Source organism: Enoplosus armatus, chromosome 6, assembly GCF_043641665.1.
Source record: "Enoplosus armatus isolate fEnoArm2 chromosome 6, fEnoArm2.hap1, whole genome shotgun sequence".
NCBI lineage: Eukaryota > Metazoa > Chordata > Actinopteri > Centrarchiformes > Enoplosidae > Enoplosus > Enoplosus armatus.
Window position 1 is genome coordinate 3,451,571 of NC_092185.1, and position 72,089 is coordinate 3,523,659.

The 72,089-nt window shown below is 40.2% G+C and overlaps 1 protein-coding gene across 1 annotated transcript; it reads right to left on the bottom strand.

Moving 5' to 3' along the window:
• Nucleotides 1-5,614: 5,614 nt before the first annotated feature.
• Nucleotides 5,615-44,442, bottom strand: LOC139286465 (solute carrier family 23 member 2). The gene is made up of 12 exons (XM_070907268.1): nt 44,371-44,442; nt 33,960-34,112; nt 30,010-30,167; nt 28,483-28,666; nt 28,132-28,313; nt 26,130-26,247; nt 21,497-21,653; nt 17,572-17,825; nt 13,077-13,241; nt 11,244-11,352; nt 5,895-5,990; nt 5,615-5,799 (listed from the first exon to the last, which is right to left on the bottom strand). The coding sequence occupies exons 1-12, from the start codon at nt 44,440-44,442 to the stop codon at nt 5,615-5,617; spliced, it is 1,833 nt and encodes a 610-aa protein (XP_070763369.1).
• Between the last annotated feature and the right edge of the window lie 27,647 nt (nt 44,443-72,089).

A 72,089-nucleotide genomic window follows, 5' to 3' on the forward strand; every position in this document is an offset into this window, starting at 1 on the left:
GGACTTTTAAGAGGAAAAAAGATTGTGTTGTTATGTACACATGTTTATTACAGTTTAAACTGACTGAAAAGTTTTGTTGATGAGTTTGTGAGCACGTGGAGGAGAAGTACAATCTCCCAGTGTGGCACTAGCTGTAAACTTTTATTTTGTTTATAACCACGTAAAGTTGAGAGATAATACAGGTTTGGCTTCAGTACATTTCAATCATGGGTTGTTTTGTTTGTGCGACCGTTGAAAGTATTTTAGTTGAGGATGATTTTGCATGTGTGTAAATAAATTCGACAGAGTGAAGCTGTATGGAGAAGTCGGCTGTTGTCGCCTGTTTCATCCTTTCTCCTGTTTATACAGGAATTCTCATCTGCTTATAGGATCTCAGCCCGAGACCTGTAACATAAACAGTACATTGAGATTAGTATATTGAGAAAGCAGCATGACATTTAGACAACAGCTATGTTCAAAACAAAAGCAGACTATGAGCACATATCATACAGATACATGATTTGCACATTTTTGTTATTACTATTCTTACAATAACAATTATATACAACACTGGAAATTAGGGTTACTTGACAGTGTATATGTAAAATAAATATGCCATTGAGGAAAGTCCTGATTTATTATTGTTGTTATGAGTAAAACACTATAAAAATGAGTATGTTTAAATCTAATACAAATGTATATTTTGTATACTTACCAGAAAATAACGTTGAGTATACTTTTACTTTGGTGGGAGTGAAAGCTGCCAGCTCTAGAAGTATTTCAGTGAATTAGTGGGGCAAAGTGCATAAGAGATGCAGGACCCTGGAGTAAAGCTGCCTGAAGTAGCTTAAGCAAGAGGAAGCAAACTTGCACCATCTTTTGGTCTAATCCCTGAGCTGTTGCTCTTGTTTGAGATGAAGTTCTTTTACTCTCCCCTAATTTAGCTTTTGGGTGTTAAAACAAAATGAAGCAGTCTAACTTTAGGTGAACAGGATTTGTACAGATGTACTTTTGATTCTCGGAACGAGTAGGGAGCATTCTTAAAAATAAAAGTAGTTTTTCTCATGCTTAGTATTAATAACATTGAATGAAATAAATGAAGCTGGTTTTCTTATTTTGTAGTGATAAGACTTTATGTGTGGAGTTGACAGGCTTAGTTTAGAAGTTGACACCTTTTACTTCTCCATCCAAAAATCCCAAACCTTCAGCTCAGAGCCAGGTCAGGTCATGCCCTGACAGACTTTCTCTAATACCTCACGTTCAGAACATTGTGGCAAAAGGTGCCTCTTCACTTAATGAACACACATCTGTCGATACAACTCAATCCTGATTAGGATTTAGTAATCCCGTTAGATTTGTGCCAACCAAGGCTAGACAACCATCTTACATTTATATCTGTGCAACTGGCCTGTTCCATGACCGGGTGATGGTCTTGGTGTTAAACTTGGCACTTGTCCCAGTCACATGGCTGTCACATATGGTACTCAGTGTGTGTGTGGCCCTATATTTACCCGCTGTGTCACAGAAGCTGTTGGTGACTTATGTTGCACTAAATGCTTCAATGTACACATCATGTAGTCAAGTGAACAAAGCTACAAGTGACGCTCTTTAACATGAGGCTTTTGCTGTCACTCTGGTTAGATGTTACTATTGTCTTTCATCCAAAACGCTTGCTTGGAGTGCTTTGAGTTGGCTGCCCAATAAAATATAAGCAGTCTATGTTGCATTTGAGTAGCGATAAAATCACATTAAATTGTCTCTCTTTTGGGGGTCTACAGTTATTCATACTTACTGTAATTTTGAGATCTTTGACAGATGATGTAGTTTCTGATATATAAAGAAGCAAATCATTAATTTATATTGAAAGCATATGCTTTGTACTGTTATGATCACAAGGTGGACCCAAGCAAACCCAAGTTTATCGCAGAGTGGGGGGTTTGCAGGTGGAGATGGGGGAATGGTGGCCGAATGCAGGGGGTAGAGGGGGTAGAGGGGTGATAGAGTGTGGCAGGCAGGCTGGCAGATTTTAGTGGACTGTGAAATAAGTGAAAGTTTACATAACATTAATGACAATCCACCGCTTTGCATTGTGGGACAGAGTAGGCACGGAAGAGGGGTCCTATGGGAGGTGAACATTATATACTAAGGAGAAAGATTTGGATCTTGTATCACTTTGTAGTCACAACATCCATGGTTAAATTACTGTGTTGAATTTATGATTAATTATTTGTTTTACTTATTCCATATAAAACATCAGCTTGACCTCAGTACCTACATTATTTTGAAGGTGCTGTGCACTCTTTGCATGCATCAGTTTGATCCTAAGTATAATGTTTCTGGAAATATCAATGTTTTGCATAGTTATTCCTTTGTCATCATACTATAAAGGCACACTGGAACTTGCGGAAAGACAGAAAATACCACAGGGGATTAAACCTGTGACCTTTGTTGCAAGATGATGTACCTTATCAGGAGACTGAAGACTGCAGAGACCTTTTTATCACCCAAACATTTTCTATTATTTCATCTGAGAGGCTAATCTGCCGGATATACTGCAGACCCAAATCCCAACAAAGGAAGATTTTTATTATCAGTGAGAAATGAAGGGCAAGACAAAACATCAGTCAAACTTCAAAGCTTGTTTTAAAAGAAAAGGATTTGGAAATGCCAAACATGTGGACATACTCATGCATTCATATGCTGACCTACACACACATATACACTTTTGTTTTTTACTATACTTGTGAGGGTCTCTTAGCTCCATTGCCTAAACCTCACAGTAACCTTTACCACCAGAAGCCTAATCTTAGCATTTCTGCTAATAAAATAAGATGCTGTGCAGCAAGAAGCAGCTGCTCAAAATCAAATTTCTACGCCTTGAATTAGTGTAGGTGCACCTACACATACTTTCATTTTCTTACTCAATGGACAAGCACAATTCTCATTCATCCACAGCGTAATCCTTCAAAGCTGTTTTCAGATGGAAAATGCTTTGCAATTATTGTTGTTAGCTGTTGACATGCTATCACAAGTCCCCCGCATTCCACCAGACACCAGCAGCCCAAAGGAGTGAAAGCAGACAACTGAGTAGACATAGCCTGAAGTATCTTCTGCTATAACATCAATTTAAAACAATCCACCTTTGATATAATTGATCCTAAATTGTGCCAATCTTCATTAAAAGCAACAAAACCCCACCCCCACTCACACCCATCCACAGTACCTGATGGCATGATGACCCCTCAGATAATATGCAGGTTGTCTGACCTCAGAAAGCTGCGGTAGAAAAGTCTGTTTCTTCAGCAGTGTTGGGTCTTGCCCTAATGTAGGTCTTCAAAAGCAATTCTCCTCACCACAATTGGGGTGAATTCGAGAGTGTTTAAATCTTTTATTTTGTTACGTTTTAAATGGCAATGAGAACAATGTCATTTGAACTAGGGTGGTACCAATTAACCACCCAGAGATGCCTGGATATCCAGTTATTGGTCCTCCTCCAAAATAACTAGGTTGCAGCTTGTTGGGATGAGAGTGAAATTATACCCACTATAGAAAGTGATCCCAAACTATGAGGGCATTCAGGTGTCAGGATGCTGATATCTGATCGATATCAGATTGTGCTCAAAGAGCTGAACACAGACTTCACTTTCCTCCGTCATCAGATTTAACAAAGTGTAATCATGGTCTGAAAATGATAATGACATAATTACCACAATTTGTCTGTGTATCTCTCTGAGAGACAGATGAATGATTGCACTGGGTGTGTCGGGCGTTAAACAGGGAGATGTGCTCGCTTAGAAAATAATGTAGAAGTTCAGGTAGACGGGGATCAAATACACCCATCATGCCACGCTGCTGCAGACTATGAAAATACTTCCATCTACAAAACTGCTTTTGGACTCTGAGCCGCACACAGACACAATCACGTCACATAAAATTCTGTTATTCTGTACAATGTTAAATAAACAAACTCAGAAATATTACAGCGGCTATAATCAGTATTTTAATAACACCAGACCTGTAGTTGATTTCACTGCTTGTAGTTTTTTCATTCTCAAATGAATCAGAATCATAATTGAAGGAGTGAACACACACACACACACACACACACACAGAATCATGTGGATGTAATTAGAAACCTGTGGAGATAAAAACAACCCAAATCTAATCTAATATCTCAAATTTTGAGAAAGATAATGAAAGTCTTTATTAACATAAGAATTTATTAAACAACATTTTTTTTATTGTCACAGTTTAGGACTGAATCAACATTGTAGTACATAAATTAGTAAAATTACATTCTTAAATGTAAAAGCATCAAATTAAAAAAAAATTAATTTACTTCTTTACAGTGACAAAACACAAAATAAAATGTTTAAAGCAGCAAACTTAATAACGTTAATGAAAACAGCATCACACGAAGCCTTACATTAATGATCTCTTTCTATAAGTTACTGTTCTTGATGAGGTAGTAATGATCCTACTGAAAACGTATGGGTTACAACACATGTGTAACACTTGAACAGTGGCTTCAGTGCAGCTTCAAGACACGTTAATTGCATAATTACTCAGTCTTATTCTTACGTCATTTCTGACTCTGCATTGGAATAGTGCTTCAGTTTATTATTTCTCCATGAAAGTCACTCTGCTGTTGTCCAAAAACGATGAGAAACATGGGTAATGCTAAGATCTGGTGCATGCAGAAAGTCTAAAAAGGCTTTATGTTTAAAAACAAAATGTTTCATCTTTAAAATCTCTTTCGACAAAAAGCCAACGGGATTTTTCCTTTGGATTTTGGATTACTGCAAAATAAACTGTGGCAAACAAAAGTGTATGATACTTAGACATTTTTGTTCTGCAAGATAATTCACAAATGAACACTCACACTTTTGAGCATGATTTTTGAAACCTAAATGCCAGAAGTAAAAAGTTAAGCTATAAACGAACAGGACCACGGTCAAATTACTTCAGTGTCACCACCACTAAGCTTCCAACCTGTGAGAGAATATAGACACATATAGATAGATAAATTCAATAAAACGTAAGTAAAAAAAAAATGTTTAACTGTATATAAGGAACAGGGTCCTTATTTAACTTGCTAAAGAAGATATAAGGTTTAGATTATATATTATTTCTTTAGCAGATTCACTGTAGGTTATTATATTTTTTATTCCCTCAGAGTTGGATGTTTGTCATAGTAAAGAGGGCCAGGCTGGTCCCACACCAGTACCCTTACGTCTGCAGTGGCAGCCCAGTCTGAATGGCAGTTTCAGACACACACTGGAGGGTTAAAGCCACAGCTGGTCGACCCCAGGATACGCAATGTACACTACCCTTTAAAGGCAAACAGTAACCACTTATATATATATTTTTTAAAAGACTAATCGTTTTAGGTTTAGATTTGTGTTTATCAAATCAACAAACCTGTATGTTTTTGGTCTGTGGGGGGGAAACTGGAGCAGAAAGGTGTCACAGTCACTTCACATTGAGGTTTGATATCAACAAAAATAATGAAGAAGCTATTAAACAACACAATCTCATGTTCACTTTTGTGGCAACAATGTTTAAGTGAGAATATAGAAGTCAATTTGTGATGCTTTTTTCAATGCTCACCAACTACTGCATGAGCATCTGTAAGTTACTTGGATGTCCCCTGTTGGTTTGTCTTGTAAGACGGGAGGAAGGGCAGGTACTGGAAACATCTAAACCGCTTCAAAACACTGTTGCAGAAAGGGATATCATAGCATGACTGGTCACACATGTTTTTGCCTTCCCCTTGCACCTTGTCCTGCCAGCTCTTGATACCCCGCTCTTTGTCGGTGCCTGAAAAAGAAAAAAAAAACGGGTTAGCTGATGGTGATGTTGTGGCTTGTTTGATAAGTCTTTGATAATTTGCTAAAATAAGTATTTTGTCATACCTGGAATGGTGTTGTCCAGGATAAATCCAAAGAATCCTCCGATGAACATGTGTGTGGTGAAGAGCACTACAATCACTTGGTCTAGCTCTTTTATTCCTTCAAACAGAGAAGAGAATAAATGCATGTCACTTGTTATCTTTAAGTAGCTTGTGGAATGTGCAAACAACATGGCAAGTATAAATCCTGTAGGGAGATTGTATTTGCTCTTATCGCCTCCATACAGAGGTCAGGTTTGAATTTCGCTTAATAAAACTGAAAGAAATACAAGCTTCCTCAAACCAAAACCAACAGCAACTGGGGCCTGACAGTAAATCTTGTAGCACAGGATAACAGCCAATCCACACATGGTCCAGGTCTGACCCGTCTGTTGGATGGACTCATATGTCATATCTCTGTGTTGAACCCTCATTTTAACTCCTTCCACATGTCCAAAAAACGACATTATCAGATGTATATTGGTAGATGTTAGATCTTTTATATAACTTCAGAAATCAAAATGTATGCAACATTTCTTAAGATGGCATATTCATGAAGCAAAGATTTAGTGCAAATACAGTTTTTCAAAAGCATATAGGAAGTTAAAGCATCAGTTTGCCCAATTCACAGAAAAACATTTTTTTTTCAAATAGTATAGTTCATATAGTGTAGTTTTGGTTTTTGGTTTCACATGCTGAGCTTTTGAGATATCTGTCTCTGGGATAGGAAATCCAAACATTATGTCCAGTGCTGACATTTTTCAGAAGATTATGGTCAGAAAAACTATGGCTTAAGATGTGGTTATGGTTTGGTAACAAAAACACAGGTTAACTGCAGGTCTGTAACAGGACATAAACTCTGTTCTCCTGAAATAAAGTCTCTACGCACCCATTCGCAACACAGACCTTTACACCTTTACTTTACTGCTTGCTACATAAAGGGCACACAGCTTTATTTTCACTGAACAACGGAAATTGTGAGGTGCAGAATCCACGAATATGGATATAATTCCTTGGGATACTGGGCTGGGTGCTCACAGCATTAAAAAAATGACATAACATTTTTTTCAGAAACAGTGTCTCAGTGAAGCCAACACAGGGGGCTCTGACAAAAACAAAAAACGCAGGGTTGTCTGGCAAAAAAAGTTGAACCTGGCTCAACTTTTGCTTTAATGCAATGCAGTGTCATGCGGGAAGGTGATGTGTTGGCCAATCAAATTCGATTACATGACTATCATATTCTTTACTGTATACGTAAGATAAAACAACAACTTTCCAGAGCTACAAAATCCGTCCTCATGATATTATAAACCTCTGTTCAGTGTTTTGGCATCTAGTAAGCCTTCAAACTCATGGATTTTACTCATTCTGGACTCCCTGGATTGTATTACATCATTTCACCATTAAATGAAGCAACACGCCCCCACCAATGCAGCCCCTTTTTTATGCCAACTTCTAATCGCCCACGTACTCTGGATTTCACTGTGATTGAACAGTTTTCATTGGAGCTGCATTTTTGAATGTCATTTTTCAAATTTGTTATCACCACAAACAAAATTCCATCCAACTACATTGTATCAGGGTGGTGGCGGAAATCTCAAAGATGGATGTGCATGGCTAGGAAAAAATATGTTGTTTTGTAACTTGAGTGAATTGCCTTATATATGCTGAAATATCCTCTTGATCTGCCTTTGTTTAGCTTAGTGTTAGTATTCACAACACTTTTGAAGTGAGTGGTGAGAAACAGACAAGACTAACATACAAAGAGAGAAACTTTGCTGGTACTTTGCATTGAGCTCCCCTTACAGGCCACGTGGCAGCTTGGCAGAGTTAAGGAGTTGTCATATTGGAGAAAATGAAGCCAGCAGGAGTCCTGTGAAGTTTGCGGGTCCACAGACATCCAGATATTTGAAGGTTAATGAAGGCTGCTCTGTGGCTGATGGACAGCCTCTGTAATCACTAGACCACCGTGGCACTCAAATTTCCTGAGTCAGAGTTGGCCTTTCATGTGACATGCATAACCAGCACATGGGTGAATACAGGGCGCCATTGAATATGTGGACACCTGCATGTCCGATGTTTTCAAAGTGCCCCTCAGGCAATAAACTGCCAAATGAATGTGTATCGAATTGACTAAAAGATTGCCAACAGCGCTGACGTAGTTTGACTCTGAACACACTCTTGTTCAAAGAACTCATCCCAACACGCATAAGCACAGACACACATTTCTTGCCCAAAGAGGCAGCAGTCAAAAGTTCAAGACACCCGCTGAGTTGTTTTTAAGTCCCACAGCCTGTACATCTAAAGACGTCTGGATGAGCAGCAGTTTGTTTACAAAGAGCGCTGACATGCCTCCTCTTGTGTGCAGCCATCAGCTGAGTGTCGAGGCTGGGGAAAAACTCAGGGGCAAGAGTGCTTTATCTGAGCTGGGCAGATTACAGCCAGTGACATGGCAGTTTGCCAATAGGATTGGGAGGTAAGCAGCCTAGACCTGAGAAAACCAGACAAACCCTCATGCCCAGTGTTGAACTCTGGATTAGCACTTTCCTGGGAGACACTCGCATCACATGACTCATGGGATCAAGGTCTTATGTCTGCAGAGAAGAGCTGTTTAATCTTGAGGATTGCTCTTTTGATGGCACTTCATAGGAGGTGGCCACAAAGACGCACCGCAGGCGATCAGTGTGTCATCAAAAGCAGGGAATCATCAGCTGAGAGCCTGTGATTGATCTTTGATTGGTTCTAAGATCTCTGATCGATCAGCCTTGTATTTGTGAAAGCGCCACATGGTCTAATTTCATCTGTTGGATTAATGTTTCATGGCTGAATTAGCGTAATTGGGTTCTACCTGTTTAGGATATGTGTATGTATGTGCATGTAATGTAAAGTGGAGAATTTCCTGTCTTTCAAAACAATATTTTACTTTTTTTACTTTTATTTGTGGCTGGCTTTTAACCCTCTGTGCCCTCTTTCACCCGAGTACCCTAATTCTCTTCCTTGAACCCCTTTCAAGAGCTGCCAGATTACAAAAGGAGTTCACAAATAATTATTACAACTTTTTACAACGTATGCGACATAGCAGAAGGGTTGACCACATTACAGCTATTCAGGCAGTAGCAAGGCAGTTGTCAGTCAAAAGCAAAATGCATTTTCAAATAGTTTTTCATGAACATCAATCATTTTCTGCATTCCAAAATTAAGAATTATTTGCAAAATGTACTGAGACCTGATTAAAGAATTCATGAAAGTCAATCAGTAATACCTGTAATCAGTAATATGGCAGAGTAAGCAGGAACAGTATGACATGAAAAAAAAACTAGTCAGAAAATGACTGGGCATTGTTTATATGATACAAAATATGACATGTGATCCTCAAGAATCAACAATCACCAACAATCTGCAAATCCCTGGTGATGTAACTGTATTTTCCCCAGGCAGCTAATGTCATGTGTTATCAAGACAAGCCTGTTCGTCCCTACGCCTGTCAATACTGGTGCTCATAGACCTCACCACAATACCTTAGATCGCCTAGAAAGTTATATTGGTTTCACTGACACTGCTCTCTCCTGGTTTAGATCATATTTAACTGCCATGTCTCATTTTGTTTTCATCAGTCCATACTAAGGTCAGTTATGGTGTGCCACAGAGACCTGTGCTTGGTCCTATTCTTTTCTATATTTACATGTTGCCCCTGGGTACATTAATCAATCATTACCAACAAGGTTTACATTTCTATGCAGATGACAGTCAGCTTTATATCTCCATTAAGCATGACGCCTATTAGAAATGAAACAATGGATGTCATCTAGCTTCCTCTTTTTAATTGGCGAGAAAATTTAAATGCTAGTTCCAAAGCAGATTAGAAAAAAATGCAGTGATCTCACTCCGAACTTAGATGGTTCCACAATTTCACAAAACCCTAGTATTACAAATCTCTGCGTCCAGTTTGATCCACATCTCTTATTTGGAAAAGACTTGGCAAAGACTGCATATTTCCATTTATGAAATATATATTATGATATATAATATTACACAGACTTGCACCATCCTACTTATCACCTCTAGTCACTCCTTATATACCAGCGAGGGCTCCTGACTATCCCAAGAATAAATAAAACGTCAGTAGGTGGCAGGGCTTTCTCTTACCGACTCTACTCTGGAATCGTCTTCCTATCCAAATTCGTGAGCCTAGCTCGATTGACTCATTCAAAAATAAACTCAAAACACATCTATTCGCATCAGCTTTCAACCTCATTTAGTCTTCCCTCAGTATTAAACTACGGTTATCCAGCTTACATTCAGTTTTATGTGCACATGGTTACGTATATGTACTGTATGTTACAGATTTTTGTAGATGTATCCAGGTATGAATGTACAGGAATTATATGTGCATATTGTGAATTGTGGTATTCCACCTCACTTTTTATATATTTTTAAATATGTTGTTTATTGTTGTTTTATTTTATGTACAGCCCTTTGAGACATTTGTGATATTGGGCTATGATAAACTTTGACTTGACTTGTTTGTATCACCCTTACAATCACACTCTCAAAGGGACTGACAACAACCACATTATTAAACTTTGAATAAATAATACACTCTCAGTGATGACAAGCAAAAAGTCAAGAGTGTAAAAGCCCTACCAGTGCCCCTTACAGGCCGAACAGCCTCTTACACCCATCTGTACCCATGTGGTCCGACTGCCTGACCAACTGAGATACAAACTGACTGACATTTCTATCCTCAAATCGCCTATTAGGGTAAAACAAACTAATTCAGAGTTCAGGATCAGTTAAGACAATTAAAAAGGCTCTCCATGCCACTTTCAAATCTAGGCTAAAGACGAAAAGTACCCAAGTGTTTGCCATCTGGGCCCGTGGGATTTGGGAGCACCTTGGCCTTATGAGCTTAGGCTGGCAGAACCGCTGCCATCTTTTCAAGGGTAATCTGTAAGTGGAGCAGTGTTTCCTGATTCTATCTTTGCTTTTTCAAGAACAAACAAGACAGTCAGACCCAAGATACATTTTTTGAATATATTTGTGTGCGTAAGGGTGGGGTACCAAATTTCGATTGTTGGGCCCATTATGTTTATGACTTAGGCATCACAAGTCTGTTCCAGTCTGAATCTCTTGGTTTTGACAGTCAGCAGATAAAACCTTATGACATTACTAATGTCATGCCCTCAGTCTTTCAATTATTCTCCTGACTGTTATACTGTGTATATTGCTGGAAATAGTCATTATGGGTGTAGATGTTTTAATAATCTTAAAGATTGTTCCCACTTTGAGGGACTGAGTCAGTGAGGACACATGTACTTTGTGTACATGTGTGTGTGTGTGTGTGTGTGTGTGCGTATGAGCGTGTGAAAATCACCTGTGTCAATGATGCCGGGATTGGAGTGAAACCAGGTAGGTAAAACAAGACCGCTGAAGGTGGAGAAGCCGAGGATGAGGAGGTTACGGGACGAGTTAAGGTCCACATACTGAGGAGAGAGAAAAAGAAAGAGTGAGAGGTTAAGAGAGACTTTTTTATTGTTGTCCTGCTTCAGCTGGCTGCCATGTCTGTTTTGGAACGTCACTAAAATCAGCGATCAGGAACAACCTGGAACCTTAAAAAATGACCTGATTTCTATTTTGGTCTAGGATTAACATTTATTTGACATTTGACATGACAGGTCAACACAGGCCAGACTGAGGGCAACCATGTCTCTAAATGTGCTCTGACTAATCAATCAAATTGTAAAGAAGCAACATTTTTTCCATGCTCATTAAATCAAATGACTGCGACACTGTATATCTGAGGGGGGTTGACACAGTTGCTGATCAATAAAGAGCCAAAGACCTGCCCCACTTGCCCCGTAGTTAGTTTCTGTTCTATTCATCTTTCTGAAACACTGAAATGTGTCGATAGTCTGAGCTAAATCTGAGCACTTTGTCATTGCATCATTATTTTGCATATATACTATACTGTAGCTCCCATGAGGTTTTGACACCTAAGACTAAGACTCAAGGGAGCTGTAATTGTTCAGTGTATACAAAATAATTACTGGAATATGGACACAAAAACCTGGTTTCATGTTTCATATGTTTACAAAGACAAAAAAGAAATGGGAAAAGTATGCTGCCTGGGTGGGACTTTGGCTCACTACACTAATGATAAACTACATAGGCAAGATTTCTGTATTATGAGTTCATTATTCTGGCAACGGGGAGTTTGATGCCTCAAACTCCCCGTTGCTTGAAATATAAAGAACTGAAATACTCAAAGTTTAGGTTTTAGTTTGAGACATTTCAACAAAAAAGCCTAACAGTTACAATCTGAAGCCGCAAAACTTAATAAAACAGCTGATATACTGTGTAGGATTTAGGATTGTATTATTTTCTGTTTTCATCAACTGTTTCTACTCTAAATAACTTTCCAGTGTGTCTGTGGTGGAAAAGCATGGAAGGGGTTATGCTGTCAGACCTATTAAGAGAGGAGATGATATATGCTGACTCCTTGCTGTTAAAGGTCAATAAATCACCTATTACTTCTCCCTCTTGTCTACAGTTGACCCATGCTCACTGCAGGCTAAAAATGTATTGCCACCCTTTGAAGGCATTCATGGATGCATTGTGGACTCAACCTCTAGAGAGTCAGAGACTGCCATGCCAAATATGATAAATATGCAGGCAGAGAAAGCAATGGCATGGTACTTAATCTCTAACATGCAACTGTAAACAAAATAAACTCTGCTCGGGAATCCTCCTCAGGTTTTTGGAGGTTGTTCAGTATAAAAACGGCTTGTTTCAGACAGCTGAGGGGCTGCATGAAGGGCCAGAATAAGATAAATAAGGACTTTTTTGACCTGTAAATCCTGCAAAGCTACTCGAGTGAAATCCCAGAATAAAAATACAGAGCTGAAATGAGCATAATATGGGACCTTTAAGAAACTGAACATTCACCTTTTTGATCACATTAACTATTTTTCTATTTTGTTGGATTTTATTTTGTGTTTAATTTTTTGAGTTTAGTTTTGTCACAGGGTTAGTGCTAGAACAGCACCACAGGAGCCAGTAAGTCTCAGTATCTAGTTCCAGGACCCCTTAGCGGGCAGGATGTTTTGTTTCTCAGTGTCTGAAGATTGGGCCGTCTCATTACTCCATAGATCAGGTGTTTTGGTGTCCCCCAGATAAAATATATGTTACAATACTGAACTGTGTTTACCTGGAGGTTGGATATCCCCACTGCTGCGATCATTCCAAACATAACAAGGAACATGCCTCCGATGACTGGGTCTGGGATGGTGATAAAAACAGCTCCAAATTTCCCAAAGATCCCCAAGACGATCATTAGAATGCCGGTGGTCTGGAGGACCAGTCTGCTGCCAACCTGAGATGAAATTAGCACAGGCAGTTATCCAGTCTATACAAGGTTAATCCATCGTTCTCACCATGCCAGGTATATTTTTACCAGGACACTGCGTGGGGAAAAAACGCTAAAAGTTTTATTAAGAAAACTATCAATCTCGTTTGCGATGATTTTGAGTTGGATGTAGGCATGAGAGTCGCGGGCTTCTATTTCAACTCTTCACTCTCAAACTCTCTTCAAACACAGGAAAAACACAGGCTTGGCCGGAAAATATTGAGATTGTGTGATTTATTATGCCGACGTCCCAAATGGTGAGAATATTTACATGTAACAGATGAAAAACAGAAATCCATAATACTCTCTACACAGGGTTACAAAAATAATACAAAAAAGGAGTTCCTCAATAACTCAGATATCTTCAAAAAAAAGAAAAAAGATTTTGAAAAAAAGAAATACAATCCAATATGCACTCAGAGTTCAGTATATGTTGCCTTCTCTGTAACTACGTAGTAAACCCGTAGCCCCTCTCATTAGGCTAAATAATTACAGAAGAAAAACACAATTTATACATTTTCCTACTAGATAAGGCATTTAAACCCAAGTATATTTTAAATATGAATTATCTATAGTTTCCTAAATATTTTCCCCCTGTTCAAAACAAGCGATTTGAAACAAAAATTAATACTATAAACAAGAAACATAATTATGCGGTTCACGTGACCATGAAAATGCATGAGCACATCCTATTTAACAGAAAGCTCAGGTCAAGCCTGCAGAGCCCATGAAACATTCAGCGATAGCATAGGCTTTTATGTCCAAGGGGAGCTGTGCTGCTCAGAGACAGGTTGTTATTTTAGACAGGCTTGATTCCATCAGACTGACACACCGTGGCTCAGTGCTGTATACATTTTACATACAATTCTAGTGAAATTCTCAAATAAATAAATGATCAGTCTGGTCAGCGGCTCAGACAGTGAGACTCACAAACAACTGCAGCGCACAACCAATAAATCAGGTTCCCCCTCCCATTAATTGTATCACAATACAATAATTAAAAGGTCAAGCAAAAATACTATCTGACCCCTGTCTGCTCAAAACGCGGAGCTGATTTATTCCATGATATACTTGTGGTTGAGTTTGGGCACATATATATACAGTGCATCCGGAAAGTATTCACGGCGCTTCACTTTTTCCACATTTTGTTATGTTACACCCTTATTCCAAAATGGATTAAATTAATTTTTTTCCTCAAAATTCTACACACAACACCCCATAATGACAATGTGAAAAAAGTTTTTTTTAAATTTTTGCAAATTTATTAAAAATAAAAAACTAAGAAATCACATGTACATAAGTATTCACAGCCTTTGCCATGAAGCTCAAAATTGAGCTCAGGTGCATCCTGTTTCCACTGATCATCCTTGAGATGTTTCTGCAGCTTAATTGGAGTCCACCTGTGGTAAATTCAGTTGATTGGACATGATTTGGAAAGGCACACACCTGTCTATATAAGGTCCCACAGTTGACAGTGCATGTCAGAGCACAAACCAAGCATGAAGTCAAAGGAATTGTCTGTAGACCTCCGAGACAGGATTGTCTCGAGGCACAAATCTGGGGAAGGTTACAGAAAAATTTCTGCTGCTTTGAAGGTCCCAATGAGCACAGTGGCCTCCATCATCCGTAAGTGGAAGAAGTTCGGAACCACCAGGACTCTTCCTAGAGCTGGCCGGCCATCTAAACTGAGTAATCGGGGGAGAAGGGCCTTAGTCAGGGAGGTGACCAAGAACCCGATGGTCACTCTGTCAGAGCTCCAGAGTTCCTCTGTGGAGAGAGGAGAACCTTCCAGAAGGACAACCATCTCTGCAGCAATCCACCAATCAGGCCTGTATGGTAGAGTGGCCAGACGGAAGCCACTCCTTAGTAAAAGGCACATAGCAGCCCGCCTGGAGTTTGCCAAAAGGCACCTGAAGGACTCTCAGACCATGAGAAACAAAATTCTCTGGTCTGATGAGACAAAGATTGAACTCTTTGGTGTGAATGCCAGGCGTCACGTTTGGAGGAAACCAGGCACCGCTCATCACCAGGCCAATACCATCCCTACAGTGAAGCATGGTGGTGGCAGCATCATGCTGTGGGGATGTTTTTCAGCGGCAGGAACTGGGAGACTAGTCAGGATAGAGGGAAAGACGAATGCAGCAAAGTACAGCGACATCCTGGATGAAAACCTGCTCCAGAGCCCTCTTGACCTCAGACTGGGGCGACGGTTTATCTTTCAGCAGGACAACGACCCTAAGCACACAGCCAAGATATCAAAGGAGTGGCTTCAGGACAACTCTGTGAATGTCCTTGAGTGGCCCAGCCAGAGCCCAGACTTGAATCCGATTGAACATCTCTGGAGAGATCTGAAAATGGCTGTGCACCGACGCTTCCCATCCAACCTGATGGAGCTTGAGAGGTGCTGCAAAGAGGAATGGGTGAAACTGCCCAAAGATAGGTGTGCCAAGCTTGTGGCATCATATTCAAAAAGACTTGAGGCTGTAATTGCTGCCAAAGGTGCATCAACAAAGTATTGAGCAAAGGCTGTGAATACTTATGTACATGTGATTTCTCAGGTTTTTTATTTTTAATAAATTTGCAAAAATCTCAAAAAAACTTTTTTCACGTTGTCATTATGGGGTGTTGTGTGTAGAATTTTGAGGAAAAAAATGAATTTAATCCATTTTGGTATAAGGCTGCAACATAACAAAATGTGGAAAAAGTGAAGCGCTGTGAATACTTTCCGGATGCACTGTATATATATATTTATTTCTACTTGTATTTGTCAATTTGACATACTAGGATGGATCATAACTTCATACTCTATTGTTAAAATGCCTGTATGATGCTCACAATAGATGGATTATATTTGGATTTTACACCACCAACATAAACTCAATGTCATGACAGGAGAGGTGCCCCCTAGCTGTCAAAGGTCTCAGAGTGAGCTCTTGCAGCTTGAGTGTAGTCTGGAATTAACATCACAAACACAGTTAACCTCAAACGGGCCAAAAAGATGAGAATGATTAACCATAATTTAATGATAATCAGAAAATGAGGAATATTATTTTAACTATTATCCAAACCTTTGGCGTAAAACCTAAACCTCTACACATTTTGCATTTATTTACAATCACTTATCTCTTGATTCGTGCAGAGGAACTGATAATAGGGTGGGGTTGAGCACAAGGCTCTTGAAGGGTTGAGCTCACAAAAGTCCACCTGAGTTTTCATTGTAATGTATCTACAGACAGCAGCAGGGATTTTTCCACGGGAAGTGCAGAGGGGCAGTTAATCATCACAATGCTCTGCTACATCTAAAAGGTCTTCACTGACTGACAGGAAGGGAGGAGCAGTTAATGTTCCTGCTCTGAAAAGAACCAAAAGCAAACAGTCTGACATTGATAGTATTAGGTTAGGATGAATGTAAAAAAAGAGGCTTATAGCTTGTTAAAGTTAGTGTAAATATTTGAATGTGATTATAACAACTTTCGAATTATTCTGATCGTATTGCATTCAGCTCATTCATCTAAATTCTATTTGCCACAGAGTTATTCTTTTTTACTACCACCAGATGATGTTGAAGTAAGGGATTTTCAAATCCTACACAACGTTTTTGGAGCTGCACTAATAAATATATATATTTTACTGTATATTGACACTGACTCAGAGTAACGTGAAAGGCATAATCTGTAAGTACAAACCGTAGAAAATGATCACTAACTCCTCAGGAAGATTTTAGCCTCTTCTAACTCAATGTTTTAGATTTACGTAACATTTACTTTATTTGCATTTACATTGTTCACTCACAGTGCAATCATCATCAACACCATTTCCAGCAGCAGCAGGCAGCTGTTTGAAGCAAATAAGATAATCCTTTATTAATTTGCAAATTTGCAAATGAGATCTGATAAACCCACTGTGATGTACCTGCCCAGCAGATGGCAAATGGCAGACAAAGTTAGCAACTAACTGGTGAAGAAAGTGGAATACCTAGCAGCTAAAGAGCCACATATTTTTCTTATTTTTCTTGGTGACAAAAACAGAGCTGAAAGGAGAATTAATATTGGATTTACATTCATCAGGTCGGCAGAAACCCGACTCCAAATAAAGGCTAATGTAGCTTGTCTCCATGACGTGTAAATACCAAATTGTTTTCTAAAGTGTTTGTTAGGAACTTAATAAGGTGATGTCAGGACTGTTGGCTTCACAAAGCCTTTCACAGAGTGCTTATGCCCTCGAGTGGCAAGAAAAGATCAACTGATTCAGCTTTAAAAAGTCCTAAAACACAAGAGGAGTCTATTGTGATGGGTACCTTGGTAATTCCAAGTGCAGCGATGTTCTGGCTGTAGGAGGTGGTGCCGTTTCCGGTTCCCCACAGGGCAGCCAGGATGCAGCCGATGCCCTCCACGGCGATACCTCGGTTTATGGCATGTGTTGGTGGAGGCGGGGCACCAGACAAGCGAGCACAAGCGTAGTAGTCACCGATTGATTCCATGGTAGATGCCAAGACGCCTGCCATCATACCCAACACTGAGGACACACTCACTGTGGGCATACCCCATTGACCTACAGGCACAGAGAGGCAAACTTTAATACATACATCTTTCAATACATACAGCTACAGACACACAGCGTCATACTTAAAGCCTTTGTTCCAGCTATGCGTTGCATAATGATGGATTGCTCCATGTTATTTTAAAAGTGAGGTAATACCTAGCAGACTGCTACCAGATGACCTGAGAGGCCAAGAGGGATTCATATGTTTAAAGACAAAGATGTATTTTGCTTCTAAACCACTGAGGGATTTATAGACAGGCAGTGGTACACATCTGCCAGACCAAAGGTTTACATGACGCCATGCTCACGCCACTCAATTTGTTATAGTACAAACATATGAACAGATCCAGATTTTATTTCCTAGCATTTTGCAAGAATTTAAAAGTGAACGGTATTGAACTGCACTCCCAGCAGAAGCCCAATTATCTGGACTATAGAATTCCTCACACAAACAAATCAACAGGTGAATGTGGGATGCTGACTCTCAAATCCTGTCGTAACTAATACTGGCTCTTCACAAGGCTGTGCTCTTCAACGATGCACAAAAGTAAAAAATGGATTACTGCTGAAGTTCAGTTCTCGACAACATGGCCGTAAGACACTCACATGACCCTCAGCCCAAACGAAAGAAGTTTACGCATTTTCAGTTTAGAGGAAATTTTCTTCTACACAGAGTATAGTTATACATGGTCACCATGTCGGGCTAGTTGAGAGGTCCAAACATCTTTGGGTGTTCATTGGCAATAAATTGAAATGATGATTTATTTAACAAAATGGTCGAAGTTTGGCAAATGGGTAGCAAGAGGAAGGCGATGCTCCTGGCTCAAATAAAGCTGCTGAGTGTCCTTGTGTGTCCTTGTTGCTACATGAGTGATTCCTGCTAGTTGTCTTGGGCACGTGTGTTTTGATAAAATTGGTAAAAAAATGTGTCAGCAGTTACGCAATAAAGTTTAATGATGTTTTTTAGCTGGATTCTATTTGAAATTTAAACATTTTCAAATTATGTGACATAATTACATATGCATACACGTATATTAATTCAGCACCAGTAACTGATATATAATGGTTGCTTTCCATTTAAGATGGGGGGTAACATGCAACAAGGTTCTGCATCTGGACTTGACACAGGGACTTTACGGTTACGTACATCTTCTTTATAACTTCGTTTTTGGTCTCTCTAGTGGAGCGGAGGCCTGTTACAATGAGTGGCGATATGACGTGAATGCTTCATTTACACAACAATTATTACATCTTCTCTTTTTTGACATGCAAACCTTTCCTCCCCAGCCAAGTGTAAAATGTTGTTGTGAAATAGTTTCACTTGCACTCTGAATTTTCCATGTACAAATTGAAATGCACATAAAAAAAAGGTGGATGGAAATGTACCAGCTGCGTGCTGAGTAGGTGTGACACAGAATTGTCCTTCGCTGCCAACATCGCCGCGTCACCCCACTCCTGCAGATTCATCCTCCACAACATCAGGAGGATACGTCCGTTCCTCACCCAGGACTAGACTACTGCAACTCGCTCCAGGCCGGCGTGCCTGCATGTGCTATCCGACCTGTGCAGCTCATCCAGAATGCAGCAGCTCAGCTGGTCTTCAACCTACCCAATCCTCCGCACCCTGCGCTTGCAACCCGTGGCTGCTCGAATCCGATTCGAGACGCTGGTACTTGCCTACCGTGCTGCGAATGGCTCAGGCCCATCCTACATCCTGGACATGGTCAAATCATAAACCCCAGCAAATCCACAACCTCTTTCTCTATCTCGTGTTGTTTCTAAATGTAGCACTTGAAGCAGTTCAGCATATTTGATGAAGTTGACGTACTTGCATGATTCTTGCAATATATTTTATTTATATTTATATCCCCATGGTTGAAATGAATGAATGCAAATTGCTTTGGATAAAAGCGTCAGCTAAATACATGTACATGCTTGTACATCAATACATACAAACATATGATCACCTATAAATGCCAGTGCTTGAAAACCCCAGCTGGCATGTGTTTTATCTATCCCTCGTCACTTTGCTGTGAATATTGTGTAAATTGTTTTTGTCCTATGTTATATCCTATAATATATCTGTGTTTGAGATGTGTTGATGGACAGGATGTGTATTGTGCAATATTGACATGATGATGTCTCTCTTCAGGCGTATTTTTATGCATGTCACTGCAGGAACAATTTCTTCTTGGAAAACATAAAGTTATTCTAATCTAACCTTTAGTTAGGTGTCAAAGTTATCAAAAACAGGACCAGTTCTTTAAGGCAGGCATCAACAGGTGAAGGTGTCAAACATAGAGACACATTCCAAATGCAATATTCTTGAAATCACACATGCCAACATCTTGCGTTGATGATGCAGACAGCCATACGTTTTGTTTGTAAATCTGATTACTGTGATGGAGATGCATTTGCTTTGCCTTATCTCAGACACCATAAATAAGCTACAGCCAAGGGTATAAACAGCCACAGTCACTGTCGCTGTCAAATCAGCAAAGGATTCCCGCCCTCGTGATAAAAAAAATATATGTTTTATTTAGTTGTTGTTGTTGTTGTAAATATCCTCAATTCGTAAGCATTTATGCACTTAATACCTCATAATACAAGGTCCTGCCAAAAACATTGCGTACAGACATTTTTCCACTTTGTTAATAGGAGAGGTATTGAGTCTGCTATCATATAAAAAGTTTTATTTATTTGCTTCACTGGCACAGCTGTTCCTGTTATCCTTATAGATTGTTTTCTGGCTCAAATATGGATTACAGGGTCTGAGTGAATGTGCCATAACAGCAGGTGCCATGTGCAAATAATTGAAAAAACATACTGACTAACTGGCATTTATGAATAAGAAAACTAACATCAAACACCCTGCAAATGATTTTTCCAAACTCCCCAAATCCATGGATTGTTTTTGACAAACATGTGCATTCAGGATTTGGCAGAATAAAGAAGATATTTCGAGATTTATCTATATCCTTGAACTGCCAAAATGATTATTAGAATTGGTTTTGGAAATCAGTCCAAAGGTTATAGGATCTTCTTATTTTTTTAATTTTCTCATGTTCCTTGAAATTAAGGAACACATGCTTCACATGTAAAGCCTGCACGAGTTGTTTACCAGTTTAGCTTTAAGTCATTGCCAACTGACTGTGCAGTCAGTCAGTGGCAATTATGAAAATCTGTCATCATAAATAGATCTATCAACATTATTCCAATTTAGACAATAAGATTTCAGGAGATATACTTTATGCAATTAAAGCACAGATTGATCATTTTCATTCGCTCCAAGAGATTCAGCAACATTTTGGCAGATCATTAAAGAGCAGTTGCGCAACCCTCAGCTGAGGTAAAGAGTGTCCTCTGTTGTTTTGGATGTTTGTCAAATATGAAATTAAGGAGAGGCTGGCAGACAAGCTGAATAAATTGTAGGAACCATGGTACTCAGCAGTTTCAAAAGACTTTTGACAGTTATGATACTTTGACAGTTATTACAGTAATAATTGACAGATTGTTCTCTGGTGGTACAGCTACTACATCCTCCATAGTTCCCATGTGTGTTGTGACTACTAAATCACGCTTTGTGGAATACATCTGTAATGTTTAAATGTGACCAGGTTTGACTATTTAGGTATTAAGGATCAAAAGTATGTGTTAAAGTATGATATGTATGCACTTACCTGGGTAAGGCACGTGGAACCAAGGGGAGTTTGTCACAGCATCTAGGCTGATGTCGGTCCGGGCTGAGAAGCCGTACTCATCCGACTTTGAGGGAAAGACGTCAAAGATGGTCAGTAAGAAGCAGACCAGCCAGGCGCCACACATCCCGAACAAAGCCTAGAATTTGTTATCAGAAACAGAGTGTCTCAGTACATTTCAACTGAAGTTCAACCAGTATAAAACATACAGTACTGACATTCTTTAAAGCAACCCCTTAAGGCTTAGTGAGGCAGTATTCACTGTATGTTAAGACTAAAAACCTTGAAGCGATTGAGTAAAATATTACACTCAACTACATACCTAGCCTCACATAGCCCACATAGCTAACATTACCTGCCAGTTATCTGATTTTTATCAAAAGTCAATGACAGTCCAATCTGTCTTAAAAGCAATAAATCAGTCCACCAAAAACTGCATCCACAGCTGTTGGGTGAGAATCTTCTGGAGCATAGGTTTCTGCAAGGGAACCCCTTTAATGCATCATGCATCAAAGTATGAAGATGTTGGGGGTTAACCCTAACCCCTAATTTGATGCTGGATTATGAGCACAATCCAATTTAATATTGAATTTTGTTACTGTGCTGTTTATCACTTGCATTGAATTTGAGCCTGCATGAGTCTTCATAAAACAAGCCTTGCTGGCACCGATGTGCAATTCTGATTGCATTTGTGCAGGGATTAGGTGGGAGCAAAGAGTTGTGCACAAGAATTATTTTATCATATGCAGGGCTCTTCGAGGTAGCTCAAGGGCTGAAACATGCCAGATAACTGCGCCCTTGAATTCTGCTTTGATGTCATCTTGACACCGTCACCTATAGGTTTGAACAGGAAGAAAAATTGAGTGAGAGTAAAAAAATAGTCATATTTAAACTACAAATTATACATCTAATGTGTTCGGATGTGTTTAAGTGCCAGAGTAAGTCGTGCATCATATGGCCACTTAGTGATAAGTAGAACTTGGCAAGAGACTGTGTACTTTTGATCGTTGGCTGATCTCATACAGTAGGTGGGCTCTTTCTATCAGCTTCATTCCTTCACGTTGGCGACGCATTTTATGCTTTGTGTGGCTCAGTTAGATGATGACAATAAATACTAATACTAGCTACTAGAATAGCTCTAAAAACATAACCTTGTTTACTGGAGGAACTGCTGAAGTGAGTCATACTGTGTAGAGCTGCCATAGATAAAGCATTCCAAAGATCAAACCCTGAAGCCTTTAGTTCTTTGAAAGAGCTCCTGCATTCACTTTTATGTTTCTGTCATTCTTTTAAAACTTTATGTACTGAGTCAGGATTTCATTAGCATCTATATTTTCTTTCCTCACAATCTTTCTAAACATTCAAGGAGTTATACAAATTCACACCCAGGAGCTTCAAAGCATGGCCAACCAACCTCTAGCTGCTGTCACCACTTACATATTTTGGCTGTTGTTGAACAGAAAGAAATACGTCCTGTTTATTGATGGAAAAAGGTTCATTTTAATTAAAATCCTCAATGCAAAATATATGGATCTGTTGTCACAGTGTAACTAACATTTGCATGCAAAGCAGCATATGTATCTACTGAGAGGATTGCGGTTGTGCTCGTCAGCTCTCACACAACAAGGGATGTAAATGCGTGAATGTGAAGCAGGACTGATGTTACAAAGAGCATGTTTGCTTGACTAAAACCCATCATTTGATAAATAAAAGTTAAAAAAAAACCTTCTCTGTGTTGGCCAACCACCACAGTCAATCTCTGCCTGTCAGGTAATAATCCCAAAATAGTCATAGCTGAAGGGCTTAGAAATGGGGCTTTCATTATCCCACAAAAGACTGTGTTTGTTCAAGTCGAACACAAGCACAGGAAAGACCCTCATCTTAAAAATAGATTTGTATTTATTTTTCACGATCACATTGTTTACTATTTGGGGTTTAACAAAAAAGACAAAATGGTGATGAGAAGACCGATTCTTTTAAGTAACCATGACAGCTCAGAGTTGAGGCCAGGAGGCAGAGTTACAGTCCTACACGCTTCTCTGCACTTCCATTAGAGCAGTTACCCACCCAAAACCCCATAAAGACTGTGTCTACCCCACGATCACCACACTAATTCAATCAAAAGTAAACAGGAGTCATATATAAAAACATAATAAAACGGTGGGAAAATTAAATGTGAACTCTTAAACATCAGATCTCTGTCACCTAAAGCTGTATTAGTAAATGAGTTAATATCAGAAAATCATATTGATTTGGCAAGATAGTCTCAAAAACATATATATGTAATGCCAGAGTGGCCAATTACTCATCACTAATAGAGGAGAACAAGAACAACCACAGGTTTCTTTTCAGCACTGTAGCCAGGCTCACAGAGAGTCACAGATCTATTGAGCCATGTGCTTCTTTAATGAAACAGTTCCAACTATTAGAGACTAAATTGATCACCTCCTGCCCTCAGGTGGTACCTTACCTTCAAACACAGGAACCTTAGAAATAGCTGTAAAACCTGATATATATTTAGATTGACCTTCACCAAATAACTAAAACGATTTCTTCATCTCAGCCATCAACTTGTCTCTTAGCCCCCATGCCAACTTGGCTGCTTAAAGTTTTACATTTAGTCAGCACTTCTTTACTATATATGATCAATCAGTCTTTATTAACAGGCTAAGTACCACAGTCCTTTAAAGTAGCTGTAATTAAACCTCTTCTTAAAAAGCCCACTCTGGATCCAGTGGTTTTATGCAACTATAGACCTATATCTAACCTTCCCTTTCTCTCTCTTTTTCAAAATCCTTGAGAAACCAATTATCAATCAGCTGTGTGACTTTCTACGTAACAATAAGTTATTTGAGGACTTTCAGTCAGGTTTCAGAGCTCATCATAGTACAGAGACAGCACTGGTGAAAGTTACAAATGACCTTCTAATTGCATCAGACAAAGGACTTGTCTCTGTCCTTGTTTTGTTAGATCTTAGTGCTACATTCAACACCATTAACCATCATATCCTATTACAGAGACTGGAACATTTAATTGGCATTAAAGGAACCGCACTAAGCTGGTTTTAAGTCCTATTAATCAGATCGATCTCAGTTTGTACATGTTAACGATGAATCCTCTATGCATGCTAAAGTTAGTCACAAGGCAAGTTCCACAAGGCTCTGTGCTTGGACCAATGCTATTCACCAATCAGTTAGCTAAACTTCATGCATGCCTTAAGGACATAAAAACCTGGATGACCTGCAATTATCTGATGTTAAACTCAGACAAAACTGAAGTTATCGTTCTTGGCCCTGAACACCTCAGAAACACAGTATCTAAGGATATTGTTACCCTAGATGGCATTGCCCTGGCCTCCAGCGCCACCGTGAGGAATCTCGGAGTTGTCTTTGATCAGGACATGTCCTTTAACTCCCACGTAAAACAAACTTCTAGGACTGCCTTCTTTCACCTCCGTAACATTTTAAAAATCAGTAAGATCCTGTCTCAAACAGATGCAGAAAAACTAGTCCATGCATTTGTTACGTCTAGGCTGGATTATTGCAATTCCTTATTATCAGGCTTTCCCAATAAGGCCCTTAAGACTCTCCAGTTGATCCAGAATGCTGCGGCACGTGTACTGACAGGAACCAGGAAAAGAGATCATATTTCTCCTGTATTAGCTTCTCTGCACTGGCTCCCTGTAAAATCTAGAATAGAGTTTAAAATCCTTCTCCTCACCTACAAAGCTCTTACTGGTCAGGCACCATCATATCTTAAAGAGCTCATAGTACCCTATTACCCCACTAGAGAACTGCGCTCCCAGAATGCAGGGTTGCTTGTGGTTCCTAGAGTCTTCAAAAGTTGAATGGGAGCCAGAGCCTTCAGCTATCACGCTCCTCTCCTGTGGAACCAGCTCCCAGTTTGGGTCCGGGTCTACTTTTAAGAGTAGGCTTTCAACTTTGCTTTTTGATAATGCTTATAGTTAGTTAGTCCTAGTCCATCTTCCCCAGAGTTTCCTTGTGCTTTCTCGTCTCGCAGGTTCCTGTGGATCGTGGGCCTGGTTGCTTCCGCCATGGGTCTGCTTGAATCTCATCGCTACAATTATTATTATTAGTCATATTTATTTACACTGTTATTGCTATTATTAGTCATATTTCCCTTATTATTACAGCTGTAACTACTATTATTAGTCATATTTCCGTTATTATTATCGTTGCTATGGCTATTACTGGTGCTGCTATACATCTCTGTCTGTCTGTCTGTCTGTCTGTCTCTCTTTCTGTGTCAGTGTCTCTGACTCTCTCCCCCTCTCTCTCTCTCCCTCAGACTCAACCGGTCAAAGCAGATGACCGCCCACCTAGAGTCTGGTTCTGCTCGAGGTTTCTGCCTCTTAAAAGGAAGTTTTTCCTTGCCGCTGTCGCTAAAGTGCTTGCTCATGGTGGGAACTGTTGGGTCTCTGTAATAACATTATAAAGAGTACGGTTTGCAATGTATTTTTCCTTGAAATGTATAGTTTTGAAGCAAGAAAAGGAAGTTATAAAGAGGTTTTAGGGGTCATAGGTCCTGAAATTAAAATCCATGACAGAAGACAAGCAATACTCCACATGAGACCTGAATAACGTTGGCAACTCACAGAGAAGAGCTTGAAGAGCGGATACTGGAAAACCTTCCACTTCTTATCCTTGTAAGCAATCATTGGAACGTCGACTTTGCTGAGATACTGAGAGAACAGGAGGATCAGACAGACCGTGCTGTGGGAAAACAGAAGACAGGACAAATGTGTCACTAACAGTTGATTCCCCCAAGGCCTGGCTCTCGCTCACAGCTATTAACATAACTGTGTTTAAGCATGGCATGCGTCCATATATCACAGTTTGGGGGAGATCAGAGCAAGTGAAAACATGTCATTTTACACAACAGGTATGCCCACGTGATACTTATCATCGTGGAAAGGGTTATGGGTCAGTAACAGTAAAGTGGTCATCTGAACATTGAATGGCATTTTGTGCTGTGCATGAAGCGCTTCATGAAAACACTCCACACTGTGCATGAAAACATCTTATTTCATATATATATATATGACCTTGAATGAAAGACCAGGACAAGGCAGCCAGGAGGGTTTTTTTAGCGGTCAGAGATGGTCGTGGTGATATGATATTCCACTACTTTTATAATGTTTAATTTTACATTTAAATCCTGAAAGTGTGAAATAAAACGTGTCAACAAATACATTTCTTTACTGATCATATTGATCATGTTTTGGAAATTGACTTCTTCGTTTCCCCTTCACACCAGTCTCATCATTTGTGTGCTGGTAGAGTTGAATTACAACCACAAGATGTCTGTGTGTCTGCTCCTATAAGCTGCTGGATATCCTATACAGAGATTGCTCGGAGGGGGGGTGGGGGAACTGGGGCTAAGAAGGATATGACTGATTACCATCCATATATGGCACCAGGAGGTGGATGTGCTGAACCTTTTTAAACCCACAAGGATCACTCTATATAATGACTTTAGTCTGCATTATCTGGAGATGGTGGCGGTAAGTGAAGACAGATTTCATGGGGCTGGACAGGCCAGGAACAAAAGTAAATAAAAGATGATTTGTGATGTGGAACAGAGAGTTACAGTAACAGTTGTTGTGGAGATTAGGTGGATTTAAATACTGGACATGACTGCTTTGAAAAGGAACAAAGGGGCTGGAAAACAGACCCAGAAATCTTGAATGAATACAGACTGCTGCACAGAAACATGATAATTAGATTTAGAGTGTGTGAACAGGGTGAATGGAATGAATAGGACTTATTTTTCTGGAAATGTTATCAATTTCCCATGCGTTCCTATATCTTATCTATTGTCTTATCATCTTTGTAAAGCTAAAGTTTGTAGTTGGTTCGTTCAAATATATCCACATTAATCTTATTATATCAATCAAGTGTTTTATTACTATTTTATTATTATTTATTTATCATTACTCCTATTCTCATTAAGCTGTAGGAGAGACGTTCATTGCAGTACTTATTATATATATATATATATTATAAAATGATAACCTTCATTAAAGTCGAGATTAAATGAAAAAATCCCTTTTAACTCTTTTAGATTGAATCCCCGGTCATGTTGTGCTAGCTAGCAACAGCATGGCTCGTCAGTTGTGACACGCCCACTTTTCAGCCTTCAAATCAAATTCCTCTTACGTCCCACCTGCCTCTCCTGTTTCACTTGGAAATACGTCATGATACGGACGTTAGCTACTCTCAAAATGCTGTTTCATCTCGACTTTAAGGTAGGATTTATTGCTGGGCTGCTGAATGTACATATGCTGTATACATACAGAAGGGCAGATGACAAAATAAACTAAAAACCTGAATAAATTATGAAGGGTACCTGAATAGGTTGATGAAAATTATGTGAATCTTATGATATGGCCCTCACAATCCTCAGATCTCAACCCAACTAAACATCTGTGGGAGATTTCGGACCACCATCATAAAAATAACATGGAATGGTGTTCATCCCTTCAGTACAGTTCAGTTAATTTAGTACACACACACACTACATACATACGTCCTTCACTATAGGAATATGTTCATATCTTTTGTGCAATACAGCGGTGTAAAACACCATCCACTCACAGAGCAGCTATTCCCCAGTGACCTCCAGACTTCTTTCCAGCTTCAATGAACAGTGACAGGCCGATGAGGTTGATGGTGGGAGCGATAGCCAGCGGGCCGATGTATTTCAGCACGAGGCCCACCAGCCCAGAAAAGCCCAGGACAATCTGGAGCAGAGAGGACACCAGGATGGCTCCCTGGATCTGTGGATGACAAGATACTGAGATTCATATGCCAGGTTTCATGAGGCAAAATGGTCTTCATTGTTTCCCTTCAATCCATTACCACTGCTAAGGTAACCGATTGGATTCCATGTAGAGGCACAAAAGATACTGAGAACCATCTTCTGGCTCAAGTGAATATTTCACATACCTCACGCATACGTGACATCCAGACCTCATCAGAATCTTCCGTTTGCAGCGGATTGGTGCCGTTCTGCAACTGCATGGACAGCATCACAGATGCTTTTGGGGCCGGACACTGCCACTTTGGCAGAGCAAGAATGGCCAGGGTCGGAGTGATGAAACTGAAGGTCCCGCCCTGGAGGATTGGTAATCTGCAAGTCAGTGAGGTGACGGGGTTAAAGGTTAGAGATCAATGGACTGTATTGATGTCAGGTCTCTATGGACTTGGAAGACCTGGATCTACTCAAAGCAAGACTGATGGGAGAGCTAAGAATTTTAATGAGCTGGTTGGGAGTCTGGTCATTCCAGTCAGGAAGCAAAACAATACTAATATTAGTGCAAGTACTTTTTGGGTGGACTTAAAGAAATCTCATGACTGATCTTAATCATTTTGAAAACTTCACAAACGGTGCTTTGCATGAAATAATGTGGACTGTGCATGTACGTGTTATTTTCTTTGCGTTCCAGCGTATGTATTTCTATACATGTTTGTAGGTGTGTTTGTGTCTTTATCCTTATATTCTCTTGTTTCACAAAGTCCTTCATACCACAGTTTTAAAAAGTAAAGATTAACTTACTTATCATTCAATGTCAAAGTGTTTGCTGGGATCCCATTTTTTCCTTAAAGCTTCTGCCAAACTGTGTAGGTGGAGAACTCAAACAAAAGCATTAGCTATTGGCTCAGGCTTGCTGTTACAGCAGTGCTGAGGGGGCAGGAAAGTGTGTGTGGAGCCCTGTACAGTATTGTACTGTACTGTATGTGTGGGAGGCAGCTGCACTGTGGTAAAGCATAGGGATGAATGCATCAGTTTCAGAAGGATTTTCCAAGCAAAGTGCCAAACAGGATTTCACATGTCTATTACAAAAGGAAAGCTACAAATTAAGCTGTGTATAAATTTGGAGATTACAAGGCTTTAAGGAAAACTATCTCTGAACTTATCCTGAAGGGTAAATCTCATTTACACTGTTAATGTCTTGTTGAGTCTGGGGGGGGCGGACTGACTCACAGTTTAACTCCACATGAAGGTGTCTCTGCATGAACTGAGCTGAGCTGTAACTTCGGGCTGTTACAAATGCAGCTCAGTGCTGCTTTGGCTGGCATGGGACCACTGCAAGGAGGCAGTGTATGTAGGGCAAGTGTTGGAGTACAGAAGTATACCATCACGTAACACTCAATAAATTTAATGTGTCCTTGTCATCAGAGGTGTAAGGGCAAAGGTGTGTGAACATTCTTAACCGGGGCATTCCCTCAGTTTGCACCTGCTGTAAATCTTAAACCTGTCTGACAGCACCGCGTAAAATGTGACACATACGCTGCAAAAATTCAGTCATTCCTCAGAGGAGTAGATTACCCAAAAAGCTCAGACACAAGCAGATGTTGTCAGATCACGTGTGTGTGTGTGTGGGAAAAAGAGAGACTTCCTCAGAACTCAATATGTCTGTGTGGCCTGGAGCTTCCCGGTACACTGGTGCTGAGACGAGAAGGGAGTGTTACCTGGTACCGACAGCTGTCTGCAGCAGCGTACATAGTCCCGACACAAAGAATATGGTGGAGATGAGCTGGCTTTTGGCGACATTATTGTCCTTTATGCAGAGGGGCTCAGCCAGGATCAGCGGGACTGCAATGATGCCACCAAACGCGAGGATGTAATGCTGTGGAGGCAGATAAAAGTGGATACATTTGGGTACTCTACACCAAAATGAATCCTGTATTTTGATGTGTAAATATGAAGCATTTATGTTTCTCAAATTTAAGCCATTCATCCCTGTTGTTCCAAAACCACACATTGAAAGGAATGATAGACCGCTGATATCTTCATAATAGCTGGTATGTATCTAGCACACCGGAGGCAAAGCTCAAGCACATCGTTCACACAGGAAGGAGAAAGGAAACAGACACACGGGGAGAGAGAGACAGGGACAAGGGGGAGAGGGGGTTAGGATTAGGGGTAGGGGTAGGGGTAGGCAAGTAGTACCTCTTGTGATCTCAAGTTCTCAGAAGCTGCAAAAACAGCTGGAGAAAATGAAGAGATCAGACTCAGAATGTTGACTTGCATACTGAGTAGTGCTCAGAATTAGTTTTTATCAATAGACTCCCATTCCTTCACACTCCACCCATGTGTGTGCATTGTGTTGAGGAGCATGGAGGGTGGGAGTGGGGGTGGTGGAAGGGTTGCCATTGATCCAAAAGAATTTGGACAAAGGGAAAAAAATTGAAGACAGATGTTGATAGGCCTCACCAGATTTATGGGGGTATTTTCAAACCTCTAAGTCAGAGGGAGGTGCCTAAGGTCAATTTCATGACAGAGGAAACTGGAAGGAGGCTTCCATCAGGAACGTAGTAGTTTTGTCATGTTTAAGTATGTCGTAAAGTCACGTTTGAAAAATAAAAATAAAAACACTAAAAAATATCACCATGCACTAAAAATTTCGACTGTGGGAAGAGATAATATTTTCTCCTCAATAATGAAGGAAGGCATGATTCAGAGACAGAAAAAGGGTTTAAAATGGCAGATGACAAACAATTTGTACTCCAACAGAGGAGGTTAAATAAAAGTGAATGGTGCAACAAAGCTAATAAGCTACGATAGCTTAATCCATTTTGTCTTCTCCAGCTCTCCGTCCCCTCAAACGTCAACACTGTCAAGACGGCTCGCTATTGGTCAACAGTGCGAATTTGCGGGTCAAAGTTCACCTGAACTTGAACTACGCAGAATAATCTCTGATTTATTTCGCCTAATTGAGTGGATCCTCTTACGGTGGCGATTCCATGGGAATGAATTACAAAATCTCGCCATTTCAAATTCTGGTGTCCAAGTCATTATCCTTTAACTGTGCAGAAAGTGTGTAGATATTCCGCTTTTTGGACTATTGTGATATAATTTTGCGATCAAAAAATTGTCATGTGTGTCAAGTCAAATGTCCAGGCTTTTGTTGTGTCTCTGGTAACCCAGATGACATGGACACATGTGGTCTTTAGACTTTGTTTCAGTTAACCACCTGGGAATTCCTCTTATGTTTTTCCTCTTTAGAAGAGGCAGCTGTTAAAGTGCCTAGTTAAATGTTTGCTTGAACTACAAAATGTCAGAATGTTGTCCAGACCCCAAAGAAGATTTACTATCATAAATAACCAGCAACTATTCACATTTGAGAAGGCTGAGTCAGAGGAGATTTGAATGTTTTGCTTGAAAACTGACTTTGGCAACAATAGCAAAAAATACTAAATGAAATATATTTTTTAAAACCACACAGTCCTTTTACCGGAAGTCATGAATCACATTTATTGGGAAATCGATGTAGATTATGGTCAAGTAAAAATAGTGAGGGGACAAAAAGAGGCACAAGGGCTTTAAAACAAGAAAAGATGGAGAGAGTTAATGATCCATGTGGAAAAAGAGGTTGCTGCAGTAAAAACTAAACAGACAATAAACTTCTGAACTTGTACTGGGTTCTACTATTCTTTTTTTCTATAGCCAGGTGTGATATCACACAGCAAGAGATACAGAAATGATGCAATAATGACTAACATACAAAATGTGTATTATAACACTGCAATTAAGCTCCTCAATACAAGGCTGTAGTTTTTACCTTTGATGTGTTCCAAAATGTGTGCTGACTGAATGCTTTCTTCAAAGCGATGCGCATAAATAATAACAGCCGATGGCTATGATACAGTCTATCAATACACTCTCTCTCTTACAGGCTCTTATTTCATACTCCGCGCTGGAAGGAATAAACATCAATTTGAAAAGGGTAAAAAGTACCACCCTCTTAAACACAGTATGTTCTTTGCTTTTTATTTGTCTGTGGTTCAGCCTAAATCCTTAAATGCACACGAAAAAACATTACACTCTAAAAATATCTTAATTGCTGATTCATGAAAAACACTTCAGAGTTTATCCAATTTGCAGGGCTTCCTTGTAACTAATTTTACTGCATGATTCAAATGTCATGGCTGCTCTGCTCTGATATCATGCTCACAAACTCATGACCTTCGGATCTTCTGATCTTCTGACTGCTGCTGGTGTTACAAGGTTTGCCCCTTTTCTTGTACGTTGCCCTGTATATCAGAAATATTCTCTTAATCTCACATCTGTCTGTGGAGAACGCCTTCTCTCACCCTAGATGTCCGCCTACAATAAACCAATAAACTACACTGAAACCAGTTTTCTCCTCCAAGATGAGATTTGGAAGTAATATTTATCATGAATTGTTAGGAACTGCGGGATCAGAGGATGCCAGGTTTAATGTCAGAATCAAATCCCTGTGGATTACTGACTTCATGTAAGTGACAGGTGCTTAAAAAGCGGCATAACTTGTTTTAAGTACTGTATAACAAGCTTTGAAGGTGCTACATTTTAGTATAATTGACCACACAAATATTCTCATGGGAGAATAACTGGTGTAGGTGAGTTAGACCTTTGCTGAGAAGACAAAATGTCAGCTTCAACCCTTCGACTCTGGATTTTAGAGAGAGAGAGAGCCACTGGATTAGATTTTTAAAATCAGAATCAGAATCAGAATCAGAAACTGTTTATTGCCAAGTAACATACATTACAAGGAATTTGCTGTGGTCTGAAGGTGCTATTGTTTTGATAACAAATAAGTAGAATATAAAAGCTAAAATAACAATAAGAATAAAAATAAAAATAAGATAAGATAAATAACAACAGTGCAAAAACAACAGTGCAAAAATCTGCTTGATTGCTTTTAGTGCACAAAACAGGAAGAAGGAAGGAAGGAAGAAAAAGCTTTCTTTCTTAATTTCTTTAAAAAAAAGCAGATGGTGAAAAAAATCCCTTTCAACATCTTATCTTTGTCCAAAAAGATACGATGTTGAAAGATAAAACTCTACTCTCTATTGACTGGGAATCAGTCCTGTGGATGAATCAGGATTTAGCTCATTGTTTTGGCTCTACCAAACATTGGCTGTATGTTTCAGTGTCACTACTCTCACAAACTTTGTTTGCAGCTTTGGTCGACCAACTGTACGCAACCTGCCCAGCACCAATCAACAGGCAACGATAGCAACTAGCTAGCTTATGTTGAAATGTCAAACAGTTAAGTTAAAGGGCCAGATATGTTTCTAAGGAGTTGTTGGAGTCCAAAACAGTGAATATTGGACAGAAACATGACTACTAAGTACTCTGTGCTTACCCCTGTGCTGGGGCTGCCTCATAGCACATAGCACAAGCAGTTATGGGTTTGGTGAACTGGTACCTCTCCAGCTACCAGTCCACACTCTGTACCGTCGGGTCCATAACAAGTTAACAAAGCGATTACTTGTCAGGGCTTTATGTCTGTCAATTTAGTTTTTGGCATTCTTCTGTTAAAAATCAAATAATGCAGATTAAAGAATTCTTTCTGCACTTTCTGCTATTCACTTTATGGAGGACAATACGAGGACTATCACACCGGACCAAACAAGCCATGAGATTAATTTACCTGTAAGCCGAGCAGAATGCAGAGGTACCACGGCGGTCTGTCATTCAGGGAGTAAACCAAATCTACACCTTTGTCCACAGTCTCTTCCAGGGCCTCTGTGTTTGGCTCCCCAATGTCAACTGCCTGCTGTGGCTCTTCATCACTGTCTCTGCCCTTGGAAAGAATCACAGAAAAGGCAAACAAGTCATTCTTTCAGCAATTTAATTTATCCAAGCAACATCAAATAAAAAACAATATTTTCTTGCGATTTGTATTCGGACACCAACTGCCAGACCTACATTTTCTGACAACACAATACCTTAAACCAGTCACTCACTGTTGCTGCGAGCATACCGGAGATTCTCACAGAGCCAAAGGTTTCTTCATGGTTTTGATTTCTCTGTCTTTGAAACTGAGGGTAGTTCAGGCAAAGCCTTCTATCTTCTATATCTGTAATCTAGAGCTGTTGGTTTGCTGTAGTTCAGATGAGAAACAGAGATAAATACTGAGTGTACGCAATGGAATTAATGTGAGTAATGACGTGTGGAACATCCATGAGGCTGGTGGTGTGAAAAACATACGTTCTCCCAAATCCCATCAAGATGCTGTTGATGAAAGTTCTTAAAGCTGAATTGCTCTAGAGGTCCTCCCACAAAACATTTTGACCTTTAACAGCCAACTTTTATTCCTCCACACCAGTGAGAACGGGTTGTCCCATTCTCATGAACACGATATGTCAGGAATTTCTTTGTATTTGTCTCAAAGATCCACTCGGACTGAAGGATGAACTGATTAGAATTTGGCGGTCAAAGGTCAAGGTCACTGCGACCTCAGAAAACACATATTTGGCCTTATCTTGAGAGTTGAGGACCGTATTTCACGGTTGGTTGGACACTGAACAGGTGACACGTTTGACTAAAAGGTCAAAGGTCACTGTGATCTCAAAATGACTTTGACAAACATGTTTTTGGCCATAACTCAAGAATCGATGATTATGATTGTTTCACAGTTGGTCAGACACTGAATAGGTGATACTTTTGTCAAAAGGTCAAAGGTCATTGTGACCTCAAAAAAGTTTTTAGCCATAACTTAAGAACGGCTTTCCTCCATCTTGTTCATTCTGCCTTTCACTTCCTGCCTCGTTCTGAATTTCGAGCGTCATCTTAATCACGTTAATCATCCTGTGAGTGAGTGAGTGAGTGAGTGAGTGAGTTTCAGCTTTTATTCAATTCCTTCCAAGTATTCGCAACTTACATTTGAATGTCCTGTCTGTCTGTAACTTTGGGTTGTACTGTCGACCAGGTCTCTCTTGAGAATGAGACCCACTGTGCACTATAGCATTTCTTTCAACTTCACTCTCAGAGGCCACAACATCCTTGTTCTTGTGTTGAATCAAGATGTGAGGCTTTGACAAGGAGGCACTGAGCTGGCTCCAACTTAATGAAAGTGGTTGGATTTGCAGCCAAAGCTGAATATTGAAACATGAAGAGAGGATGTTTGGACAGCATATAAATATGCAGTATGTATACTTTTTATAAGTGGTTATAGAGAGATGAAAGTAGATATTGCTTGTATTCATTACATGTTAAGTTTGGTATGCATGCGTGACGGTATGTATGTCATATAGAACTCGAGTGGGAATATCAATAATTGAGGAGACTGAAGTTCGGTTTTTTTTTTTTAATATGCATGAAAATGACATACATATTTATATTTATTACATATTTGCATTCATTTGAATCAAATCAGTGCAATGCTTGTAAGGTAATGGTTTGCAGACAGTGTTCTATGTCACATGTAAAAAACACACTACAGTATAAAAACTCTTTAAAGACACAGCTGCCAAGCACCTTCATTTGTATGTGGTTGTAGCATCTTTCAAATTATTTTGTTGGCACACGCTTTTATTATGAAAATGTAACATTACCAGCGGAAACTGGCACAGTCTGTATGTTGCTTTAAACAAAATCCATCCGGCGGGGAGGGGTGTACTAGCATGCATTGCTGTGTGTCGCAGTATGTAAATATGCGCCAAATATTCTAACCCTGCACTTATTGGTATTAACAAGTGTCTAACAGACAGTAATTGCAGCCCCTGGTGAAGCTGGTGCAATATAAAAGGATAAAGCAGCCTGGTTACAACCTTGGGTGATATTATTTCTGTTTGTACTAACTCCTCTCAGCAGCCTCCATCCTGTCGCCATGGCGCCCTTGTCACCTGCCTGGTCTGCCAATCCATTGCCCCAATTTTGTCATGTGCTTGTGATAAGAAGCCTCTAAAACTTGTCATTTTTGCAGGTCTGATTGAAACTGAGCAGTCAGCCTCTGCGCCTCTTGTTGAACACTCTGTGTCTGTTGATATTTAATATTGATCTTGTTGTTAAGTGGCTACAACATCCAGCTAAGCGAGTCTGGGACTGGGCAAGATCTAGTTTCCGACACAAAACAAATGTTCAATGTCCACGTCCGCGCAGATGTGATGTACATTTTGTCTTCTGCTCAGTCTGTATGTGTCTGTCAAACATATCTACAAGCACAGCAACTGCATCTGCATTGTCATTTGGATATCTAGTATGTACAGTTAGGCCCAGAAATATTTGGACAGTGACACAATCTTCATGATTTGGGCTCTGCAAGCCACCACATTGGATTTGAAATGAAACAACTAAGATACTTTATACATATATATATAAAATACTTTGTTGAGAATCCTTTGCAGGCAATGACTGCCTGAAGTCTGGAACCCATGGACATCACCAAACGCTGGGTTTCCTCCTTTGTGATGCTTTGCCAGGCCTTTACTGCAGCTGTCTTCAGTCGTTGCTTGTTTGTGGGTCTTTCTGCCTTAACTTTTGTCTTCAGCAAGTGAAATGCATCGATGCTCGATCGGGTTGAGATCTGGTGATTGACTCGGCCATTGCAGAATATTCCACTTCTTTGCCTTAAAAAACTCCTGGGTTGCTTCTCGCAGTATGTTTTGGGTCATTGTCCATCTGTACTGTGAAGCACCGTCCAATCAACTTTGCTGCCTTTGGCTGAATCTGAGCAGAAAGTATATCCCTATACACTTCAGAATTCATCCGGCTGCTTCTGTCTTCTGTCACATCATCAATAAACACTAGTGATCCAGTGCCACTGGAAGCCGTGCACGCCCACGCCATCACACTGCCTCCACCATGTTTTACAGAAGATGTGGTGTGCTTTGGATCATGAGCTGTTCCAATTCTTCTCCACACTTTCTTCTTCCCATCATTCTGGTACAGGTTGATCTCAGTCTCATCTGTCCAAAGAATGCTGTTCCAGAACTGGGCCGGCTTCTAAAGTCTAATCTGGCCTTTCTATTTTTGCACCTTGTGGTGAACCCTCTGTATTTACTCTCATTAAGTCTTCTCTTTATGGTAGACTTAGATATTGATACACTACTTCCTGGAGAGTGTTCTTCACTTGGTGGATGTTGTGAAGGGGTTTTTCTTCACCATGGAAAGGATCCTGCGATAATCCACCACCGTTGTCTTCTGTGGACATCCAGGCCTTTTTGAGTTCTCAAGCTCACCAGTGCGCTCTTTTTTTCTCAGAATGTACCAAACTGTTGATTTGGCCGTTCCTAACATTTCTGCCATCTCTCTGATGGATTTCTTCTTTTTTTTTCAGCCTAAGGATGGTCTGTTTCACTTCCATTGAGAGCTCCTTTGACCTCATGTCGTGGGTTCACAGCAACAGCTTCCAAATGCAAATGCCACACCTGGAATCAACTCCAGACCTTTTAACTGCTTAATTGATGACAGGCCAACGAGGGACGAGCCCATGCAGCCTTCTGAGTCAATTGTCCAATTACTTTTGGTCCCTTGAAAAAGAGACGGCTACATATTAAAGTAATTGTAATTCCCAAACCCTTCCTCCAATTTGGATGTGAATACTCTCAAATTACAGCTGAGAGTCTGCACTTTGAGCCCGTATTGATTATATAACTGTATCCTGAATATGTTTTCACAAACAGCTAAAATAACAAAACTTGTGTCACTGTCCAAATATTTCTGGGCCTAACTGTATATGTGGAACTTGTCCATAGAGACCCAATGTTGTATGTACATAAAAACAAATGCATATGTTTTTGCTGTCCGTGTCCGCTGCTGTACATGTCCATGTAAGGCCTCTTAAATCTGGTGTTAGTTTACCAGGAAAGGGGATGGCTGTGTTCTTGTATATCTTATGCTATCCTATTGTGGGAAATTAACTTCACCATAATAACCATACCATAATAAAATGTCACAACAGACAACAATTTCCTAAACCTTATGCAGCAGCTCCCAGTAGAATGAAAGTAAACCTTTGTCGAAGGGATGAGTGTGTGTACCCACTCAGTTGTGTACAGGTTAAACAAGCAGAGAAAATTTATTGGAGGTCGTGACCTGCTATTGAAATGTCTGGAACATGAGACAACAACAGCACCAGGGGTACGGCTCCCATTGGGGTGACATACATGTCTAGGTATTCTACATCAAAGTGTAAACTAAATAACATGAGCGGCAGGCAACCCCCTCATCGTTCATGTTGTCTGAGGCAAATACATTAACCGCTGCAAGATTCACCCAAATGTTCTCCTACAAATACCAGAAGAACCTTGAAACCGGAGATCTTGTTTGTATTTTCTTTTACTACTTCTACTTGAAAGGGTCTTATTCATGGAAAGACATGTTTTTCTTCGCCATTTAAATCATTTTGGTGAGATTAAGCACGAGACAGAAAAATGGATATCAAGTGTGGTCCTCTGGTATGTATTATTGAAGGCTCTGGCTTTCCTCCCACCAGCCAAAGACAAATAGCGTAGGTCCGGTGGTTTAGAACGCCGAGAAATAAGTCTCAAAACGAGTGACAAATGTTAAGGGTTATAAATAAAAGCAAGTTTTATAAACGTATATGATTATTCTAAAAATAGATTGTGGTTGATAAAGCATGTCCATGTACATGCAGTGATCAGGACTGTGCTGTGACAAAAACTGTGAAGTGAGTCAGTGAAGCTGAAAGCAAAAACCACAACACTTTTCTATTCTATTCATGATTATCTATTATTATCTATTTATCATACACACATGTACATTGTGGGGAAAAAAAAATCCCTTTCCCACTTGGACATCTGGCTTTTCAGCAAAATGTAGAAGTTTTCCACCAGACCCCTAAACACTGAACATTGATTTGTGGATCATTAAATGGATCTTCAAACTCCACACATGTATGTAACCAAATCCACATGTATCAGGTGACTCATGCTCACAAATCCAGCCAATGCAAAATGAAAAAATAGACATTAATATGCAGAGGAGGGATTCCAAATGGAAATGTTAGAAATACATTGTGATAATTCATCAAAGACATCTTGGTAAATGTAATGTGTAGCTACTATTGAGGCTTTTCTCTCCATGGGTTACAGACTATGTTTGGACATAGGTGTGACGGTGTCTATGAGCGTGTTACTCCTGTGATGGACAGGCAGCCTGTTTTTCTGGGGGATTTTCTTTGGCATCATTTTGGTGACGATGGCGGATGTGAGCACGACTTGCCATCTGATAAGAGACGAGGGGCTGTCTTCACTGCAAAGAGGTCAACTCCCTCTTAAAACAGGCCACTTGGGACAGATCAGTTTCCTGCAGGCTTGTACAAACAGAGGATTTTTCTGTTTGAAGTGCAGGTAAGTCGGTGGATAGCACCAGTGAATTGTGTCAGAGGTATTCAGTGGGGTGTTTCAAAGGTGGAAGAAGTGGGGGATTAAGAGATGACAAGGTGTAACATATTTGGCAGTAATTTTCCCCAAGTCAGGTTAGTTTACATGTTACCAGCAAATATTTATTCACAGAGACTAAGGCTAAATAACCCTTCAATCTACTTTTAAAACTGACTTTTTTAAAATATATTTCTTATGTAGCTATTACATCACATTTCATTTTCTCTTTTGTTTCATTTTCTTTCAGTAAAAAGAATTACGATTTTACGATGATTTAAATTAGAATATATTAAAAATACATCCAAATTAAGAATAAAATACCAGTTTTAGAAAATCTTCTGCGACCCTGTCAGCACTTCAAACTAAAGAAAACACCTTGTTGTGTAAATCCCACCGTTGCATCCGTCTCACGCAAGCGTCACATGACAGAGACAGACCGTGGAAATGTGGACCCATCTGCACCACATTTCCACTCTGTCTTTGATTATCTCTCACGTCACAAAGTTCTCAGCAGATAGTGTTCGCGGGCGTTTGCTTCAGTGAATACGCAGCCATTTGCTTCCCTCTAGTGGTTATCTACCTGCACTCCAGTATCTAGAGGATGGGAGCCCAGGCCAAGTGGAGGGATCCAAATAAACGTAATACCGTCTCTACTGTTTCTGTTATACAAAGGCTTAGTTCACATAAATTCTATAAATCTAGGTTAAGAGATATTATCTTGCTTTTTAAACAGTGTCCCTGCTACTCTGCGACTCTGAATAACCCACCGACTTCTTAGTGAACAGCTTGAATTTGAACTACTTTCTACCCATTGACAGTGTTATCGGCATGGTTACATACCATTAGGTAGGAACATGGTCGCAAAAATACATTTGCAGTATTAGCAGTAAAATGTAAAAATGAGCCACTTACTGTGAGGAACTAACACTTTCAAGGTGTATTTGAATGTTGTAGATGGTCCAGGTGGAGGTTTGACTGCTTCATTATCCCGCAGTGCTAATTATTATCTCTCTTAATACAGTAACCTCATTGTTTATCTGTCTAGTTTGTCTCATGAATCTTTAATAATCAGGAATTTACATTTATCTCTTACATTTACATCTAGGTGGGATGAAATTATCATTAGTATCAGTTAATGTCCCGAACAGATTATTATCATTATGTTCCGCTCAGATTAACTATTCTTCACTCCAGGACTGAAGCCTACAGTGATGCTGCTTTCACTTCGTTCACCTCCAGCCTCCTGCGTGTTTCATATTGTGGAACTTTGTTAAAAAACTTCATTTTAACTTATAACTTCTCATCCTGAGTCCTGTCTGTGGTTAGGTTTAGGCAACAAAAAGCACTTCATAGAGTTAAGGAAAGATCGTAGTTTTGGTTGCATGTTAATAGAGTAAACTCGCGCTTCAGGTCACAATTGACCTTTTCAATATTAAACCAAGACCATAGTCTTTCCTTCCTTTCCTTAAGTGCTGTGACTGCCTAAACATGACTTTACAAATGTTGGCACTTTAGTTGCTACAAGCAGATATCAATATTTTGCAAATCCTAATTTGCAAAGTAGTCCTTAGAGTCAGGCGAAAAAGCTCTCAAGTGGAGAACCTGTACCTCAAAATTATAGACAGGCAGACCGACAGATAGAAACAGGTGAAGCTGTGATTAAACATCACTGATGCAGGCCGGTGGGATTATTTAGCGTAGGGCATCATGTGCTGAGATGCATGCTATCCACATCACAGCTGTGACAATTTGGATGGATAAGTTGGGCGTGGGAAGATCAATTAGTTTGCTGGCTGCATGGATGATCTCCAGGAGGCCCCTCTGGTCAATGAACTGTAAAGCAAACTGACGGAAATGAAGGAGAGAAGAGAGACCTGGTTCAGTGGTGCTGTGATGCAGCAGGAAGACAAGTGTTTTACTTCCTGGCTGACTGATTGTGTCAGCATCTGTGAACTTTCAGGCTTTTTCGTCTAATGCCGAGATATTTGAAGGTGTTAACCACCTCAACCCTCTCTTTCTTACATATAGTGGTTTAATGATGTTAATGTGAAGAATGTTACTGTCACAGCATTGAGTATGAATTGTCTGTAGAGTATAATGATTTGGCAAAGCAATAGAGAAGACTCATTTGCATATTTGACATAGAGATTTAAGGAAAGAGGGGAACTTAGAACTTAGTTACTTCCTATGTTTTCACATTTTAATCTAGAGGTTGGCGTATTCCAACACTCACCAGGACATTATCTTGTTTTTCCTATTTTCTTATTTTTCAAAGTTAATATTTACACATGTACACTAGTTGATTAATGGTTAATGTGGTGAGCAGCCTGTTCCCAGAAGCCTGTAGCTGTTGCTTGAAAGTACAGATGTACGATCTGCAGTCAGGGAGTGTACCATTTGACTGGAATTCCTCCTCAAACAACCCGAGTTCACACCCGAACAGTCATCACTCAACTTGCCAGCACAACATCTAACCTGACACCGAGGTCAAGCCTACTCAGGCGCTGATGATGCCAAAAGCATATGCAGCAACATGGTGTCACTGTTGTTGTTAAGACTTTCAAACATGTATTTTACTCATAAAAACATGTCATCAATACTACCTGACCTCTTCCTCTTCTTCTTCCACATAAACTGTGGTGTACATACAACTTTTTGAATTCTTAAAACTAAGAAACTTTAATCCTGAGAGGCTTGAGACGTGTGAGGAGACAAGTCAAGCAAACGGAGCTGTTCTTTGTGAGACCCTCTCTTTGTGACACTCACAGAGTAGCAGATGACTGAGTTTGTATTGATTTCCACACTCTCATACAAACATGCATGCACAAATAAACATACAGTAATTGCTATACTTAACATCAACTACTTTCCACTCAAAGACACGTTTTCTAGCCTTGTTTTGAATACTGCTACTTATTACTTTTTGTTTTTTACACAACTGGCAAATATTTTACTTACATCCCGATTAATTTGAGTAAAAACTAGAATGACTTTCACAACGTATTACTATCACCAACATTAAGTTCCAGCATCCAGAGAATGCACCAAAAAGTAATGAGAGATGGAAGCGATGCAGAGGAGTTTTGTTTCATGTGAAGACAGCCTTTGTTTTTGGAGTGTGTTGATACCTGAAACCCTAAATGGACTTCTCCTGGACTCTAAGCTGTGCTGACAAACAAAAGCTCACTTGTATAAACGACAAGAAAAATGACAAAAACATGTTTGCTTTCCCATTCCTTTGCTTTGCAGTGGGTGAGATGTAAATGTAACCCGGGTAGAGAAGACACTCTGTGAACTGTGCATGAAGGTATTGTGTCCATTTACAATCCAGGCATCTATATGCACGGTGGACAGCATGAGGACAAGGAGGGTACACTGTAAGCAATGGGCTGCATCACCAAACAGAAATCAGTCCATTTTAATAAAATGTTATCAAATAAAAGCTTGCACCGTTAAAAACATGCATCTTTATCTGCATCCGTTTTATTATGGTTTGAAACAGTTATCTGCTGTTATTATCCTGAAGAAGTGACTGCTGGGATTTCTCACATGCTTTAAATATGCATGCAGAAAAGAAAGGCACTAAATGTGGTATTCAGCTGTTATGATTGTCTGCCAGCAGGATGATGCGTGTTGTATTTGTTTGAAATGCCGCATTATGTGTCTTCTACGGAGTGAAGTGACACCATTACCTTATCACCTTTTTGTTCTTTAGCATTTTCTAGCATACACAACTTTAATAAATGTGCTGTGCATCTCTGTAATTTGTGAGACCCAGCAACTTTAAAGGAAAATAAAAGCAGGGCCCAAAGTTCTGAAAAGGTTGTGAAATATACAACAACATTTTTTTTTACATGATCAAAGCCTAAAAATGAATCATGAAAACTTGATCTGAATGCCAAAGTCAGCGCACTTGATTGATTTATTAAATATATAAACCCTAATTCAACATCTTTGAATTGACTGTGTGGTAGAAGTCTCTCGATGGGCCTTTGTATAGGAGTGTCAGGTAGTGTATAATACAAGGATAATATTAATAAATGAGGCCCCCGCGCGGATGTTGACAGACTGACGCGTTCACCCATCTGCAGTCGAAGCCGTGCTGTTTGTTTGCTGTTCCCATTTTTCTAAATTCTTCAGTTAATTGGGATGTGGAGAAAAAAGGGAAAACATCAACCGTGCGATCAGCTGTGTACACTTGCACACCCCATGCAGCCAGACCTTTTTACCATTCACACACACACACACACACACACACACACACACACACACACACACACTCACGTCCCCGCTTCAATAGCCTTTATTCACTTTCTGGTTCTTGGTTGACGTTTTATCAAAGAACATTACTAGTTTCAGCGCGGAGCTCTTTGTTCCGTCTCGACTACGCTCAAGCCTGATCTTTAGCACACACTTTGAAACCAATGCGATCAATTCCACTGAAATATCCCGTCTTTTGTGTGAACACACACACACACTTTGGGCATTTCACATTCCACAGTGGCTTACATTTAGCTCTTGCTGCTGTAATGTAAGACAATAGCACTGTATTTCCTTTTCTCATGGCCTGTAACTAAAAGCAAAAGAATAAAAAGAAACTTTCGTATTATATTATATATTAATCTCACATCCAGTGTTTGACACTTTGATTTTGTTGGTGTCACAAAGCCAAACTAAAGAATTAAGAGAGAATTAAGATGACACCACACTTACCCCAAATGCAGGATTGACTGTCCCCTGCCCCTTGAGTCCCAGCTCTATTTTCTCCTCTGTGGTGAGACGCATTCTGGTAAAACAAGTCAAGGTGGTGTATAGTTGTTTCTGAGGACCGAAGTGGACTCCACTCAGACAAACAAACACGCACGGTGGGAGTAAAACTCTGACTGACCGCAGACCTAAGAGGACAACGCGAATGACTGCCTCGCGCCACCAGGGAAGCCGAGTACGGTCGAGAAGAGAGAGGCAAAGTTATTTTGTAATCTCCTCTGCGGCTCTGAAACGTTTCTGGTCTGCCGCTAAGCGAATGTACTGCAGGCTTCAGTTACTCTGACTTACGGTCATGTCATGTGCCTGCTGTTGTGTGACGATGAATCCTATGAGAGGATACAAGCACGTTTGTCACATGAATCTTTAATTTGCCATGCTCATTAAGACGCTCTTCTCTTGTCAAAAGTTTGGAGTGAAGACATTTTGGGAATGAGGAATCGTTGTGGAGAGTTTCAGTGGATCAGCCTCCGAAAGTTTGATTTCATTCTTGGCTGTTTCACCGATTCTTTTGAAGGTGCAGTAGTTCAGTTTCACCTGTGTTACAATGAACACTATGTTATCACGTGTCACATTATGATACTTGACATTTAGGTGGGATGAAATTATCATTAGTATCAGTTAATGTCCCTACCAGATTATTATCATTATGTTCCGCTCAGATTAACTATTCTTCACTCCAGGACTAAAGCCTACGGTGATGCTGCATTCACTTCGGACTTTGACAGGGGTTCACGTCCGGCTTTAGGAGTCATGGTCAACTTCTCTCCTTGTGCTTTTATGTGCACAGGTTTGTACTTTTGACTTTTTATCATAGAACAAGATGCTTTTAATGCAGTTGCTCATGTTTTTAACTGATCGTCTAACATTGTCTGCGGAACTTCCTACCTATTATGGTCTCTTTACTGTGACTCTCTTTCCTGTGTCCTTACATGCACTTTCATCACACACACACACACACACACTGAGTCCCCTAAATGCACATTAATTCCCATTTTCTGTTGCACATTTACTGGAAATTCAGTCTGCACCCAGTTTTTTAAACACACATAAACGGGGAGATGCTGAAAAGGTAGGGCTCCAATTTTTTCAATAGGCTACTAGTACTAATACAGGTACTTTAACATGAATACAGGGTCATTAATGATACTTTAATATTTAATGATACTAAGAAAATGTGGATGCTAGATTACTTCATTATTATTTTTATTACCTTTAACTCTTTACTCTTTTAACTTATTTTAAAAGGGAACTAAATATCATAACCTCTCTTAGATTATTTACAGTGTAGAAGGGTATACTATCATGAATATCAGGATAAATATTAGAGCGTAGTAGCAAGGCCGTAATGTGCCTGATGATCAATTTTAAGGTCGGTTTGTGAAGTGTGACTAAATGGTCACAGTCTGGAGCCTGAGGTTTTGTCCCCTCACATTACAGCTACTTAAAAAATTCTCAAAAGGTTCTGGATGTTCACCATTTCTAAACTTTTAATTCCATTTTCACAATCTTTGAAATGCCTCCACGATTGAAACCTCGTCTGACCCAAACGCACATATCCTTCCAGCTTCTAGCAGGTTGCAGGACTTGTGCGCCCTCTGGTATGTGAAAACAAACATGGATACTATGTTTAACATCACTGCCACGCATGCCAAAATGGGAACCAATTTTCTTGCTAAGGGAATGAGAAATCGATTCACTCCTATGTCATGGCATGTTTGGGAAACTTGTCGTGAGAGTGGGAGAGTCATTGAGAAAAGGTTCTGCTGGGCTCGGAGCAGCTGAGGGCGGATGCTTTTCTAAGCTTGGTAGTTGGAAAATGTAAATTTGATGTAGGGAATCATAAGCTCACATGTCACAGAAGTGAGGAATTTGAACAGACTGATTAAATTCCACAGAAGATTGGACCACAAGTAAGAAAATAGTGTTGAATGTACAAGTTTTGTAACGCTTGTGCTGGATAAAAATGGATGGGAGTTTAAAAAAGAAAGAAAAGAAAAGCTTGGGCTGGTTGAATAGAAGTCAACATTTGCTCTTAAAGTTGTCTTTTTTTCTTTGCCAAGATGATATCAACTGAATATCAGCATACATACCTCATCATGCAAGGTCTCAAGGTGACACGTTCAGAGCTGTGGATTCCTTTTCTGTGAGAAACACCTGATACTGGCTCATTAAGACTCATTAAAGCGACAGTAGGTAATATTATTGAATTATAATTTTGGTCAAAATAACACATTTTGACTATTGCATGCCACTAACAATATCTAATTGAAGGGCTCCTTTAAAAGAAATGTGTGTTTGTGAGCACCTGCCTCTTTGAACTTAGTCTTTTAGAAAACTGGAGCAGGTCTGAATCAAACAACCAATCAGGGTTAGCCAGCATGTAACTGGCCAATCACATCGACTCTGTACAAACAAGGGCTTCTACAGAGGGTTCCACCTTCTGGATTGGAGTGTGATTCAGAACAGTTGGAAGAGAGGAATCAAAACACAGAACCCCTGATTACCCTGATTGGTTGTTTGATTCAGACCGGGTAAATACAAAGAGGCGGCTGCTCACAGACACACATTTATTTTGAAGGGGCCCTTTAATTAAATATTGTTAGTGATCGTTATTTCAACCAACATTATAATTCAATAATATTGCCTACTGTAGCTTTAAGTCTGATGTTCCTTTCTTCTTTTCTGCTTTCTGAGATCGGATGATTTGATTTGATTGATGCTGATATCGTGTTAGGTAGCAACAAGCTAGCTTGCTAACAGAAAAACGGCAGTCGAAGTTGCTCAAAGTCATTTAGCTGTTAAATATGCGGTTCTCATTTATCTAATTTTACACTCATCATTTTTGGCTAAACTGTTAATCTGTTCCCATCATCGCAGGTTAATATGGGCAGATGCATTTAAAACAGCGAACAAACACCTGCGCCAGGGGGGTCCAGTTAATTAATAGACACCTGCCAGCCAATCAGAATTGAGAATTTTTCAAGTATTTGCAAATTCTAAATTACCATACTTCATTGAATGTTGTGCTAGCTCTGATAAGGGCAAAGGCCTTATATTTTGAAAAGTTTTATTGCCCTTTTGCTATTTGCTATTTTACATCGTAGGCCACTTTAAGTAGCGTGTGTACTCTTTTTCTTTTCCAGCTTTTCATATTCAAATTTTGTCTCTCCGTCTCACACATGAGCCAAGAGGAATAAATAAAGATTGACGCAGAACTGAAAGAAGAAACTAAGCAACTCTGGTTTGGTGCACCACTGAGACTTGTGTGTATTGTGCGTCACTGCACCACGTAGAGCTGAGTCAAAGGAGATCGTCTGTGAGGGTTTGCTGTAGAAACGCTGCCTGCTGTGAGGATGAATCTCCGAGCCAACTTGGTGAACATCAAAGGTGTTTGATGTTCTGTCATGAACAGCCACCCTTTGATTTTCTTATTTATCACTCTCTTCATGTACCTACATCAACACCACAAAGAAGCCCCTTGGTCATGGTCAGTATTTCCCAAGGTCTTTGAAACTGTAAATAGTGTTTTACGCTACATCCTTTATGTTCACGTGCAAAATTGTCATTCATGTCTGTTTTCACAAGACAGCACAAACATCAGCAGTCACAGATTCTATAAGAATTTAAATTACACATCTCCATACTAATTAAGTTTTTTTTTCCTCCCTTGATCCTACTTGCCTTTTAAGTGCAGCTTACAGATTTGAGTGCAGCTTAACAGAGTTGCTGTTGAGATTCTGTACAGTAGGTGTCTGAAGGGATTTGACATGGCATTACTTGCATTGAAAAGATTCTTTGTACCTCCAGCTTCTCACGGTTCACAACAATGATGTGGTGAGTCTCTCATAAAATACTGGGAATACTTCCATCCTGAGAAAGTTGATCTTGATTTTATTTTGTAACTTCGTTAACTGAAAGCACAGTGAGTCAATATCGACGCTTAAAGAACTGAGAAGTGCCAGATGGTGTATATACAGTATATTTACTCTAAAAGATCTTTCGGATATTGTGCACATTTAAAAGAACATTACATGACATTATGAAAGCTAACATGTAATATGTTACCAGCCCCTTCTAACAATCAGAAGGATAGTCTGGTAGACAGTGACGAATGAAACATGTGAGTAGATATCCATTGAAAAAAATTGATCAGAGCTTCATTTCCAGGCTTTGATGAACCATGGACCCTTGTGACGCTGTGACAGTCCGAGCAAAAGGAGTTTGCACATTAGCTGCTGATCCGTGTACAAGCAAGTAGTTAGCACAAGTGTTACTGTCCTCTCCAGAAAGACATCATAAATCAGCCCATATTGTAGGAAGTACCATGATTTTCTGATCACAGGAAGGTCATGATGTGTGTAGAAAGCATCCAGTTTTGACACTAGAGACAGGAGCAGACGTCCTGTCCAACAGTTTTTATCGCAGGTTTATTGGCTAACGCTAACATTAACCAAGTAGTTGCTGTTTACAACATTTATTAATATGTTTTATATATTTTAAAACCTAACAATCTTTATTCTGTATATATTACACACGTTTTCTACATCCGTAAACAACAAAAGGAGAAAAGATTAAACAGCTTTTTACTTTCCACAGCTGAACACGTCTGCAAGCCTGTAAAAACAAAATAACACAAACTTTATTATGTCTGACAAATTGTATTTGTTTCTTGCAGTTTTACATAGATTTTTAGTTGTGCCCGTGCACCACAGACTTCATCCCTCTTCTAATCTAACCGTAGGTGTCTGAGCACCATAACAGATCAAAGCAGTGATGGTGCAAATTTTAAGTTTATAACCTTATTGTATTGAGAAATATTGTGGTTTTGTTTAACATTCACGGTGCCATGTCTTGTGTTTCGAGTAAAGAAACTGCCAGAGGTTTCACTGCGTTTTGTGGCACATGAGAAGTCCAGCTGATTGACCTCAGCTGCCGAAGATGCTTTGCTGAAAAACGCTGCACTATCTCTTCCTTTGTTGTGTGATTTATAAACAAACAGATTCCCTGTGCTTCAAGCAGCGCTAATTCTCTTCTAATGACTGGGAAGTGTCTTACTCTGAGGAACCATCTCTACACAGTCTGCAGTATTGACCTCGAAAAGAAAGGGTCAGAGCAGAGTTAACTGCAACAATTAGCTATGCAAGATCATCCCATTGAAGCATTCTGAGAGAAACATTGTGTTTGAGGTTAAACTGGGAAGAGAAACTTTGATGTACCATAAAGTATAATGTGTCTGATAAGGTGCATGTCTTCATCATGAGGATGTTACAGATCCAGACACAAAAGTCCTTTTATAGGCAACACCAAGCGATTTCAGTGATAGACAACAGATGGCAACGTATTGTTCATTTGTTAGTGTCTTAATCTAACAGTATACATTCATCTATTTGAAAATGCCTCTTTTTTTATATCTATTTTTGACCATATTAGCTGCTGTGTTTATGTGAAATTCTAACTTGTCTTAGAAACATTAGATATCTTTAGTCTTTCACAAAACTGCCACTTGTTGTTTACTGTCATTGAAATGTCTTGTTCCCATAGTTGTGGCCTATTTGGAAATAACTGCTGTTATATTTAATTAATGGCCATTATCATTCTAATCACCTAAACACTACATTGCTTTAACAATCATCTAAAACATCCATCAATTTTTCCCAATTATTTTCTCTGACCATGTTGGGACATCCCCGGCTGTCCAGACCTGGACGGAGCAGAAAATCCAATCTGCAGGGCCAAACAGCAGCATGTGTTGTCAACAACACAACATTTTGTTGTTTGTTGTGAAACAAAGATGTGTTGCACAACAACCAACAAAAATTATGAATCAAACTGTGACCTGACAAAAGATATCTGGTACTTTGATTTTAAGGAGCATAAAGTGGAAAATTTTTTAGATACCGATCAGGAACTTTAATTTAATAGCAGATTCCTATATAGTACAACATGGAATAGTTTTTCAACAGAAAGTATCTCTCCCATACACACAATCTTAGAAAGCCGAGACTACTTAAAAGGCTTGTCCACAAGATGGCGGTAGATCCTAAGCCAGGAAGTGACTGTCCTCTGCTGAACACCGAGAAACACAAAAACTCTGCTGATTACAAAAAAATAGTTCAGCATGACATCTGAACAATTTTCTACCAGGTTTAGGGAATGGAAGCACCAAAGAAGTAAAGATACAAACGTGCACAAACCAAAATGTACAACCACAGCTATGGTGCACCCACGCAGGCGTTTTCACTCAGCTTGCCTGATTAGACCTCTAGATACTGAATGAGGCAGCATGCTTATATTTCATATGTATGTTAAGAAGAACTGAATGTTTCTTTATTTCTGTATAAAGCTGATAACACTGTTGGAAATCAAGTGAAAACAAATCATGATCATACGACAAAGAACGCGACAGTGTCCGTGATACCATGTGTGTAGCTTCTATACTTTTTTTTTTTTGAAAATGGTGTTTTAGTAAATGGAGTTTGGTGAAATAACTTCAACTTGTATATGAGCAGAGGTCTAATTAGTTAGACTAACTTGAAACACCTGTGTGTGTTTTCTCCAGCAGTGCTTAAAAAGACAGTATTGCAGTGTATACAAATTCCTTGTTTGCCTAGGTCCCTTGTAATCCCTGTCATTGAGTACATACACCCCATTCATGCATAGGTCAAGGTTTACAAAGACACATTCACAGGACGAACGTGGTTAATCATAATCTGCAGCCATGAGGTCATTACCTCTCACTGGAGTGCAAGATTATCTGAGGTAATCCTACACTGAGACCCCTGGATTCAGACCATTTTAGATCCTGGGAAGATTATGCCATTCAGAAAAGTCCTTAATGACTGCAGCGATGACACAAGTGACAAGAGAGTTTGAGAACTTGAGACGCACAGAGAGGCAAGAAAATAACTTTGAATGTTGATGGCGGAAGAATTGAAACGTACTCTAATCTGTGTCCAGAGTAAGATAATGTTTGCTAAACGCCTAAAACATCAATGAAAACTGGGTCAGTCAAACTCACTGAGGCCTGAGGCCATTTGTGTTGACCAGTGCTCGGTCACAGACACACACACACACACACACACACACACACACACTCACACAGTTATCTCCATTATACAACCGTAGGTTAGAGCAGGAGTCAAGAAGTGTGTGTGTGTGTGTGTGTGTGTGTGTGTCAGTGTTGGGGTTAAATTGATTGTTCTCCATTGGCCGTGTGTTTGTTTGCGTCAGTATTGCGTTTGTGTGTTTGAAATGTAGGGAATATGAATATGTGCTTAAACATAAACAAGAAACACCAGAAATTCGCAGGACATTGAGAGAAACAGGAAGTAGAGCGATGTGATATATTCCAGACAGACATAGCATGTCGAGAGCGCCGACTGGCTGCAATCACCTGATGTACTTTCTGCGACAGTGGAAAATAACAGCACTGTTCACTGACACTAAAACACACACACGCATACTCACACGGCCTAATTTTTTCACACATCAACACATCTAGTCTTAGGTAACCAGCAGGCTCGCTTCCACTCACACAACAGGACACACATTGTCTAAACCCTGTGCTGACACACAAACACACGTCCGTTCTTGTGGCTAACCGACCTTTTGAGTCAAAAGAGTCGCCAATTCATTGTCCGACCAACTGTAAAATACGGTCATCAATTGTTGAGTTATGCCCAAAAACGTGTTTCGTAAGGTCACAGTGACCACTGACCTTTAACCATGAAAGTCTAGTTGTTGTCATAGTTACTGTTTTTTTCCACCAAGGCTCTCTTCTAATGTCATTAAAGTCTAATGTCTCTTTAGCTGTAATCTTGAAAAAACTCTAAGCCTTTGGGTCCTCCCTTGTCAGATGGGATGAGGTTTTAACGTATGCGGACGGTTCGCGGAGCGGATGTGCCAGCGCACGTAAGGCGTGCGTAATGTTGCGTGAGTCGCAGGCAAAACTAGACGGTGAGCTTTCCTTTTGGGATTGTGTCTTCAGTTTTTGGACGCAGCACAGCGCTGTGAAACTTTTTCACAGAGTTTGTGTAATATGGGTAAGTTAACATCTACAGACTACATGTAAGGGATAAAGTTACTAAGCGACTGCCATCCAGGAAGTTGGAAGTTCCAGTTTCATTTTGGCTCTAAAGAAAAACCATTTAGATCATGTAGATCTAATATTTTCAAAACTATTTATTTGCTTGAGATGGGGAGACACTTTCACTGGAATGAACTGACGCCATCTTGGAACACGGGACCCAGTTGTCATGATACATACATGAAGGGGATCCAGAACTTTTCTTCACAAGTACTGAGGCATGGGCTCTGGATACAGGTAATTATATCTGAGAGATATGTTGCTGAATCTTTGGGATTTCTTAGCTTCCACTACAGTTGGGATGGGACGGTGCCGCCCTCCAAATCAATACTGTTTGCTGTCATTTCTCATCCTCTGTCGGGTTTTTTTTAATGACAAAGCAGCTTGGGAGAACAAAGACCTGTCATCGCTCCCCGTCCCTTTCATCACAGCACATGTAGAGCTCTTCTCACTCTCTGTCTTTCTTTCTCAGCTTTTGTCTCCCTCTTCAATTCACTGCATCAAAGCAAGACATATCTCCAAAGCACCATGATTACAAATTCCTTGTATAATTGGTCTGTTGGTATGTCGGCTGTGCCTGCCCTTTAACAATTTCAGTGGCTTCTATACTTCATTGGTATAAAATCTAAAATATGCTTCCTCTTTTGTACATTATTGTCTCCTTTTATCTCCTGTTCTCCTTCTGCATCATTCTGTGAATCCTTCCTTGTTCTTTATATTGCTTCCTCTGTCTCTATCTTTTACCCTGCCTCCATTTCCATCCACTGCATTCATAAAACTGAGTTCACTATGCTATTACACTGATGTAAAGCTCGCTGTTGCTATGAACCCATATTGATACCCCTCCCTTCTCCTCCCTTTCTCTTTTTCACTCCCAGTCTCTCTCTCTCTCTGTGTCAAAGCCAGTTTTTCTGAATGATATTTCCTGAGGGCATATTTGATGAGGGCATGCATTCCCCTCCCGCTCAGACTCTCTAGTCTTCTCTCTCCCTCCCCCCTCTTTCATCCAGCTGCTGTTTTCCTGAATGAGCACTGAAACCATCCCATGACCTCACCATTGGCTCAGCTGTGCCCCCCCCCCCCCCCCCCCAAACTCGAAAAATGGAGCAATGATGATAATGATGGTGGTGCAGATGATGATGGAAAGGGGGTGTGGGATGGAGCAGCGGTCATAAACAACTGCTGATGCCATGTTATAAGGCAACCAGAAACATCCGGTCTTCTGCAGACAATCGCGCAAGTGCACACACAAGAACACCCACATGCACGCGCTTCAGGATTACACCACTTAATCTGCACGGCAACAGCCCCCATGCTGCTGAAATGCTGAGCTGATGGGTGAGAGAAAGAAGACGGAGGAAGAAACGAAAGAAAAAAAGGAAGCATGACGGGAAGAAAAAAGGAAATGCCAGAAGAGAAAGCGCAAGACAGAAAAGCTAAAAACGTCACAGGGAGACACACAGAAAGCGAGAGAGAGACCCAGAGACAGAGGATGTGAAGGCAGCGGGGAGAGAGGGAGACAAGATTAAGAATGGCTGCTTATTCATTCATAATTTCCTCTTCATTCAGATCACCCGTCGGCCCAGCGGACAGCCGTGATCACCCTGTTACGTAAGCGAGGGAGAGGGGATAAAGAAAGAAGGGAGGGAGGGGGAGGGAGGTGAGGTCAGGTGAAGGAGGGTGGGGATGGGGGAAAAACTGAGAAAGAAAAATAGGCGAGCGATACATCCGGCTGCACTAATCTCATCCTTTTACTGCTGGAGCGATCACTTTAGGATCACTATCAGAATGTGATTTATGTAGTCTGATGGTGATAATGGTAACGGGTGATGTCACAATGGTTGCAGAGCTGCAGGGGGGGAAAGTGGTGCATACAGCACAGACGATGTCATAGTAATGGTGGTGCACTGCGCTTCCCAACTACATCCATTACTGACTGAAACAAGGAGTCATAGGATGTGCAGACTGTCCAGATCTATCCTACTATATATATCATTATGAATTTTAATTATTGTATTTCTTCAGAACAAAAAGCACAAAGGAATTTACCTTGCACAAAGACTCATCAATGACTAACTGCATGAAGGCACAGCACCACACCTCGTATTCAAGCGAAAGGAAACACAGCGAGAGGTGCAGAGGATGCATTCACATAGGGTCGCATACAGTGGAACTGTGGGAGGTGTGAAGAGAGTCGATGAGTGTGTGGGAACAGTGTATAAACAGCTACAGACAACTAAGCAAGGACACGATGTGCATCGTTCTGCAGTCTGCTTTTAAGAGTTATTGAGGGCAGTATGCTGAAAAGAGACTTGCAGAGAACATGATGATGGCAGTATGGAAACCACTACACCCTGGACACATCGGACTTGTGATTTGAATTGTGTTTTTAAGTTCAGGCTAGCGCTCATCTCTTTTTAGCTGGCAGGGCGTTACAGGCTGGTCTGACTAATGTTTGCTAACTAGTTAACTTTTTAGCATAGCTACCGTTGTCCTACTCGGATCCATAGCAACGGAGAGTGGGATATTCTGCAAGAGGAAAAAAACATTAACATCAACAATGTTTTTTTTAATTCTATTTACCATTATCAAGGTACCTGTCATATGGTTGACATATTACCTCACCCTATGACTTAGGCTTCCTTCCTCTGCAATAAGCTGTGAGTTATAAGCATCCTTGCAACTTGGATACAACTTCAAAGCACACTTCTAACTTAATAACTCCTCTTGCTTCTTGCTTGACGCATATATATATATATATATATATATATATATATATATTTTTTTTTTTTTTTTTCCCCTACAGTAACAAGAGGCCAGTGTCGATGTCACCTCCTGCCCTCCCCCCACTAAAAAGAGATGAAACAGAAAGGGAGTTTAAGAGTGGGAAGAGGAATGAGAGAATAAAAGAGAGACAACAGACGGAAAGAATGAACCAAGAGATGAATCATGCCGTGATGACTAATGTCTTGCATAACCCAGTCTGAGAATCTTTCATATTGCTTGTCAGCGAGCGCCCACAAAAATGACATTTTGTAAGCCTCCCACTGTGCCCTCCTCTAATCCAGTGCCGCAGACACACTAACACCATTTGTTACCTCATAGGTAAACATTGGCAGGTGTGAAGCCAAACTGGCACTGGAGTTTTGAAACTCAAGCTGGGCCTTTGACATGTTTGTGCTGGGTCAGAGACCATGTTCACATGCACATTACGTGCCATGGGGTCACTTTAAACTAACACAAAAACAATTCATATATACCTGTGGTCCTTGACAGTTGTCCAAGGAAAAATAAGGAAATGTGTCTCCTACACTGTCCAATTAGTGTTTAGTTTCTTAAAGGGGAACATTGATTTTACACATCAAAGACTGTTTACAGGTCTTGGAGAGTACTACTGCATAAGTCATGTATATGACACGTCACGTATATAAAGCCTTTTGTGAAATCTAATAAATGCTCCTCATCTCTGCTTGAGGCCAGCGTCTCGAGACTACGTTAGCTGCAAAGCATAACTACAACCAAACTGTCGAGGGTTGAGCTTCACTAGGTGGCAATGTAGGCGCCTGGTTAGAATGCATCTGTCGAATGTTGAACTATTCCTTTAAAATAAACTCTTTGCATGCAAGTCTGATGCATTTTTTCCATCCTGTAATTAACATTAGGCTTTATAATGTCTGGACTATTTGAAGTGTGTGAGTGTACACACACCGTGCAGCAAATTGTGTCCCTGAGTTCAGCGAGTTCAGTCCCTGTCCCACATGAACAGGAAGTACAGTGTAAGAGCCATTTAGAAATGGGCCATCACACGGGAACACATGACTGCGGGGGAGTGTTATGAATGAAGCCAATAAATAAATGTAGAAATATGTTTGTGTGTGTGTGCAAGTGTTAAGCAGAGGAGGCTGCTCCTCTGTGCTTTTTGAGAGGAAAGAGGGAGATCAAAATCTAAAAAGTGTAATTGGTAGAAATAAAGCATTACCAAATCTCAGTATCATTTATAAAATATTTTTTGGAATCTCTTCCATTATTGATGTGTGGTGGTGGGGGCCAGAGGAGGACGGGCTCCTGCTGTCCTCCTTAGGGCAGGATCTCTTATATCAATTTAATGTACTTTCATGCTAACCTGCTACTGGCCAAAGCACGTAAGACGTATGACGCTCCAACAGAGGACATCCTCCCTAACCAATCACCAACCAGGACATTGTTGGTCCAATGGTCCAAATGTTCTCTCAGTTCTCTGTCACTGTGGTGTGTGTGAGTGTGACAAACTGCTGGTAAAGCAATCATTTCATACAGTAGCATATTAGAATTTAAATTAGAATTTGACAAAAAAATACATTTTATTCAGGCCTTTTAAACAAAGTCCAGATTTCCTTTTTGTATTGAGCAGTAGCTAGCTACTTGTGTTAGCCAGCGCAACAGCTAGCTTGTTGTAGCAGCCCTGAAGGACTGTTAAGCTAACGACGTGAATGGATTTGTCTTGGGGTGGGGGGCTGGCCTCAGCTGTCTGGGCTTGACCCACGATGGACTACTGCACGGGCTGCACGGCATGGAGGATGTTCAGGTGAGTCAAAGGTCACAGCTGAGATTTACAAGGGTATATGGCATGAAATATTATTTTCTAGTTCCATTTATTGTGACTTGTAAGTTATTTTAAGGATTTTGGGATCACTTTACTAGATAAAGATATAGATTGCAGCCACAAACACAAGATATCTGGCTCAACCTTGTGACCAGCAACATATTATAAGGACGCCATACCTGAGGTTCAGTTAAAGCAAAAATTATTGTATTTATGCATTTTTTAACAAAAAAAATCCCCGAAAACTGGACTACCAGACCTCCACCCTCAAAAGAAGTAAACTCAAAACAGGAAGCAAAAGGAACTAAACTCTAGAGAGAGAGAGACTTCCTTCTCCTCCTTAAAAACCTGAGAGGGAGAGAGGAAAGGAGAAAAGAGGAGAAAGGGACACGAGGAGGAAGCACATAGCAGCTACTGTATGAAATTATTAATCTATCTCTTTACTGCCAGTTTGTCACACTGGGTTAGGTTTCCTCCTGTCCTCCCCAGTTGTTTGAGTCATCAGCCGCCACTGGTGTTAAGTATGTAAAAGATGTCCTGGTTTTATAAGGAAATCAATAAAAATGAATGACATACATATGTAAATCACCGTGTACAAATGTAATACTGCGCCACCAATAAACTTCACTGACAGTCACTAAAGAATAACATCTAAATCAGCATCAGTTACAGTAGATTTCTACATGCGAAGTGCTTCCTGTGGGAAAAGCAGAGGTTATGTTAGGTTGTGTGAGCTGCAGGTAATTCCTGGAGTGTGTTTTTTTTCCTGTGCAGTATCTTTTGGTTTCCCTGATTTCTAGGCGATGGCCTACTTGTGTTTGTGACTTCCCCTCCATCACCCTCCCAAACACAGACATCCCTTTTACGTCATCCAAACCTCCCTCATGGATTTTGCTGTTCCATCCAACCAAAATAAATAGCCTATGGGAGTGGATGAATCAGACACCTCCCCCCACCAAACTCTCTTTCTCCTTCATTTCTCTCCCCTCCTACATCACTTGTACATTGTGATGCTTTCTGAAGGGTGTTCGCTGTACTCTAAAAAAGTTTTTCTGCAGACAACTGAGAGGCTGCTTTACAACTTTTAAGAACTGAAATCTCTTCTGCTCCTTACATTATAGCCCATGATTTGTTTTGGAACAAGGAGTTTCCCCCCTACTATAACAAGAAGATGGTCTACAAGATCATAAAACATCTCATGTTCAAAAGTTGAAAAGCTTTATTCTTAAGTCAAAAAGGCAAAGTATAAAACAATACATGAGACACAATCTCTGCACTTGAGGTCTGCAAGGACATGAAACTAAGAGTCATGCAGTTGAATTTGATATTCAACCCTGACTCAATCAAAAAGGAAAGATCTATTCTTCAGACCCAAACTTAACCAAAGCCCTAAACCGAACGCAACGAAACGGTCCGAATCTGACCCAAAAAAGTTATACTTCGAAAAGACCTGTAAGTCTTGCGAGGAAGTAACTTTAATCAGAATGAGTGATCCACCCCGTTTGGATATCTCATCTAATGTTTAATACCTCTAACCATTCATGGTTGTAACGCTCAAAGAGAAATAGGTCTCTCAGAAAGTTTTCCTGTTATGTTACTGCCACAACTCACTCAGCCACAACTGGTGAACTAGAGTAACAGTGTCACACTAGTCTGCATGGCGACTGTAAACATGGCAGCCAGGTGTGGGTACACAGGCATGATGCAGCCCCTGGCCCAGACTGGTCCGGTTTACCAGCATCAGGAAGCTGAGCTGCTTTGATGTGGTATGTCTTGATAGTGCTCTGAAGGGATGAGGTGTTTGTCTTAAGCCTTCATGTGCTACTGGCACAGGCAGGAGGATTTCCTGTAAATCTAAAGGAAAGATTTGCAATGTATTCCTCTACTGTTCTGAAAGCACAACGTTTCATTAAACACAGATTACTGCCAAAGTGATTTAAGACTTTAATATGATGTCATGTGCTATCTTGTCTCTCTAGCTTCCTATTTATAACTATTATTTGAGGGTTTCTTTGCCTACTTAGTGTAGTATATTTTAGCCTACTGTATGTGTATCCAGGGAAGATGGAGGGAGCTTTAAATTACATTACTCCTGCCCTGTTAGCTGTGATTTGGTCATTTGTAGGTCAAAAGACATGCAACTCAGCAGGTAATGTTCACCGTGTTCACCATGTTAGTTTAGCATGCTAAGCTAGTGTGTTAGCATGCTAACATTTGCTGATGAGTACAGTACAGAGTACAGCTGAGGCTAATGGGAATATATATTAGTTTTGCAGGTCTTTGGTCATAAACCTGATGATAGACCTGATGATGACACTAGATTAAACTTCAGAGGAGTCAAAGTCATTAAGATTCATCCTTTTGGGATTTTGTCTATCAAATTTCATGGCAATCAATCCAATAGTTGTTGAGATATTTCAGTTTGGACCAAAGCGTAGGACCAACCAGCTGGCAATATTAGCACCCCTAAAAACTGAAAAAAGTAGTCTGTGTATTTGACTCTGGTTGAGATTGTCCTGTACCATCTAACCCACGGTGACCAGGGCGCAGCTGCTCACAAGAAAGATATTTCCAAATACAAAATGGAAAACAATCTTCAAACATCTCTGCTCAGTCCATGATAAAGTTTGTTTTCCCGTCAGTACATTCCCATCTTTCAGTTTTGCACATACTTTGACAGACCCAGCCTCTAATTTATGGTATATGGCTGACCACAGTAATACACACACACACTGAAGTGGCAGCACTTGCACCTTGCCCGCCTACTCAATTTCATAACCTTTCGCCAGAAATCACATATACGAGTGAAGCGACAGGCGGGGTGAGAGGAATTCAGTTCTCTCCCACACACATGCAGTACACTCAGCATGTTGGACTGATGTCTGCCTCTCTCTTTTAAGCCTTCTGACTTTTCATGTGTTTATTATATTTTCTCTCTCACGTAATGAATTTGCAAATCATTTTCTTTCCTGTTTCTATCTTATTGTGTTCATATGTGCAAAATAAATTAACAGCTCTCACTTAAGCCAAGTCAACATTTTGATGTAAAAATGCAACTGCCTAAATCAACATGTGAAATTCCATCAGAAGGACATCTCATCCCGAGTAAGTGAGACACCACAGGTCCATCCTGCTGTTTGTCGTTTTGAGGGTTAGATCTCCTCCCCTCGTTGTGGGTTGAGTGATAAATCTAAACCTGGGAATAACACATAAAACTGTTTTCCAAACAGCAGTGACCGTGAGTCCAAGAGGATGGCTGAACCCTTTCATCACCCCCCATCCCCACCAAACACTAAGGCCCCATTTACTCGTGTCATTTCAAGTGTCTCACACCTGGATGAAATACGGATGGGATTTAATACACTTGCATTTACACTTAGTCACACATGTCTCGTTTGCCGGTTCACAAATTGTGATTGTGTCGATGTCGTAGATTGTAATCTATGCTAACGCATTTTGGTTGTATTTACACTTTGGTATCAGATATTTATCTCATCTGCTCTGTCAATCTACCCATTTTTGGGGTGTTTCTTTATCATCATGTGCCTGGTGGAGCGTACTTGTGGTTCTTATGCACATATGTGGGGCTCTTTCCATGTATGCTTTGATAAATGAGGTGTGTGTGTCATAACAAGCAGTCAGTAAAAGATTAAAGAAACAACACATTATTCAAGCTGTTATCTGAGTCTGCTCCCCGTTGTTTATCTTGGTCAATAAGCTAGCTTTCCACTTGACATCCTGATGAGAAATACATCCAAAATGAGATACTAGCCCATACACACACATGCACTCAGACATACTGAAGCCTCTACAGTATTAATGAGAAAATGAGTAGATAAATATTGATAGCAAAAGTTGAGCAAACCCATAACAACAAACCAAGACAAGCTCATCTATAATTCCACACATTGTTCGCTCATTCTTAAATCTTACATATACTTTCATGAAGTCATGACTACATATTTAGAGCCATGACACACTCGTTAGTCTGGAACTCGCAGCTTGAGGCAGATAGTGGACAGAAAATATGAATTCTTCATGAGCATTCTGGGAACAAATGAGGATTACTTTCTTGTAAGCAAACGTTTAGACTAATTCAGTGGTTCTAAACTTTTTTTGTAGTTCTGACGTGCTTTGAATATTTTGGAAATGTCAACCACAAAAATACCCATTAATTCATAGTTACAATAAATGGCTTTCCTGTAAGATAAAAGCAGGAATTCATTTCATTTGCACATCATGAGAGAAGATTTTATTTTTACTGTTTCTGATTACCAGTATTCCAGCACTGACTGTTGGATTGAGAAACCTTCATTTTCTCTTTAAATGTGACATCAAATCTATCGTGGGAGAAACAAGAACACATATAATTATATATTAGGAAGATACACATTAGTAAAAAAAATCTGAATTATTGGAGCACTGGATCTCACTTTGATAAGTGTTTCAATTTAACGCTAACAAAAAACCACCACTTCTCATATTTTCTCATGTGAACCTGAAGCCACTCTGTTTGCCTGCATAACCACGACCTAACCGCGCTGAGCCTCGATGATGACCCATGCAGGAGTTTGTCTTTGACGGTGTGTTCTCACAGGCTTTGACATCTTGGTTACGGGCTTTGATGTGGTACAGAGAAGGCGTTTCCCCCCCCCCAAAAAAAACCTCCACCCTCTTCTTCTACGTTAAGTCCCATGCCACACCAAAGGCCAAAGACATCTGGTGTCTCTCTAATGAGGAGCTCAAAGGTCTGCAGCGTCCCTTCAGCAAATATGGTCTAAACTCTGTAATATATTGAAGTGATTCGGCTCAAAAGCCACGATAAACAAAGAGAAACACAGGATTGGAAAATCAAATAGTATATTTTGTTTCTACTCTGGAAATAAATTTGACTAAATTTTGGCTTAATGCTACTGACCCCCTGCCCTCTGTGCAATGCTTATGTACTCTGTCGTCTCAAAGTTCCCATTAAGACCAGTACTCCTATCCTGTAGTAATGCCTAATTTGTGTTTAGTTTATGGCAATTTGAGTAAACACAACTTTTTAGAAATAAGCATCATGTGACTACAACTAAAATGAGTCTCTCTGCAAGATGCAGCAAAATTGGCTAATAATGGTGGATACTTAATTGATATTGAACTGAAGTGGTGCAGATTCCCTGACACATTTGCAATGAATCACATTAACAAAACCAATAACCATTCCACAAAATACAGGATCACAATAAACAACATATATATTTCACATTTGCTCAACATATTACTGATTGAAAGGGTGACTGCATCATACGTTTAATGCTGACATACTCATAATAATGTTTTACATAACTGTACCAAAGCTCTAACGCTGGTAAAAGGCTGGTAAGTGTTGAGAACATCATACTTCCAGGACATTCCTTACCTCTATTAACACAGTCACATTATTCTTGGACTGTACAGTCATTCCAGCTTCTGTCATGTGCTGAATCTCCTCTCATCTCTAAAGAATTACTCATGTCACCCTCATACCACTGAGTCACCTCTTCCCCATGCGCTCCATTGGCTTGCCCCTTCCTCCTTTCTTCACTTCTTTATCAGTCTTTGGTAGCAGATGCAAGGCACTGTTCCACGTTATACAGTTTATTGCAATGTTGACGAGCTAATCATGTTATTGCAGTGATTGCCATTACCTGGATCTTTTTGTGCCCATTGAATGTGTTAACTGCTGCACAAAGACAGCACACTTTACAGTAAACTGGGTCGCTTTGCAGTGAGTCCGGCTCAGAGTGTGAGAAAACAAAATATCTGTCTCTAGAAGTACTGCAACGTATTTCTGTAATCTGATTCTCTGATCTGATATAAAATATAAATAAATTATAGTGGGAGCTTTCAACCACATCTAATGGCCTTCATCAGAACACAGAGTTTTCTCACTTGGAGCTTTTAACCGCATCAGCAGATGGAGTAGCCTCATTTTGCTCAATCTCCATGACAACCGTGCAAATTACAACCACCAATGAAAACCGTGAGGTAAAATTTGAAAGGCATGTTGAAGGTTGAAACCTGTGGACAGAGGTAATAAAGGGACCTTACTATGAGCCCTCGCACTGCCTGGAATGCTTGATTGAACTGCAAGTTTTTAGAAAATTGTTGAATTTGATGATATTTTGATTGAATTCCACTGTATCTTTGTAAACTACGTCACCGTGATACTGACAGTTTGTCGTGGAAGAAGGTCATTTCACATTGTTGTGTGCAATGTGTGCACCGCAGGCAAGAATAAAACACCTGAGACTGAGAGACTGAGAAGCCAGGTAACAGTTAGAGACCCGACAACTGCAGGGCCACCCTGCCCCAAAGGGTGTTGTGTGGTTTGGTCCCCATTTAACCTGCGAGGTTTTTTAAAGGTGGGTTAGTCAGAGGCATCCGGTGGTTTCAGTGATCATTTACTAACCCTTTGAATTGAAGTAAGCATATACATTTACAGAATCCACTCACAGATATTGCACAGAGATTATGTGAAAGAAGAGACATCTGGATAATTACAGGTGCTTACGGAGTGTGTGCTCATATCATCGGACAAAAGAAGATGGCAGGAAGTCTGAGGCCACTAATTGTCCTTAAATTGCTCCTCATAGACCACACGATTACAGAAACACCCAACGTTTGATTTAGACACGCACACACAAGCACAGTGAGCAGATTACCAAGTCTGACCTTCTTCTTAGTAAGACTGCTGAAATATGTTCATTTCCTAGTCCTAGACTGACTTCAGGTGCATCAAAGCAGCCAGAGTTTTCAACCATGCGCACACACACACACACACACACTCCGCAGTGAAAAGCCAGCCCAGCATGTTACCTCAGCACCTTGACTGTCACCAAAGCACCAGATCATTAAAAACCCATGAGCCATTTCTTTTCTTTTTTTTCTTCTGTTTTACAAATGGTTGTTAGAGCAGAACGCCGCAGACCTGACCTCACTGTGAGCCAGGAGGCTAAATTATGTATGGGCATCTTGAGATGACATCATTCAAGAGAGTCCTCTGGTGGAAGCCCACGTCACCGGTGTTTCCAGCTCTACGCCAACGCTGTGAGTGAGTACCCTGATGAAAATACTTGTACATTGTGTGAATATGGTTTTCCTTATGACAACGACATTTATAGAGTACAATAATTTAAACTGTAGTTGAGGTTAAAGTTCTGCTATCCAACCCAACCTGACAGGTCCCTTCAGACTTTCAGGTTTTGCGTTGTGTTCAAGTTATTTTCAAAAGTAATTCAACTGAACGGCGCCCTTGCCTATCATGTACTTCAAGTAGAAATGCACTGCCTAGTGGAAAGAGTCAAAGAGACAGAGTGTGGCCAATGTGTTGCATTGGGAAACTTATGGACAGTCATGGATTACGACTTCAAGTCTACAGCCATGCTAGCGACTCTGTGAGGCTGCATTGCACTGAGCTACATGCTAACATCAGCACTCTAACATGCTCACAGTGTCGGTGCTAACAACATGCTGATGTTCAGCAGGTATAATGTTTATCATGTTCACCGTCTTAGTTTAGCGTGTCACCATGCTAAGAACTACTAATTAGCACTAAAACACAGTGCAGCGGAGGCTGATGGGAATGTCATTAGTTTTGCAGGTGATAATTGGTCATAATCGGACAAATTAAATGTTTGACCTGATGGTGGTGCTACAGAAGCAGTTATGGGATCACCAAAGTAATTATAATTAGTCCTGAGGGGAACATGAATGTCTGTACCAAATTTTATGGCAAGCCGTCCATTAACGTGGCTGAAAAGGGTCCATTTTATGGAGTTAGAGAGACTGTGCTGCATATTTTTCTCTTTAATTTCAATTTCTAGACACATTACCAGAGCTGTCCTGTAGTAACAGAATCTTGTTTGTAAACTGCTTGAGTTAAGCCCACCCTGAAGTGCACTATCATACAACAATGTTGGGTTCTGCCAGACTGTTTTCCTACACTGGATTTTGCCTTTTCAGTTCTGATGTCTAGACGATTGTTGGTAAAGGGCTGCAGCCCCCCTGCCGGCTACAATGAAACACAATGGAAATATCATTTTACCTTTTTAAATAATCTCTGATAAAAATCATTTCAACAGTTGAAATGCAATCTTGGTGTCTTCTTGTGCGCACAGAGCAGCAACTAATCCACCATCGACTTGTAGAGGAGGTAAAAAGAAAGTACTGACAGGTTCTGAGACAAACAGGATGGACATCTACAGTATCTGAAACATGATGCAATTAATAACACGTTGAATGAAACACCACAAAGTAATCAGCATGTACATATTAAGTCTGTATCTTTAAGATTTCTTTTCACAGTTTTGACCAACTGAGTTTATTGAAATATCCTCGATCATATGGATCTCATTGTTTAGCCTGCTGTAATAGTATGTCCGCATGTACAGATCTGTCAGTTGTTTATTCTAAATGTTAATATGTGTATCTGGGTCAGCTGCCCCTACTGAAAATAAGTTGCTGCGCACACGGCTACTGTATGGATCTTTCCTTAAACAGATCTTGGATTGTTGCTCCAGAAGGGACATGAGGTGGTCATTTCACTGGAAATCCTGTCTCATTACTCTGAAGAACCAATCAATGTGTCTCTGTGGTCTCTGTGGTGTCTGCGGCCCTCCATGGTTTGTAATTAAATCTTTCTTGAGTTAGTCTGTGAGACCTCTACAACTCTCTGTAGACTCCCCAGAGATTGTGTGCAGCTTCCAATCTTCCATGCGATAGTTTTTCCGGTTATGTGAAAATGAAAACTCCTTACTTGTGGCTGAATTCCATTGTGGTTTATTGATTCAACTGTAGGTGGAGGATTTTTTTTTATCTCTCACTTCTCCATGTATGGTATTTGATTCGGAGAGAAACAACAAATCTAGATCTTTTTGATTTTGTGTTTTGCAACAGAAATCCACCATAGCTGTGTTGGAAACATCTGGATGTGATGTCACATTGTTTTTATTTTCAGAGTTGGGGGATTCTTCTATGGCTTCATCACTATGTGCAATCCCTTTCACATTACAGACATTTGACCCACTGTTAATATAAGAACGTATTGACTACATTGATTATATTCAGTAAAATGCAGGACTTTCACATGTAATGGTTTGATGCTAGAATTGCTACTTCATATGCTTTTTCCATAACCTTTTTAACCAGTTAAATGCAGAAATAAGACGATACACCAACACACAATAATAAGAGTCCAGAAATGCCTGTCACATCCTCACTAATATGGGATTTTTATAGTGTTTTTAAGGTTTTAAGGCCATGCAGTGCTGTTAGAGAGTAAGGAGCCAGTATGTTGATAGAAGTAACAATAGTGACTCACAGCATTGTAAAGTTTTTCTAGTGGTGTTGGCGGGTGTAACCTGTCCACTATGACTCACCCTCATTGAGCAATTTTACAACCTGGAGGTCACAGAAGGTGTTTGCACAACATAACCTTATAATGACGGTGATTACTGGCACATTATAAAGGAAATGAGTCACCTGACATGTTTATAGCTGTGTGTGCGGTGATTCAGTCTTTCCATCTTTAAATTGTTGTTTTTCCATCATCCTTCTTCAAAATCTGATATGATTCACGTTTCCAAAGCTCCCTAAGATCACAGTCAAATCCTCATTCACATATACTATAATTAGATGAATACAGGAGACTGCCGGGCACAGTGGGTGGACTCTGTTATGAAGCACCCGTACCAGCTTGTCTTACAGTGGGTAACCCTAACCGCAACATTTCATTCAGATATTAAGTCTGTATCTTACAAAAATAAAAGATATGATAGAAAAGGCACAACAGTCTCTGAAGGCCAAAAATTATTTATTATTTAAAAAAAAGGCATGATTCAGTCTTGTAAGCTTCCTCAGATACAACACCAAATGGATCACAAACGTGCACATCTCCAACACTCACTCGGTGCTCTTTATTTTGAATGGCACGACTCGCCGTCACGACTTCTGCCTACATCGGCTGCGTGGCTTCAGTCAAGTTTACACTGGAAACCGGTGGCAGCAGCCACAGCTACTGCACGCTGTCTGAAAGTACTTTTAAAACTGTAACATACATCCGAAGCATCGCATAAAGTTGCGTCATTTGACATGCAAGGCACACACTGGACCCACTGCACAGACAGAAGAAGTAGGCAAGGCACCCACATGACATTATGTAATGTTACACTACACAAGATTATAAAATGTTACGTGTATTTGTTACATATAACATGTTACATACAGGTGTGTTTCACCCTATACTAATCTGATAACAGCAACTAGATTTGAAAGCATCTCATCAAGAATTGCAGGAATAAAAGCAGGATTAAAACACCTAGAATTAAAAAATAAACAATCAAAAAGAAAATAAAACTCAAAAGCATAAATACAGAAGTACAGCAGTGTCACATAATAACATGCCGTAAAGTCTGATTATATGATGTGTAAACAGCATGCTGCTAGGCTGCCTCTCTGACCAATCAGATTGTTTGGCTGGAGCTACCTGTGCATAATGTGAAGGTATCTGCAGCAGGGCAGGGGAACATGGACGGACAGAAGTAACATGTATGACAGCTGAATCACACACACACACACACACACACACACACACACACACACACACACACACACTGTTTTCATTGACTATTTCTCTGAAGCCGCTCTGACTCAGTCTATTATGCAACTTCCCATAAGCGTGCAATCTTCTAGAAAGCCTCAAGTATAAACAAAAAAGAAAACGATTTTAAGTTTCAAACAATGCTTTCAGAGGAAACTGGAGAAGTGCAGGAGTATTCCCTGGCTCTGTGGTGCTTCCGACTCGCTGCTGAAAGAGAAACACCTGTAAAACAGTTGCGTACTGCAGCCACATGGTGTCATGAGTTGAGTGGCCAACATGTTGGTTTCCTCGCCCTCAACCTGATGCCCAGTCAGGCATCTAACACTTGTTTTTACCAGACTCAAGGTTTCACAGACTCGTATGAATCAGGTTCTAAAAAGGAGACAAAGTCAAGTTCCCCATAAGTCATCAAACACCACCATCCTCCTTCTGCCTCTAAATAACTTTCCACTAATCAGCTGGTCAGTTTCCCCAGTAGCTGGTGTTTAAACAGCAAGGTGTGCAACTACTAATCCACCATCATGTTGTAGCAGTGTGTCATTTTGGCAAAGACACTATTGCCTTAACTTAGAGATAAACACATAACTTTGCACAGATTGAAATTTGCCACAAAAAAAAAAAGGAAAATAGAAAACTCTTCTTTTTGTTCTGGCAGTTAGAAAAGTTTCATCCGACAAGGATTTAAAAAAAAAAAAAATGCTACTGTATGAAATGACTGCAATGACAGTAAATCTCTCCAAGTTGTTATCTAACTTCTTCCAGCAAAAGACTACGTAACGTTTTAGATTTTCGACTGAAAGGTCTACATTACGTAGCTGGATTGTAGAAAATGCATCATTTCCCCGGTCTGTAGCCGAGCACAGGAATATCTGAGAACTCACGCCTCCTTTCAAAGCATCAATATTCTAGTCCCTCACAAGCCTCTGCTTCCGCTCAGCAGTGATGCCGTGTTGAGTCAGATGTTTGACTTAAGCAGCCTTAGATCATTTTGCAAGGCCTGGGAGAAGGGTTAAAATAGGTCAGTGAAGGCAGCACAGACAAACATGATACTATACTTCTGTTCAAAAGACAATGCTCTTTTCCTCACTCTGTTCGAAAAATGAAAACACGTGACGGCGAAGGTTTAGTGAGGATGGCACATCGAAACAGAGAGGATAAGCATTTCCAGATTTTGTCACCCAAACGACAAAACCCCTCTTGTGATTTACGACAGTCCTATTCGAAGTTTAACGGTACGGCCTTGAAGGACAGTTTTCCACTGAGCCTGTTTATGACCCTGTTGGTGAATGTTTTCATGGGCTGTGGCGGCCATGTACGTGATAACCCGGCAGATACGCTAAGGGTGAAAGTCTTGATCATTTGTATGCATGGATTAATCATTTATACCCTCAAATTCATTAAATTATTAATTTAAGCAAACAAATGACACATTTGTGCACATGAATCATTATGCATTTTCATATAATATCATTATCACACGTCATTCTGTTGTTACTGTGTGGTCACTGGTCAGTCTCAACAGAGTTCAAAGGTCACTGAGACCTTCCCCGAAGCATGAGCCTGTAATCTGCTGCTTATCAGGTGTGTGTGAGAAGGCTTCATCCCCCAGTCCATGGTGACCTTTTGAACTTCCTGTTAGGACGGGGTCAAACTCCTCGGTGTTTACCAGGATACACAGGAATTTTTACAACATGAAAAGTCTGCTGGGAATTCCACAAGTGGCCCACTTCAAATGAGGGCTGCTCTGCCTTAAAGGGCCAAGCATGTGGCCCCTGGCTCATAGGTCAAGTAAATAAAGCTTTATGGCAGCCCATGAGGAACAAGAATGTCAGCTTTTAAAGCACTTTGTGTAACACAGTTCAGCAGACAGGCTTTATAGACTTTGTGTTGTTATGTTGTATTCGTTTGCTTTGTTCTTTGGTGGCCAATTTCTCCACCACAATGCATTCTCTGCCCTTTATCTTTTTGGCTTTAATTGATATTTTCTTTAATTGATACCTTTGCTGAAACGACTGATTCTATTGTTTTTCATTGGAGGACAGTCTCACATTGCGACATGCATCTCTGAGTAATAACTGCTAAGAAAACATACGATGTGATCAATCAAGCAGTGTCACCTGCTGAGCTGAATCATTACGGACATCTAGTATCATCTAGTAACTATATTTATTAAGGACGTAGCATCAATGAAGCTTTATAAGCCTAATATTACAAAATCAATACAAATGTAATCATTCATCTTGACTTTAGTGGAGGCGCTCTTTATATAAGGTGGAGTGCTTCCACAACAGAACACGGTGGGAAATCCTGCAATGTATTTCGTTTGTTAAGTCCGAAATAATAAAAACGACATTTTTGGTTTTAGGGAGCGTTACGTGCCGGAGCTACTTTTGGCAAACAACCACAGTGCAGTCACCCAAAGTGAGGTTTCCAGGTTTGGTGCCATCATGTCTGCATAGAGACCAAAACCATAAACCTGTGTTTCACCAACCGTATCTGGCGACCTGCCGGAGACGCTGTACAGAGGCAAAAGGTTTGTCAAGAAGTAGTTACTGCACGTCGCTCCCTTCTAAAGAGACTGAAATAACCTCATCTCACTCTCAGGAGGAATTCCCTAAATGTTGAACTACATTGTGGTAGATTAATTTAATTCATTGTAATAAAGAGGCACTGATTCAACTTTTGGCATTCATGATTCTTGGTGATGCTGAATTGTATTATATAATGTGAGGTGTTGCTATTATTATGTGCTGTCACTGTGCAGATATTTGCCTGATAGTTTCCTCCGTTATTGTAAAAGTAGTAGTGCAACCAAACTTAAGGGTAACTTTATTCTCATTCTCGATCTAGGTGAAATGTTATGTCTAAAATTCAAAATACGTCATTTGAAGGTTGTGTGTGAGTCTGTCGCACTCAGGTAAAAATCTCCCTTTCTTGGTGGAATTATTTTTTTTTAAAAATGCTTGTGAGTGAATAGTACGCACATGCACAGTGAAACATGCTTTGCTTTAGTGATATTCCTTCCTGAATGGCAGCGTTTGTTGAGCGGTCATGTGAACTGTAGTGGTTAAATTTGGCTTCCTCTCTGCATCCCATGACATCCTTTGAGGGCAGGCGGTCCGGGCTGGGAGGGAGAGGCTGAGGAGAAAACAAGTGATGAACATAAAAGTGCTGGGTGAAAGGCAGGGATCAGATATCCGGAGCGGGGGGGGGGGGGGGGGTCCATATATTGACACTCATCAGTGTCAGGACGTGACGGCTGCCTGCTCACTAACCTCTGAGTCAGCATGCAAAGTGCTCTCATAACGGCATGAACGCTCAGCCACAGAGCTCTGTTCACATGACACGTTCAGAGGGACAAATGTAGCTACGACACGTGTAGCACACACACACACACACACACACACACACACACACAATTATACAAAGTTATGCACATATGCAAGCACAAATACAGTATATCAGAATACGAATCAGTAACATAATCACTGTCTTGGGGTCCAGCTTTCTTCTTCCTTGTCTTTGCTGGTGCATTGCCACGTCTGCACAATACAAACAAAACCGGGAGCCACTAGTTCAAACATTTGATTGATTTAAAATGTATTTGTTGTCAGAAAAATGAAGAGTTGACTCACTGTACATGTACTGTGCCATACAATGTCCTTCCAAATCAAAAGTCACTGATGTTGAAGTCATGACATTTATGTGATTTAAGTCCACGTCTTTGACCCTTCTTTGGTACCATTAATTAGTGCGTACTGACCTCTAAGGGAAAAGAAATATTGAAATCTATGAAAACATTTCAAGGCTATATATTAAAAACATTATTCAATCCTAACTATGACCGCCATCAACACAACTTCTGACAGATGCTGTTCTCACAACAACATGCCAAGTGATGGTCTCCTCATGAAAGTCTCCTCCTCCTTGAAAAGAAAAACAAAAATCAGCCATCTGCTTCTTTAAGAGAAATATTTTCGGTTTGGGCTTGTTTTCGAGATTAAGATTCAAATGACGTAAAGTTTTGATTCGAGTGTGGGCTAACGGGCTCCGAGACTAGTTTTAGGGTTCAGGATTGGGTTACATCCGCTATTCTCCTTTGCTGAAAGCATGTAATCCCTCTTCACAGTTCTGTTCATTGAGTGGTGAACCACCAACCATCCATTCACAAACTCCCTGAAAAGCCCCGTGAACTAAACCCTCCTTTCAGTTTCCTCAGCTTCCTGATCACTAATCACGGCAGAGAGAATTTCAAACACTCCATTGTTGCCGCCGTCGGTGTCAGGTCCCGGTGGGTTACGCAACCCACGTACGCCCGACTCGGCCCGCCCCGGCGTGGCGGCTCCTCTTAGCCGGGCTTTGCCTTTCTCCTGTTA

What these genes read in the sequence shown, in the direction of transcription:
- LOC139286465 (XM_070907268.1), bottom strand. Translation starts at nt 44,442, where the DNA reads ATGCGTCTCACCACAGAGGAGAAAATAGAGCTGGGACTCAAGGGGCAG. An exon ending in CGCTCTTCAAGCTCTTCTCT is followed by an intron (nt 21,654 to 26,129) that starts GTGAGTTGCCAA and finishes AACAAATTCTAG; the next exon opens with GCTTTGTTCGGGATGTGTGG. An exon ending in GTTCCACGTGCCTTACCCAG is followed by an intron (nt 17,826 to 21,496) that starts GTAAGTGCATAC and finishes CTGTGCCTGTAG; the next exon opens with GTCAATGGGGTATGCCCACA.